Source organism: Amblyomma mixtum, chromosome 8 (genome assembly GCF_055824585.1).
Source record: "Amblyomma mixtum isolate Tamu chromosome 8, ASM5582458v1, whole genome shotgun sequence".
NCBI classification, from domain to species: domain Eukaryota; kingdom Metazoa; phylum Arthropoda; class Arachnida; order Ixodida; family Ixodidae; genus Amblyomma; species Amblyomma mixtum.
The window spans coordinates 129,115,579-129,187,202 of record NC_143019.1 but is presented as its reverse complement, the minus strand read 5'-3'; the positions used below and the strand labels follow the sequence as shown (position 1 = coordinate 129,187,202).

At 47.7% G+C, this 71,624-nt stretch overlaps 3 protein-coding genes across 3 annotated transcripts; all 3 read right to left on the bottom strand.

The window, feature by feature from the left end:
* Nucleotides 1-24,471: 24,471 nt before the first annotated feature.
* Nucleotides 24,472-29,469, bottom strand: LOC149334401 (BPTI/Kunitz domain-containing protein-like). The gene is made up of 4 exons (XM_089555126.1): nucleotides 29,349-29,469; nucleotides 26,567-26,755; nucleotides 25,809-25,856; nucleotides 24,472-24,683 (listed from the first exon to the last, which is right to left on the bottom strand). Exons 1-4 carry the CDS (start codon nucleotides 29,389-29,391, stop codon nucleotides 24,472-24,474), a joined length of 492 nt encoding a protein of 163 aa, XP_089411252.1. The 5' UTR covers nucleotides 29,392-29,469.
* A 20,328-nt stretch (nucleotides 29,470-49,797) lies between these two features.
* LOC149334400 (uncharacterized) lies at nucleotides 49,798-51,783 on the bottom strand. The gene is made up of 2 exons (XM_089557915.1): nucleotides 50,869-51,783; nucleotides 49,798-49,808 (listed from the first exon to the last, which is right to left on the bottom strand). Exons 1-2 carry the CDS (start codon nucleotides 51,728-51,730, stop codon nucleotides 49,798-49,800), a joined length of 873 nt encoding a protein of 290 aa, XP_089414041.1. The 5' UTR covers nucleotides 51,731-51,783.
* Nucleotides 51,784-68,905: 17,122 nt separating this feature from the next.
* On the bottom strand, nucleotides 68,906-69,094 carry LOC149334399 (kunitz-type serine protease inhibitor-like). Its single transcript, XM_089555129.1, has one exon. The coding sequence runs from the start codon at nucleotides 69,083-69,085 to the stop codon at nucleotides 68,921-68,923; it is 165 nt and encodes a 54-aa protein (XP_089411255.1). The 5' UTR covers nucleotides 69,086-69,094; the 3' UTR covers nucleotides 68,906-68,920.
* Nucleotides 69,095-71,624: the final 2,530 nt, after the last annotated feature.

Sequence of the window (71,624 nt, the reverse complement as noted above, 5' to 3'; positions counted from 1 at the left end):
TCATGCAAGAGCTATCGTCCCATATCCCTCACAAGCATTTGTTCGAAGTTAATGGAACATGTAATTTACTCTCACATCGTCAATTTCCTTATATCAGTAAATTTCTTTCATCCTTGTCAGCACGGTTTCCGAAAAGGTATGTCATGTGACACTCAACTAGCTCTCTTCATTAATGACGTTAGTACTAACCTAGACCTTAACATACCAGTGGATGCATTATTTTAGAGCGCAGCTCTTTGGCGTCCGTTCCTGGGTTTCGCGTCGTTGTCGGCGTTGTCGTCGGCCTCGTAACCAGCTCCGCCTCCCTTTCATCCCCCCAGCGCTAGCAGCGACCGACTGATACCGCTGGATGCCGCTGACGCCGCTAGAGAGTCAAGATAACGTGGCTGCATAGAACACCGTCGCCGCCATGCAGAAAGAGGAGGAAAGGGTCCCCGCCCCCCCCCCCCCCCCCCCTGTTCTTGTGTGGCGGATAGGGTGCTCTTCAATTGCCGACGCACCGGTTATTTCACGTAGGCCCCGGCACGTCGACGAATACGTGACCACCTTCCCACGGCTAGACCTGGTTCTTAGCGCTGCGGAAGCGAGGGTATCATATTGTTTGTGTCGGCATCGGCGGCGTTGTCCCTGAAACCAACTTCGCAGCTGGGGTTGACTCACTATCGAAAAGGTGAAACAGCTTATTTGCTGCGCTCAAATTTCGCATTAGGAAGTAACGTAATCGTCGGTAATTTTTTTTGGATTTTGAGAAAGCTTTCGACAAAGTTCCCCATAGACGGCTTTTTCTTAAACTTTCACGACTGAACCTTAACCCTCTCATTCTTGATTGGATACGAAGCTTCCTCACTAACCGTCAACAGTTCGTACATGCTAATGGACACTCCTCCCCCTTGCACCCCGTTGTTTCTGGTGTGCCACAAGGCACAGTACTCGGCCCTTTGCTTTTCTTAATCTACATTAATGACTTGCCTACTGGTATCACTTCTAACATGCGATTGTTTGCAGATGACTGCGTAATATTATGGCCTATCACTAACACCAGCGATCCCGAAATATTGCAAGCAGACCTGGACTACATCGAATCTTGGTGCAGCAAATGGCTCATGTCTTTAAACACTAATAAAACATCGTTAATTACATTTCATCGCAGGCAGTCCTTTGTTTCACCAAATTACTATATCTCTGGCTCCGTAATTTCCGCTGTTGAATCTTATAAATACCTTGGTGTCACCATTTCTAATTCCCTGAACTGGGCGTCCCACATTTCTAACATTACTAAAGACGCCAACCGCGTACGCGGTTTTTTACGTCGTAACCTGCGTCTAGCACCTCCTTGTATAAAACAGCTTACCTACATAACACTCGTCCGTCCCAAATTGGAGTACGCATGTGCAGTTTGGGACCCTCATCAGACAAATCTTTCTCTCGCCCTCGAATCCATCCAAAATTGTGCAGCAAGATTCATTCATTCGAACTACTCCTATCATTAAATTGTCACTAATATGAAGTTGCAATCTAATCTTCCATCCCTCGATTCGCGACGTAAAATAGCCAGACTATGCCTTTTTCACAAGTTTTACCACTCATCACTTGGAAGCTGTGACATCGACCCTGCACATCGAGCCTCTCACCGCCTTAACCACGGCAAAGAAGTCTACCCGCCATCAGCACATACCACTGCGCATCTGAACGCTTTTTTCGTTCAGAGAGCAAAGGACTGGAATCACCTTCCTGCCGAAGCAGTTCGCCACATCCATCCAGACTGCTTCAAGTCATTCATCGAAAGAATAACATAACGCCTGTAATAAGCCCACCCCTCATGTAATACCCCAACTGAGGCATTTGAGGTATAATAAATAAATAAATAAATATGTGCGCTGTAGAGGTTGGTTTGCCTGTAAGCTTCTCGAAACCGCATGGATTTTGGCGCGATACGGCGAAAATTTGTTGGACCACAGCGCCGAAACCGCGTTTTCGAAATTAAAAAAATTGACATGGATATTAGTTACGGTTGTCTACACATTTCTCAATAACTAAGGAGCTTAACCGTAATAACTAAAAACTTACATATTCAATATTAGTTAACCAGCCTGCTAGTTAGCACGTCATAGCTGTTCTCTGAAGTACTACAGCGCTGGCAATGCTATGCTTTAACTCTGATGCTACAACTCTGTTGCAGACGCTAAAATCGAAAAACAATGCTTTAATGACGCCAATAATGAAGTGATTTCTTCCTTAAGCTCTTTTCCGGACAAAGTATTGAGAAATTAAGAAATATTTGACTATCCCCTGACGCTTGCAAGACCACAAAGAAAATTTCTAGCTACCAAAGCTTTGTTTTGTTTTTATGGCTGCGGTTCCAAATTTAGAGATATTATTTTATGTCCTCACCGCTAGCGTCCATATAATTATCTCTAGCGTTCACTGAATGTAGAAGAGGAAAACGGGAACAATAACCACCGAGTACACAAGAATCATTGGCATCGTACTCGGCTTCTAATGGGGTTGGGTGCTTGGGAAATGGGTGTTTGACCCACCCTGAGTAGACAAAATCGCCTTGTTCGATGGTGCTTTTCGGCCACCGATACTATTGCGCCGCAAGAAATCAAGAAAAGTGAAATAAGCGTTAAATTAAAAGTGACAAAGGTGGAAGTGGCGAAATTGATTGATTGGATGGGATGAAAATCGATTGTCGTCAAAAACAAGAGAGCGACTAATTAAGAAAAAAAGAAAACAATTGGAATCATTTTATGATTGCCACAAGGCATTTTGCTATCGTTTCGAGCAAGGTCAAGAATAAGGAAATAAATAAATAAATAATCAAAATAAATAAATAGAAGGCGTCCTCAATCTGAAGAGCGAGTGCAGCATTGACACTAGAAAATCCATTGCTAAGGCTCTCTACCAAGGACGACGAGCTCTCTACTACAAAAGGATAGTAGCACAAGCGCCTTGAAGGCAAGTTGATAAAAGCTTGAAACCACCTTCTGTGATCAGCCATCCTTGTTTGTAATCGCTCTAAACTGACTGCCGGGCTTGTGCGCCTTCACCGTGAAGAAGACAAGCGAAGAAATGGATATGTATTGGTTCAAGTGTCGGGCTTGTTTTTTTTAATGTGTGCTTTTTAAAGTGACTCAGCGCTGCGGGAAGCTTTTCACCACACGCGTGTTGTCAGGGTTTTCAGATATGTTGAAGATTTTTGATTACTCTAAATATATTATGAACTCACCAGCTAACTACGGCTGCGGACAAGATTTTAAAGGTTTTGTTCAACTCTACGCGAGTCGGAAGCGGGCGGTGTTGGTGAGGTAACAAACGCGGGTTAATGACATCCTAGTTGAAATAAATAGGAAGAAGAGGGCTCGGGCAGGGCATGTAATGCGAAGGCAAGATAACCGCTGGTCCGCAAGGGTAACGGAGTGGATTTCAAGGGTAGGCAAAAGCAGCAGGGGGCGGCAGAAAGTTAGGTGGGCGGATGAGATTAAGAAGTTTGAGGGAATACGCTGGCCACAACTTTAATTGGGGGGACATGGGAGTTAATTGGGGAGACATTGTTTGTATTGTACGTGAGGGAGTACGTGCTCAAGAGTACGCGTTCGTTCGATTCGTTCAAAGTGAAGGAACTCCGGTAAAACTTAACAACTGATTTAATTGGCCGAATGGTAAAACAAGAAAACTTTACACTGAGATTGGAAGCACGGCCTTTCCGTTGAGCGTCTCACAAGACACTGTCCCTTCGCTGCCGGGGCGAATCCTCCTTTCTCCCTCTTCTGCCGCCGCTCCCGCCTCTCCGACCTTGGACAGTCAAAGAGTTCCCGGAAAACGGCGACGGGCAACCGCGCTGCCCGACCTCAAAGCCTGCCGGCCGGTTCAGGGACGCTCGCGAGGGGACGGCCACGGGAACCCCTTTCGGGCGCCTGCCGCCTGGTCGGTTCGCGCGCACAAACTCACACACGCACACACAGGCGCGCACACACATGTACAAGGGTCCTTGACCGAGGAAATCGCGTGTCGAATGGCGCCGCATCTTGTCCCCCTTTTCGCCTCCGACAGACATGGGAGAGGCCTTTGCCCTGCAGTGGGCGTAGTCAGCCTGTTGATGATGATGATGACGCGAGCCGCCGAGCCATTTCGCGGAGCCCAGGAAAGGCCATACTGCGCATGCGCGAGGAGCAGTGACGTCACACGGCGCACAGCTGGCGCGCCGCTGCCATCACTGCGCGGGGGACTCAGAGGTGCCGCCGCCGCGCTCGCCAGTTGCGCTTGCGCAGCAGCGGCGCATAGCTAGCGTGCCGGAGCCGCTGCCGCGCGCTCTCCATCGCCTCTCTCTTTCCCCTCATTGCTTTCGCAATCCGACAGGTTTAACCAGAGCTAAACCACTGCTAATTTTTTATCGCTTGTTTCAACAACAAGGTCTTTACTAAAGACTTACCCTCTCACAGCAGAAATGAGAAATAAAGTTTGATTGAGAAATAAAGTTTGTATCTGGCGGACACATATGGAGGAAGTATCATACAAGGTCTCCATAGGTACTTTTGTCTTATCAGTCTGCACTCAAAATTTCATGGTTACATTCAGAATTGTGAAACTGTATTTCCTGAATGCTCGGGAAAATGTTGCTCGCTTGTTACTCAGCAAAGCCTTGCAGAGCAGTTGGTCCGGCTAAAAGCTTCCAGTTCCCTGTCCTCTTTGTTGTTGCAAGAAAAAAAATTACCGACGATTACGTTACTCCCTAATGCGAAATTTGAGCGCAGCAAATAAGCTGTTTCACCTTTTCGATAGTGAGTCAACCCCAGCTGCGGAGTTGGTTTCAGGGACAACGCCGCCGATGCCGACACAAACAATATGATACCCTCGCTTCCGCAGCGCTAAGAACCAGGTCTAGCCGTGGGAAGGTGGTCACGTATTCGTTGACGTGCCGGGGCCTACGTGAAATAACCGGCGCGTCGGCAACTGAAGAGCACCCTATCCGCCACACAAGAACAGGGGGGGGGGGGGGACCCTTTCCTCCTATTTCTGCATGGCGGCGACGGTGTTCTATGCAGTCACGTTATCTTGACTCTCTAGCGGCGTCAGCGGCATCCAGCGGTATCAGTCGGTCGCTGCTAGCGCTGGGGGGATGAAAGGGGGGAGGAGCTGGTTACGAGGCCGACGACAACGCCGACGACGACGCGAAACCCAGGAACGGACGCCAAAGAGCTGCGCTCTAAAATGAAGGTCGCAGCAGATTCCACTAGGCTAAGAGAAGCGGCAAAAAATATTGAGGTCATGCCATACCACAAGTAAATTTCCCACGGGCGGAAAAAGTGTCCGAAAAATTTGATGTTAACTTGGTGTTTGACGATAGTTCACGATTCGCTGGTACCTCAATATTTATTTTAGTTCGGTGCAGGCGTTTGGGCTATCGGTTATGCGGTCAAGGCCATTTTTATTTTTATTTTTGCTTGGGCTGCCCATGATTTAAGGAATGTTTCGCGTCCTAACCTAACAAGCGCGACCTAACAAGCGCGGGCATACATGTGCATGTCACCGCGACTAGCAAAAGTAGCATGTCTCTGGAGATCCTGAATGGGATCCTTGCTGCTTTTTTTCTGATATATGATTCGTCGGCATCAGATTCTGGTGATATGATTTATCCCAGGTGCGCTCTTTTGTCTCCGCTATCGCATTCAGTGCAACCTGCTCAGAAGTTGCCTGTGCCGTTTGTTTGGGATAAGATATTTCGTTAATCGTAATAAACAGCGTTGTTTTGATAGTTTTTTCGGTTCATCTTCGCGGAATAGCAGCAGCTGACTCCAGCATCAAGCTTGCAGCGTGCAGCAGGCTTGTTGTGCAGTGCACAGTGCAAGCTTCATGTGGGCCCACACTGCTCCAGCTCATGTTTTGTTGAACAAAACGAAGAAAATTCACGGGAACAAAATGGGGGCTACAAATCGTATTGAAAGCATCTTCTAAACTACCTGCATTTGTATAGAAATGGTCTTCCTGTGCTCTTTCCTAGGCGTTTTTTACGACGTTCGGTATGTATAAAACTATGAGAAGTTTCTTGACTACACCTAGAAGATGGATTCTGAAACGTGTATTGACTAGGGAATTAGACGAGCTAAGTGACTGATTTAAGACGTTAATCAGTTGAAAGTGGATTGTCGACACGGTTTAATAGACATTTGTCTCGCTTCAGATAGCTCATTTTAAGACGTGTTATATCCCAGTTTGTGGTAGCTGGGTTGTTAGTTTCCTGTTAAAAATAGTATCATCATTTTACTCCGTAAGAAATATTTCTGGCATAATTGCCAATTTTGGATGTATTAAGGCTACGTAAAACAAAACATTTCAGTGGTTTCACTATATTCTTCAGGCACGTTCGGTTACAAGAAGCTTCTATAGTTGGCACCAGCTGCTCCAGCGACGTACCAAAGCAGCTGCAGAGCGGCAGCTTGCGAGGAGGAGAGGAGGTGGAAAAATCTTTGTTTAAGACCCAGCACTAAGGCTCAGTGAAGAAGAGCGCTTGCTCGGCCAAGGCCTGCAGGTAATCTGCCGAGCCCGAGTGAAGCCATTCACTCCACGAAGGAGGGGGAGGGCAAGAAAAATCAGAAGAGGTGGTAGGTGGTGGTGAAAACATTTATTAATCATAGAGAGAGGTGTTGGGGGTCGTGACCTGAAGGGTCACGCCCTTACAATTACAAGCACTAGGTGGGATGCCTAGTCAGGCACACCATTGGCGTTTGCCGCAGCCCGGGCGCGCTGCGTTAAGGCCCTTTGGGCCTAGAGGGTGCAGCAACCGGACAGGGTCGCCTCCCAGTCGTCTCGGGTGGGGTTCGGGATAGGGGGTAGGGATGGGTTCTGCTGGCAGGCCCACACCATGTGGTAGGTGTCAGACACCTCCCCACAGTGTGAGCACCGCCCGTCGAATTTAGGATCGAAATGCTTTAGAATTGCCAGGGACAACATCGTGTTGGTGAGCAGGCGCAGGAGTACCCGCTCGTTGACCTTCCCCAGCCCTTTGCATGGGGTGGGAAGAGTTTGGTGCGTGGATTTGTAATAATCGCATATTTCCTTAAAAGTGTAAATCGGATTGAAATGGAAGTCCTGGTCGCCGTCGGGTCCCGTGGGAAATGCGCGGAGAGAGAGCGCGCGGGCGGCGGCGTCGGCTGCCTCATTTCCGTGGACGCCTTGGTGACCTGGAGCCCAAACGATAGATCGGTGCGCGGGATCCGTGTCTCGGCTACAATTTTGGTAAATACGATAAGCTAGGGGAGTAACCCACCCTTGCGTGACGTTTCGACAAGCCCCTCGTGAGTCGGTGATTATGTATTTGGAGGAGGTGTCAGAGGCTGCCAAAGCGATGGCAACCTCTTCTGCGTGAATTGCTGACTGGACCTTGAAAGTAAGGGCGTCTACTGTTTTACCCTCGTGCACGACCGCGGCCGTGTACCATCCCGTGGAGTCCGGGCCGGACGCGTCCACGTAGAAGACTCCTGGTTTGCTCCGAAAATGGCGGTCCAAGGCTTCCGCCCGCGCCAGGCGCCTGCCATTATGATCCTCTTTGGACATATTGGTGGGGAGAGGCCGCACGTGGAGGGCGCGTCTCCAGTGTACGGGAAGGCGGCATCTCTCCTCTGTGAATTGAGTGTGCTGGATGTGTAGTCGGGCTAAAAGGCGGCGACCCGACCCTGTCTTTGTGAGACGAGTATATTGGTTGTTGTGGTGGGCCTCCCGAAGCTCCCTAAAAGTGTTCACCATCCCAAGTGCCATAAGGCGGCTGGTAGAGGTAGAAATGGGAGGTCCAGCGCTCGTTTCATGATTTTGCGGAGGATGACCTCGAGGGAATCCTCCTCCTGTTTCCGCAGGTGGAGGTAGGGAGTCGAATGCAAGATTCGACTGGTCACGAATGCGTTCGCCAGCCGCAAGGCGTTTTTGCATCGTTACCCACCGCGCTTGTTGGAAACCCGGCGGACCATGCGGCCCACCTGGTCCCCCACCTGCCGGAGCTTGGCGAGTGTTGTGTCGCAGCGTCGCTGGTTGTGTATGAAGAGTCCAAGGACTCTGATTTCCTTGGATTCGCGAATGGGACCGCTTTGCAACGAGAGATTGATTTGGGTCGAGCATGTGCGCGAGGGACGTAAATGCACGAATTCCGATTTCTGCGGGGAGCATTGCAGACCACAGTCTCGAGCATAGAGGTCCACTATGCTGGCGGCCGTTTGCAGGCTGGTCTCCATATCCTCCAGGCGTCCTTGCGTAGCCCAGATGGTGATGTCGTCGGCGTATAGCGCGTGCTGGACCCCTTCGACCGCACCAAGCAGGGCGGGTAGGCGCATCATGGCAATGTTGAATAGCAGATGGGACAGCACCGCGCTTTGTGGAGTCCCCCTCGTGCCGAGCAGGAAAGGTCCGTGCTCTTCGTCCTGTATTCGGATGTAGGACAGTCTGTCCATGAGAAATTGTTTAACGTAATTGAAGTTATTGGTGCCGCAGTGAGTTTGACTCAAATGTGTGAGTATGACCTCGCGAGTTACGTTATCGAACGCTCCTTTCAGGTCGAGCGCAAGGACAATTTTATCGTTTTGGGGGTGTGTAATGGGGTTCAAGATTTCGCGGTCGAGTTGGAGAAGGACATCCTGTGCGGATCTATGTGGGCGAAATCCGAACATGGTGTCCGCGAAGGTGTTGTGTTGTTCGAGGTACTCGGACAGCCGATCCCGCACCATCGTCTGCATCAATTTTCCCACACACGAGGTGAGAGGACATGGGGCGGAGGTTGTCCGTGTCGATCGGTTTGCCGGCCTTCGGGATGAAGGTAACAAGAGCCGTCTTCCAGTCAATGGGGAGCGGGGTTTCCCCCGTCCAGATCGCATTGATGTATTCTAGAAGGCACTGGTACGCTGAATCAGGAAGGTTCGCCAGAAGTTTGACGGTGACCTTGTCCCGGCCCGGCGTGGTGCCCCTCTTCATTTTGGCCAGACCCGCCCGCAGATCGTGAAGCTGGAAAGGCTTGTCCAACTCCGAGTTTTCCCTGTCGGCGTAGGAGTAGGCCGATCTGCGGGCGTCCTGCGTTGTGCACAAGTAGCGATCCCGGAGCGCCTGTGCCAACTGCGTTGTATTTCCTTGGAATGCGTGCATGGCTTTGTGTAGTTGCTTCTGCGTTTCTGTGCGGGTATGTGTTGGGTTGATGAGGGCTCGGAAGAGCCGCCACGTGTTGCGGCTCGACATCTGCCTCGCCGCCGTGTTGCGGCGATCTACCCAGTTGGAGTCAGCGAGTTGGGCCGCGTACTCTGCTGCCTGCCGGGTGAGGTCCACAATGCGCGCTTTGAGCTTCTTGTTGTGTTTCTGGCGCTTCCAGCGGCGCGTGAGGCCGCGGCGCGCTTCCCAGAGGTGGAGGAGGTGGTTGTCCGCGTCCGTGACCACCTCTGTAAGCTGTATCTGCTTCTCGTGGGAGCGAAGGTGCGATATGACTGACCGGGACCAGTTTGCGTATCCTTGCTCTGTGATAGTCGTGTTGGTGTCGGATGGGAAATTTGTGCGGAAGGTGGTCCAATTGGGGATGTGTGCTAGTGTGGTAGGGCGCTTTAGGGGGCGTGTATAAACAGTGGTGTTGATGATGCAGTGGTCGCTGCCGAGGGTATCCTCGGTGTTGGACGCCAGCTCCGCCAGCATGCGTCCGCGCACTTCCTCCTTACGATAGCCCCATAGCTGACTAGGGGCGTTGAAGTCGCCCACAATCAGTAGGGGGTCGCGACCCGCCTCTTTAAGTGCACGGCTAAAGAGGTCCGCGAAGGTCACTCGCTTCACTTTCGGGGAGCAGTATACATTAAGTACGTGCAGGGGAGGATCCGATCGGCGAAGGGGAAGGATCCTTACCATAGCGTACGAGTACGGTATGTTGAGATCGAGGTCGATTTCGGTGGCTGTGTACGACTTGTGTACGAGGAGACACGACGAGGGTCTCGCTGGAACGCCACGTAGTTAGTCAATTTTGCCGCCGCTCCTGGCTCCTGGAGGGCGACCACGGCGGGTAAAGCCTCGAAAGTTTCTAGGTAGCGGCGCAGGTTCGCGCGTTTCTGCCGAGACTTGAAGCCTCTACAATTCCACTGCGTTACGGTTACCAACGTGTGTGTTTTCGGAGGAGGGGAACGCTTGTTAGGCCGCGCCGCCATCATTAGGATTAGAGGTGAGAGACGGGGGCTGATTGGACTCTGGCCTAGAGCCAGCACTGGGTGGGGGTGTGGCGTTGGAGTCCTGCGATACCGCGTCTCTGGGATTGCAGATAATTTTCTTGTGCGTATTGAAGGTAATAGCAGGTAAGGTAATAGAAGAGGTAATAGCAGTGCTGCATGAGTAGAGAATATGCTCTGTGTCTGCCCTGATCTATGGACACTTGAGACAGTAAGCTGTGTCGGGCCATCCGAAGTTGTGGAACATTAGTGGGGTGAGCAGGGTGTTACTCTGAACTTTGCGAAAGACGTGTGATTGTTCCGTGTCTAGTGTGAGGGGGCAGTCCTGCGGTCGAACTATGGCCAGAGACAGAATTACGGAGGCTCCGCCCTTGTGCCTTTCTTTTTATAGCGAAGAAAAACTGTAGCCGACCTAACGACTGTTTCACTATGGTCGTGACGTTTGAATTATCTTCTCAGTAATCATTCTTTCCATGAGCCGTTTGAGATTATGATATACAGGAACTAAGCTTAGAAGTGAAACGCGCGCTTTTCCCAAAGAAACAGTGTATTTATTTTTGACGTGCCACTTTGCACATGTTCTCATTATTCTTTTCTTATTTCTATCTGAAAATACCTGTCTTTAGTGCTGTCTTCATCTTATTGCTTTCATGATCTACGGAGACCTGCAGAGCTGTAGAAAAATTGCATGAATATTGTAAGCGTCGGCTTGTCGAGATCGTTATATACTCTTTGCTGTCATAAGATAACGATAGTGGCCATTCTTTTGTAATGAATTTTTATGTGTGATGGGCAAATATCTTGAAACTGAGAATGACAATCAGATAAACGCTATCAATTTCTCTGAACGATATGCAGAAAGTGGAAATTTTAGAGTAGGGATAAATTCTAAGGTGATGTTATTTTTAATGTTTTGTAATAGACATTGCATGCATCTATTTAGACACTAGCTTTAGAATAATGGTGCATGATGCGAGAGAACAGCTCTGCAACTAACGGATCTGAAGAAAGCACAACACACATGTGCGCATGTGCCGTGTTCTTTCTTGTGCTGTGTACTCCGCCCTTCTCTTGCACTCGTTTTAGTTTCAGATTTTGCTTTCACTGGGTTTTAATATGGAAGAGGCTGAATGCTGGCAGCGCAGCTAAAGTGCTGGGTGCTCATGTTCACTGCTGCGCGCACACACACGTTACCTGAAATTCGGGTTTACTGGTATAATGCATCCTTTAAAGGCCGTTGCTAAGAATCTGCTTATGAGATGGACGCATACAGACACATTTCAAATAATATTAAGCCACCCTAATGCAATAAATACTCCAGTGCTTTATTATTCTTGACAGCAATCATATATTTTAGAAGCGCAAGGCCAGATTTTTGTGTGTTCGTGCTAAAACAAGTTTCCTCCTAAATGTTTGATAGGCTTGCCCTAATACGCCCTAAAATGAAAATAACAGCACAGTTACCACTCTACAGAAGACAGAAAGAAATATTTCTCTTTGTATTATAAATTCTTCAAAGCGTCCTGCCATAGCATCATATCTTAACTCTACTTCGTAGGGGTGTCTGACAGCATCTTCAAATGCTGCACGAAACCTGTCGCATACTGACCTCAAGAAGAAAGACACCGGTGACATGCGGTTCTTTTTCTGCTACTCACCAATCTCTTGCCTTTCACGTAAAAGCTGCCTACACTGCTTACTGGCCATTAGCGATGCAAGGTAAAGAAGAAACATTCCCATTTGCTTTCCCCGGTCGGTTTCGGGCCTCTAAGCTTTCTTCATGTGCGCGTCGTCAAGAGACCCTAAAATCCCTATCCTTGTTTATTTATTATTTATTTCAGTATACTGCAAGCCAGAGTTGGCCCAAGCAGGAGGGGCATACAACTAAAAAAATTTCTAAAAGAGCATCAGCTACAACACCGCGAGTCAGTAAACAGGACACAAATCCAGAGTCATCAAACAAGATACTAGGAGCCATACAATAAGTTCTTGAGCTCCTTCTCAAAATTTCTAGACTTACATAGACCCGAAGGAAGGCCATTCCACTCCGCGACAGTGTTCGGAAAAAAACTGTTCTTAAACCCACTAGTTCGTGCAAAAATTGGTGCTAATGACTGCTCATGTACATGACGTGTTCTCCTAGTGCTCGCCAGCTTCACGCAATCAGGAAGATCTGCCTTCAAATTTCCAGACATGTAATTATGAAGCAGTACTAGACGGGTAACTTTTCTTCTTATTGCCAAGAACTGTAAATTACTCTTTCGAATTAATGCAGTTGGAGAGTCTATCCTTCTATATTTCCCATAAATAAAACGAACTGCTTTTCGCTGAACACGCTCCAGTTGAGCAATGTCTTTCTTGTTATGCGGGTCCCACACTGCTGCCGCATATTCAAGTCGGGACCTAACACAAGCCTTGTATGCAGTGATTCTGGTACTCACGGGAGAGTTTCTGAGTTTTCTTTTAATAAACCATAACTTCTTTACTGCTGATGAGCAGATGTCAGCTATATGAGTGGACCAAGTAAGTTTGTTCGTGAGGGTTACTCCGAGGTACTTATAGCTTTCTACTTCTAAAATGGGATGATTGTGAAGTATATAACTGTGAACACTATTTTGTTAAACGGCGTTACCAGACGTAAGCACAAAATGAATGCTACACATAGGACGAAACAAATAAGTTGGTCAATTAAAGGCTGGGGCAGCAGTGGAAAAAGCTGAACGAGCCACAATGAATAGCAACAAATAAAGCCAGCAGCATCCAAGAAACATGAGGCACAATGGGAAGTGAACGAGAATATTATGAGAAGATTGGATTGTCATTGCGTTTAAAGAATTTAGCTCAGCTGAAACATGCATCGCAGTCAGATTGGACTTAGCAGTTCTCATTCACCGGGTATTCTGCATCGACGCAAAGGAAGCGCTGTGTTAACAAACACTTTATGGATGGACCGGGTGTCATAATAGCCAGCAACCCAACCGACCAGCGTAAATGGCAGCTGAATCAACTACACTTTTACAGAATATATTGGTGTGACCTACGTACGTTTATTCGGGGTATTCCCGCTTATTTCAGGGCACAAGAGAGCTAGAATTTGGTGCAAGAAAAAAATTAAATCGAGGTTTCATATTTTATTTATTGCCATTGCTCGCTACGGTGTGAGACGTCACTGATGTGGCAAAGGGAAATTACAAGCCGCACTTTCGCTGGCACATGCTCTTACTCGCCGTTCTGGGTGATGGCCCACGCGTTCATAATCATCACCATCAGCCTCACTACGCCCACTGCAATTCAAAGACCTGTCCCATATCCCTCCAATTAACCCTGTCCTTCGCCAGTTGCGGCCACCGTAACCCCGCTAACCTCTTAATCTCATCCACCCACTTAACCTTCTGCCGCCGCCTGGTACGCTTGCCTTCCCTTGGAATCCACTCGTTACCCTTAAGGACCAGCGGTTATCTTGCCTTCGCATACATTCCCTGCCCAAGCCCATTTCTTCCTCTTGATTTCCACTAGAATATCATCAACCAGCGGTTGTTCCCCATCTACTGTGCCGGCTTCCGGTCTCTTAATGTTACACCTATCATTTTTTTTTCCCACAGCTCGCTGCTTTGCCGCTAACTTAAGCTAAACCAACTTTGTTAGCCTCCATGTTTCTGCCCCATAGGTGAGTTCCGGTACGATACTGCTGTTGTATACTTTTCTCTTGAGAGATATTGGTAAACTGCAATTATGATCGGAGAAAACCTGCCACATGCGCTCCACCCGATTCTTATTTTTCTAGTTGTTCGCCTCTCACGATCCGGATCAGCGGCCACTGCATGCCTTAAGTAGACGTATTTCCTTACCATTTCCAGTACCTTGCTGTCAAATCTGAACTGCTGTTCCTTGAGAGACTGTTGGACATTGCTTTGGTTTCCTCCATGTTCATATTAAGACCAACCATCCTGCCCTGCCAGTCTAACTTATTGATCATTCTTTGCAGTCATATCTTCAGTGACCCAGCAAGGCAATGCCATCACCAATCACAAATTGCTCAGGTATTCTCCATTAACTCTATAAACCGCAGTGGAACGAGGGGACAACGGTGTGCTTACTAACTACTCTAGGTGACTATGTACGACGGGAAAACGGGGTGCAACACGCATACATTCTTGCAGTATTGTAGATCAGGTGGGGCACGGATTTAAACGCAACTTTTAATTTTGTTTATGTTATTGTTCAGTGATTTTTTGTAAGTTTAAATGAAAACCGGTAGATGTAGGGTGTGATCAATGAGAATTTCAACTCCGCTACGGTTTCGGAAATTTAAAGTTTCAAACACCAAACATAATTGAAGGTTGCCAAATCCAAGAAACGGGTGGAGACTCCATGTAACTGCGCTGCTTTACGAAACCTAATTCGCTAAAAATAGATTTCGCGTTTTTTTGCAGAAATCGCTTAAGAGGCCCATTGTATGACTACGTGCTTTTTGATAGGCGCAGGAGCCCGACGTGGCAATTTATTATACAGGAGGCTTAGCATTACAGTAGCGTTCTTTGGAAAAGGCCACAAATGAATTGCGTAGACAGCCTTCCACAAAAACGCGTGATCACGTCTATACTGCGAAAAGCCAGAACATGGAGTCGACGAAATGCTGCAGAGAAACGCCGCAACGTGTATTCAGTGCACTCATGTACGAGCTGCGTGATGAGCATCCTCCTTACTAGAACCTTCACGCTGAGACCTTCCGGAAGCCCTTCAGATACAAAGGACGTCGGTCGTGTAGATAAAGCGCTATAACAACATAAGTCAGACGATGCTTCAAGATAACGACGCTTTTCTTGTAATCGTTATCATGAGGGGGATTTCTCACGGAAGGCTACATTTTCAGCGTTCACCCCCGTTGTTGCCTTTCAGCTTTGTGCAAAGCAACGTGTTGGCTGCTCGCAACTGTAAAGGAATAGCGAATTGTGTTGGCACATCGGTAAACGTGAATATGAATGGTTTTCACTAGGGGTGTTCGAATAACAGTTGGTTTTTTCAAATGGAACCGAATTACGAATCCAAAGTTTGAACTCAGTTTCCCTGCTAGTGCCTTTACTCTTACAGAACCAGCAATTGTGCGAAACACTGAAGCACCAGGGACGGCGCCGCTGTAGGCTGCTATAAATTATGGAGTTAAAGCTTCAGGTATGAAAAGACGCGGCAGTAATCATTACTAACGGGTCACAACACGAAATCTGTGCATTCACTCTGTTTCGTCAGATCATACGCATCTGGAAATTGTATTTTGCTATGTGCTATTTATGTCAAAAGGGAATAAACTAGAAACATGCCTCTGGACAAGAGAAGGATGGCTGCTGCGTACATATGAGCCATGACCTCCGAAATAGAGAATCAAGGAATGTTTTGCTGAACTTGCCTGAGCCCTGCCACACCAACGAGTCGTAGAAGTGTCCTTTGATCATTATAAACGCCGCCACGTAAATGTACTGCGCCGCTGTGCTGAGCCCGCAATTCTGCGAAAACCGATCGCGACAGGGCGGTACACGGTGAGGGTGTAGGCCATGTTTTAAGGTGCGTTCACACTTGGACAGTAAGCAGCGAGAGCGCGTGGAGGGGAGAGAGAGAACAACTTTATTGCCATAGATTGGCGGGATTAAGGGCAGGTGGGCTTGGTGTGGCCCCCAGGTGGGGGCGACTTCCTGGGCCCACGAAATGAGGGCCAGTTGGATGCTCTTGTCTGGCCTTTTGAGGAGTTGGTTCCATCCGTCTTCGGAGGGAGCTGGCAGTAAGGTTCGAGGGGGCGGATTTCCCGCGCAACCCCAGAGGATATGAGCCTGGGTGGCGATTTCTCCCTGTTAACAATTTTGGCAGACGGGGTCGTATTCCCGGTCTGTGATGAGTGAAAGTCTAGAATGGCTAAGGATAGAGTGTGTCTGTAACCTGCGGTGCAAGGTGGCTTGCGCTCGATTCAAGTCGGGGTGTGGAGGCGGGCACCGGCGTCTCATCTCTCTGTAGAGGTTGGTAATTTTGGCAAAGGTCTGGGCGCTGGTTTGTTAAAAACAATGGTTCCCCTCCTAATCCCCTGATGGCGCCACAAGGCTAAACATCGCTGCTTTTCTCTTTTGAAAATGAGGTTAGTTAGAAATGGCGTAAAAACGTACATAAGCGTGCATACGGTTATGGTACGTAGGCAGCATCGATTCACCTCTTGCCATATCTGTGTACGCCATGACGACAGGACACACAGACGACGAGCGGCAACGTGGTGGCCGGGAAGTGTGAACGAGGCAGCATTTCGGCGGCGGCAGATTTCGCTGGCCATCGCAGCCGAAATGTCCAAGTGTGAACGCGCCATTAGAGAGCAGCTCATAGGCGCCCGCTGTTGGCTTGAGCCGCGTCGGCGCCGATGGCGTAACCGAGCGCGAGGGGAGGGAGAGGAGTGGGGGGGGAGGCACTTTCTTACGCCGGCGCGTTCCAGCGCAGAGTCCGGTCCTCCTCTGTCCGCGACCTTGGCGAGGCGGCGCGTGGACAGACATTCGAGAATGTTCGAGCCCTCTCGAGAAAACAGTGGGAGAGCGATACAGCTTAACCTGTGATGTGGCGCTTCCTACCTCTCTTAAGAGCCTGTGAGCCTGTTGTATGCTGTTATGTGGTTCTTAGTCAGGCTTCGTCGAAGGAGGCGCACAGGCTCGAGATCTTTACTGGTACCATCGAGTGTTATCGCTCACAGAGACGAGTTTTGCGCTGAATAAGGCATGTAAGGCTAGCGCCTTAATAGTCTTAGCCAGTTCTTTGTGAAGAATGAGCCACGCAACCCATGGAAATGTTTCGTCTATCGCTTCTGCTCAACGCGCTGCCCGAGCAGAGGCTCAGCGCCGCCGAAGTGGCAGCTAAGTGTCTCATTCGAGAGGACCCCGCCGTTCGCGCCGTCGAACCAGACAGACCTGCGCTCGTATTACGAATTAGGGAGTAACGTAATCGTGTTCAAATTTTTTGGAACAGACTTCGAATAAAAATAAAGTGGGCTTATTCGAATCTCGTGCCAGTTGTTAGAAAAGTATTCCAATAATTGAATAGTAAATTCGATTCACTTCGAATAATCCAATGAGGGATGTTCGGTTTGCGGTTCGAGATATTCGAATATTTGCGGACCCCTTGTTTCCACTAATCACAAAGAAATAATCTGCTTAACCGAGAGTAACTTCGCTTCACAAAGCACGCGACGAGCACTGGGGCACCTCTCTCAATGTATACTTCACGTAAAATATATAACACTCAGTGGAAAATTTAGATGAAATCAATACGAAACAAACCTACGAAGAATTGGTTCCCGTATAACAAAGAACAACTACAGAGAATGTTTTCTATATTCGAATCGGAGCTAAAGCGCGAATAACAACAACGAATAACACAACAAGACGCCATTATTCTGCACGGCTTCATCGCTATATACGTTGACGCAAGCATCCAGTCTCGCGAAACAACGACTACAGTTTACTGCCCTTGCAAGCCTACCTTGAACAAAACGTCCAGGTTCCGCCTCTCTTCCTGTGCGCCGATGCTTGCGGTTCAGGGGGCACTTTGCTCTGTGGCCGCCGTTTCCCGGCTGTCTACGGCCCACATTGTTATCCATACCGACGCCGTTCACGTTACACGCCTACTACAACGCATCAGTCGCACCCCAAAAATTTGCCGGAATATCCATCGTTTATCGGCACGCATCACACAGCCAATCTGTATTTAGTGGGTCCCACAAGACCTCCTGAGATCACAAAGCCGTGCTGATTCTGCGACCCGCCTTGCGGCCCCAACCTTGTCTTTGCCCGACTCCTCATTGTGGATGACTCTACCCTCCTTTTAACAAGAAAATAACCCCCGCGGTACCGCACACATTCTCTAATCCTTCCGTGAGCGGTAACCCTCCCCCGTCGTCTTACCCGTGCAGATGGGATTGCGCTTGGGAGGATCTGGGTCGCGGTTGCCCTAACCCCAGTCGTGACATGAAAGTGACCAAAATTCCAATATCTATATCCCCGCCCCGGGTGTCCAGTCTGCAAGATCAGAAGTCTTGAGGGCGACATTCACCACCTGCGGTGGGTTTGCCCGGCGCTGAAGCCGAAAAGAAGCCGGCACATGGCGGCAGCGTGTCTTTCGCCGAACAGTCCAGCTTCATATACGTCTTAGACAAAGGAACCTTGTCATCATTCACTCCTCGGTTTCATTGGATCAGCGAACCTTTTCTCAATTGTTTAAGCATCCTCGTCATCCATCATTACATACCGTTTTATGCCCTGAGGCCCTAAAGCTAGCTTAAAAAAAAACTTATATTTACCTAGGAGCAGAGGAAGTACTGCGCCTCTTTTGCAGGGCTGTTGTTTTCTTAACGAGGTGTTTTCAAGGCTTTCTTGAAGTTATAGAATATTTGTTTTCTTAATTCCTTCCACCCTTCATGCATTGAATCTTTCACGTACTGACTGCATTGGCGTTTTAGGTTTAAAAGATAATATCATAGTTTCCCCGGCATGCGGTTTGGGTGCGAGAAATTATAATTTACTGAAGAACACTAACGCATATATTTATTGCGTCTGTTTAGGACATATTATCGCAGTCTACAGCTACATTTAGATATGCAGCATTGTGCGCACATACGTCTTATTTTTTTTCCGGTGTACATTTGTGCCAACTCGAAAGACAAATCGGAGGAATAAACTCAGACGGCGAACCGACCGACGCTGCGGCCGTCCTAATGAGCCACAGAAAAAAGCTTGTTTCTTTTCTGAAACTTACATTCCATTTCAGTTATTATACATCCACAGTTGTTACTACACTGTGAGCAACTTGGCTCAAACGCCATCCGATGAAAGAAGGACATCGGGTGGCAGTGTCTCAGTTTCATTTCTCGGGAGAGCATTGATGGAGTGTCTTGCTATGTTAGAATCCGCCGCTCATGTCAGTTAGTTTTCTGATCTGCTTCGACATTCACATGCCTCAAAGGAAGCTGTCCGTGTGAGTAACTTTCTTCGCTAAAACTTCCTTGGCGTCTTCTTTTCCTCAACGCTGTAGCGGTCATTTCGAGGTCATTGGAAAATGCTGTTATTGCATGAAACCGGCAGCAAAAAGTTTTATTTTCCTTCGGAAACGAAACCGAAATCGGGCCTAAATTTGACGCAACGGATGCGGTTTGACACACTTGGGAATGACCTGCACCACAGCTTTCCATTAATTGTCAAGAAAAGCTGTTGCCTTATACAATTGCGATTCGGTGGATTGATGTTCACGTCCAGATATGCAGTACTCCAAAAATGGCTCCGGCTTAGCTCGGCTAAGCCCTGTTATGCACGCAAAAGCTTTGTTATGCGTGGTTATGCTGTTTTGCTAAGCCAGGTTAGACTGAACCTTTTCGTCCGTCGCCAAAGTCGCGGAGGAGGCAGAAGCAGCAGCGGCTGCCTTCAAAGCTCTTCGCGGCCGCCGTTCGGCATCGTTCAATCGTCGTTGAGCCAGTCGACGCTACCGTTCTTCATCAGTGTCTGCGGCTGTTTGGCACGTTTAATTTCCTTCCTCTAGCTAAACACTTAGCATGATTGGCAACATCAGCCGAATGATCAGACTCAGCCGGTCGTCTACCAGACCATCGCGATGGCGTAGATGGTCCCGGCCAATTGGCTTCATTCATAGTGAGCAACTACGAGGCGGCAGTGTGTATGCACGCGAGAGCGGCGCCGTCTCCCTTTCAATCGAACGGCGAGTCACACGGTTAGTCACGTAGACACAGCTGAAGAGGCGGCGCGCGGCTGCAGCTGCGGCGAGTCACGTGGTACATCACATGGCTGACACACCTTCACCCTTCCACTTGAAGGTCAAATGCACTTCGCCGATGACATTGGCGCGACGAGGGTACTAAAGCATCCGCATTAAAAGTATTTAACTGAGTACCCAATAGCCGAGTGTCCAAGCAGGTAAATGGATCAATATATATAGAACAACAAATATATTATTACAAACCGCGGCATTTTTTTCCTGGCTCTTGTGATTTTTGGAGCTAGTAACCATGTCGCTGCGAGTTAATTAAAATCGCCAACTAACCAGACTTTCTTCTTTAACCACACTGCCAATAATATTACCACATCGATCCTTCTTGAATTCTTCTGCCTCCCCACCGCCACCGCCATGAAATTTTTACAGGTCGCGCTAACGTACCTGGCATTGATCCAAACATACCTAGACAAAATCAGCAGAAAATCATGAATGTCTATTGCATCTTAATGTCATAAGAGTGCCTCCCAAGCTGTGTAGCGATCAGTGCTACAATCGTGCTTGAAGCTTTTAGAGAACATAGTTCTAAAGAAGAATGGTAGAGACGCCATCATTGAAATCAGTGACACAGGTGGAGGTATTGCCGACAGGCCACTTTCAAACTACATTCAAACCACCACCAGCACCACAGCCTTTAAAACCTAACAGCCACTGTTCTTGAAAATTATGCGATAAACAAAACAGCCCATTCAAAAATGGATGCAGTAATGACGAACGGATAGAACGGAATGCGGAAATGTGTTCTCAGTCACAATTATATGGACAGGAAGGGGGCTAGTTTAAAATTTTTTCAACGACATTTCAATTCTGCGATTGTGGTGGGTATTACATTTGGATTAGACATTGTGACAAAAAAGAACAGAATATTAGACATGATCAATTGAATCCTTGTCGCAGCTGCCTCATAACAGTATTACCGTCACCGCCGCCGCGGTGGCTCAGTGGTTATGGTTCTCGGCTCCTGACCCGAAAGACGCGGGTTCGATCTCAGCCGTGGCGGTTGAATTTCTTTGGAGGAAAAATTCTAGAGGCCCGTGTACTGTACGATGTCAGTGCATGTTAAAGAACCCCAGGTGGTCGAAATTTCCGGAGCCCTTCACTACGGCGTCTCTCATAGCCTGAGTCGCTTTGGGACGTTAAACCCCATAAACCAAACCAAACCAGTATTACCGTCACCATCATCACAGAAGTGTTGTCGTCCTCTCAAAACACAGTAATGTTGCAAATAAGAGCCTTACGGATAATCAAAGCTTGAATACAGCCAGTCACAGGAGTACTGTGAGTGATTTAACGCTTTTACTGAACCTAGTAGGTAGACAAAGTGCGCCAATTACGGCTTTAGGGTGTTTACAGGCTTTTTCTCTACTTTATACACATGATTATAGATTAACAATGAAAAGATTTAGAGGATTTCCATGGATAAAATAAGAAATAATCCATCGTAATTGAAAGGTTAGACGCCAAATAAAGCTGAACTATAGACGCCAGCTTGTCTGGACCTGTGTCGACCTATCTAAAGGCTGAAAAAGGGCTTCAGGCATCATTTAGTACAAATAATAGTTCATAGTCAATTAAAAAAAAGCAGTGGTTGAATGGCAATAGTATAATAGATTGAATATGCGCATCACTATCAAGTACAGCCCATTATTGACAATATCTTGTTGTTGGACATGCTATGCGTGGCACCAGGAATCTCTCCAAGATCAAACCATTCTTGTGAACACGGTGTGTTTCACTCCACCGTATGCTTCTTCTGACCTGCATCAAATATTATCGCGTGGCTTCTTGCTGCTGATTCATATTTTATTAAAATACAGTCACTAGAAAAAAAACAGAAGTTCATGAGTGCCGTTCTGATCGTGGTTTGGAAGCTATGTGAAACAAAGGAAGTCCGAAAAATTGGGAAAACAAATGTAAGTCTCAGGGCCATGAATAGCCGTAAGTTTGAACCTGATATTAAATATGAGTTTCTTTTTGTAACATAGTGCTCAGTACAACTGAATCTCATACGTCGCCCGAAATTTGAGATTCCCGTTTGAAAATCTAGCTGTGTTGACATTATTCAAATCTCAGCTACTTTTGTTAATCTAGGTACCCACTTCAATCGAATCCCTCACATCGCCAGAAGTTTGACATTCCTGTTTGAAATTTTCGCTATGCTCAAATAACACATTGTACTGCATTTGTGCAGATGTGCTGGCGTTATAAAGCCCCCTTCATCATTTGGTTGCTTAAGCGACTTGCAGAATGGAAAGGGATAGCTGCTTGATTGACTCCGCAACACGTTTACGGGCCTAAAAAATTTCTCTGCGTGCTTCACTTCTTTATATAATATCGGTTAGAGCAGCACTAACCTTCTCTTTCTGCTGCCTTGAAACTTTTACTACTTCTACCTCCTATGATTCCATTGTATAGAATTGGCCTAAGCCTTGTGATTCAGTATATCAAGATAAGTGATTGTAATTATTTATTTACACTATTCAATGCCGCCTCCTTGCTTCACAACAGGGCCAATACGGGCATATAAAATTCATTTTGCGAAATGTTATAACTCTGCGCATAATTGTTGAATATTCTTGACTTAAAAGAAAAAATACCAAATTTAAGGGTTAAAGTTCCTCTTACTTTTCAGCTCCAGGCATCCTTCGCACGACAAAGTACCACTGCTGTCCAGTGAGAAATAAAGAGGCTGCGCGGCGAGATAGAGTGCTAGTTTGAAAGCAACTGATTCGAAGCCCCTGACGCTCACATAATTGCATGGCGTCCTTGAGAGGGTGTAGAGCTAAATTTTTCAATCATATTCTAAAATGTGTACGCAGTTTTATGTCGATTCCATGTGTTTACAAGCGTCCTGCATATAATGTTTCCATGGACTACGCGCTTGAAAACGTGAAGTCCAAGGTCCGTCAGTCAGTCGGTGTCTCTTGAAATGGCTTTGACTGAGCAGAATAAAACTAAGGGTAAGCTGCTCTACCATTTGTTTTCATCTGAGCTACTCGCTTAAGTGACAGGTACTGATATAAATAAAAGCGTTGATGAGAAGGCCAAAAGTAAGAAATATAAGTCAGGCTTTCAAATCTTCTAGGGCTGAAATTATATGACTCGATCCGAATAAGCGTGGCAAAGAGTGTGCCTCTACTTCTGTCCCCACATCCGTGCGATGTAGCATCTACATCACCGGATGCTACCGCACATCTAAGTGTAGGGTTATCCAACTACGCGCACACCCCTTGTATATATCAGCTGCTACTGCTGAAACCAATTCCTTTTTTCCGCAATACTAAAAAAAGATCATGCGCGCCTTCCATTTAGTTTTTTCAACCTAAATAGAATGTAATAGCATATTATTCATGTTCCAGCAGTTACGGAAAGGGTGTGAAAGTCACCCACTCCTTCAATATAACGTCAAATCACCCTTTCTGGTCTGGCGTCTATAATTCTGCACGTGACGTTTCACATTTTCTTGTAGCATGCAAAACTGTTTTCACGAAATCAGTGACGTCGGCTGCCTCTGAAATTCCTGTTGTACAGATTGGTGGGGCATTATTTGTGTATATATATGGTGAGTTTTTTTTTTCAAAACCAGATATAAAGATGGACGTTGCGACGTTCTTCAGTGCGTATAGGAATTTATTTCTGGTGGTACCAATCCTTTCTTCTCGGAAGTGGTGGTATCTTTACTAAACCACAGTTTAGGTGAGTTTACGCTTCGGATAGTAAGGCAATTATCTAATTGGGCATGCATTTGTTTTATAGTAGAATAAAGCTTGAATTACGCTAGCGCAGAAATACCTAGCATAAAGCTGTTCCTTTATATTCAGAGCCGTTTCTGTTCTTTTTCTAAGGTAGAGGATTCCCATTATATACACACAAATTTTTTTTTAGATAGTAGAAGGTAATCCGAGTATGAATGAATAAGAATGAAGTGCATTTTCAGAAGAAACCAGGCAGCCGTCGCACCCTTCGTTTGACAGGAGGCAAAACAGCATTTTCATAATGTTTTGTCAGGCAGTAGCTCGTCCTTAATTTATGCGTCTCCAAATGTAGTACAGGTGTTAAGAACAGTCTGTAATGTGGCGTTATAGCCTGAGTTTCTACGTCAGGTAGAGCTCTGTGGGATGTATCAGCCACCCGATGCTGATTCGCCGCTATACAAACCAGTTTTTCACAAATGATGGCATTAGTTGAGCATAAGGAAAAACTGTTTCAAGTTTGGAAGCGAAGAAATGCTCTTCAAGAAATTATTTAGTGCGCGTGGAGATGTGATGGATAACTCACCACCGAGAGAGTAAAACCAGATATATCGCAAACGAACATAAGGTTGAGTAAATCGGCTTTATTAATCTGTCTCTTACATTAGTTATCTTCTGCATGTGTTCCCCGCGATCATACAAAATAGTTCAATCATTCTGCAATGCATGTGTAAATATCGGTCTATAATCTTTTAGGTTGGAGAATGTTTAGCACTGTCGGTTTTGAAAACCAGTAAGTGCTTTTATGCGCGCAGCGGCACCGGCTCCCAAGGAGCCGGAATGGCGCAGGCGTCCATGCACTGACGCAGGGTCTCGAAGTTGTTGCCGTTGCCCTCGCAGCCCCCGTAGATGAACTTGCGGCATCGCTTTGTTTGAGCATCGTAGTAGAAGCGCGGGATGCTAGCCTTGCAAGGGCCGGAGTACGCTGGGCGACGGCACACGTCAGCCGGGGAGGCTGAGGAATAAATGTAACACAATCAGCATCGACTCCGTTGCACTCAAGGTATGGCGTGGATTCCAGCCTGGCACTAGTCACAAGCCCTTTCACTTGTGTTTGAGTATTTAGAAATTTCCTTCACTGTGGTGCGAAATGTGAACTGAAGAGATTCTTCGAATTTTTGGATGCAATTTGCGCCGCTGAAAAAGAAGCGCTGAAGTTTGTTGGATAGACAAGAGACCAACCTTGCTCCGGGACTATGAAAGTGAGGTTTACTCTTCATGACTCATAAAAAGTGCCCCTCAAACTGGTTTGCCTTCTAAAATTAACATGGCGACGTTCCCACCAATATACCACCAATACCGGGTATTTAAGAATTTAGTTTCGAAAATTTTCAGAAATAGACTTTTTGGGGTAAAAATATGGCTTTCGCAGCATAGCATTACGTGCGTTGGCGGACACCAGAAAACCGATGAATAGCCTTAAGTAGAGAAATGGTCAACTAATTTTTAATAATTAACTTTTTACTTAGCACAGTTATGCACCTAGATGCAATTAGACATTATTAGCCGGTCGTTAGTAATATCCATATCAGTTGTTAGACTTTCGAGAACGCGATTACCCATGGTGCTGTGGCTTCAAAAATTTGCCTTTTTCTACCAGTTACGTGCACTGGAAGGATCTGTTTCGTCTGCGTGCTTTCTAATGCGCATGTGTTTTAGCGTGATGCAGACAAATTTTGAAGAGCCACAGCGGCGAGTGTAATTCTATTTCAAAATTTTGAAAAATATTACTAACTAACTAACTAACTAACTAACTAACTAACTAACTAACTAACTAACTAACTAACTAACTAACTAACTAACTAACTAACTAACTAACTAACTAACTAACTAACTAACTAACTAACTAACTAACTAACTAACTAACTAACTAACCAACCAGCTAACTAACTAACCAACCAGATACCTAATTAACTAACTAAGTAACTAACTAACCAACCCGATAACTAACTAACTAACTAACCAGATAACTAATTAACTAACTAAACTATTACTAACGACCATCTAAAAATTTTTAAATGCAAACTGTTGCCTCTCTGTGATAGTTAAAAGGATAGTTATCAGAAATCAGTGCACATACCAAGCACTTCCTTCTTCACTGTCCAAGGTCTTTCGGGCCAGAAAGAAGCTGCGAACGGAAAATCAGAACACTCTTGGAGATCATGAAGGATAAAAAAAAAATCCTCGATGCGCATGAATAACGGGCATCTTGGTGTACGGTTTTGAAAGCTTCAATAGTTGTTAGTAGTATCAGACAAGTGTGCCTCGAGTTGGCGCTTTAACAGGTTACTTCCCCTGGATAAGCAACCCGTACACTTTTACTACCGACTGTATGTGAGCAAAAATGTATCATCATGGGTTGCGAAAATTTTAGAGAGCGAAAATGTCTTCCAGCGACCTGATGGAATTACAATAGTTCCAATACACAGTAGCGCAGTAAGAGACGAGAGACGAAGGAAGTTAGCCCTCTTAGTGTTCGTCTCTCGTCTCTTGTGTCCTCGTCATTTGCTACGCTACAGTGTATTGGAACTATGTACCAACAATCCGAAAAAAGCCACGGTACTCATGGAAATTATTGACCGAATTTGTTATAACAGTTTTTTTCGCCTACTCGATATTTCCGGCTTTAGCGATAAGCGCTTGCCTGTGCGAAGGTGGGTGTGGCGTTTACTAATTTTTAACACCATTATAATAGCGATTTTGTTGCATAGTTGTTTAAATAGCTGTTTTTCGAACCTCATTAATCTACGTGGCCGCACGACACGCACTCTTTAGGCTAATAATGCGGAGTGACCACCTCTAGTGCGGACATCCGCAAAAGTTCCATTAAACACTCACGTTTACCCGAAGAGCACGTCATTTCACATTGTCGCTTGCTCTCGTATCTGTTCTCGTTTCCTCCGCAGCCGCCGTAGTTGAAAAGCTCGCACTTCCCAGTCCTGGCGTTGAACCACCACATCGGCATCCTCGCCCTGCAGGGCCCGCTGTCAGGCAGCTGGGTGCATCTCTCGTCAAACGCAGTCGCAGCTGCAAGCAGAAAAGTAAATTAAATTTGTTACTACTTCGAATAGCACTCCTTTGCGTGCGCAGAAAGTTCACGGCTTTATTTTGTTGAAGAACAGTGCATTTAACAGCGATATAACGTCTACAGCTTAGCCTAGGAAACTTAACCTGTAATATCGGACCAGCTTGTCCAAAATCCTCGAACAGTGTTATCCGGTTACCGTCTTTGCAAAAAAGAACAGTAACTAAGCAACGAGGTACGTTTCTTATCCGTGTAGCGGAGAACTAATGGCACCCCGTATGATCTAAGGTGTCCAACGCAACATGAACCCTTGTCCTTAAATTTCGAGATGTTTTCGTGTTTGGAGGTGTCTTGAGCAAATCCCGTCGCTCGTTTACGTTAGGCAAAGTTGGTACATCTTTCATATCAGTACAGCTACTCGGCCGCAGCAGACGCGTTTTATTGGGGCACAAACGCAAGAACGCGGGTCGCTGCGCGGTAGTGGCGCATATCAAAATCCAATTATTTTATTGAGGGTATTCTGGAGACCGACATTAGGACTTGTTACATGTCTCATATACAGGTGAACACAATTAAGAGTTTCGTATGAACGTTTCCAAAACGCGCTTCTTTTGCATTGCTCCACCTATTCTGATTTTTACACTTTTTTCTTTGCCAGTGCGATATGCTCTGCTTATGAGCTCAGCACAAAACTAGCGAAGACCTTCCGAAAATTTCAGACTAACCTACTCTTCTCCCCACTTTTGCTCTGCAACCTTGGGTTCCGTGAAACAGATCATTGTTCCGACTGTCCGAATGTCAGAGCAGATAGCGAACCGTCGTGCACTCATATAACACTGCCATTACCTCCCATTGTTTCTTTTAACTTCCACCTTCATTCTTCAGCGTTGTGCTGCACTCGTACTCGACAGATGACCAGTGTGCATTAGCGGAACGTGCGCTCTTTTCATTGGGCGCGGATACTGGTCGGCAATGTAGGTTTTTTGCTCCTCCTCATGTTTAGGAGCCGACTGCTTTGATTTTATTTGAATACAAGATGCTAGGATGGGTAAATCCTTGCTCTATCAGGCAGACAATAATAAGACATTTAATATGTGTGCAGCAATGTTTAGCAGTTCGAAATACTTTATCCGAGAATTGCAGCTAGCGGAGGTTAGTTCTGTCTTCTCATAAGGAATAAAGCTATGATTGTTCTGTCTTTTTTAAGCCTTGGATGGAGCTTCCGCTGTCCGGCTAAAGATGTCCAGTGATTGTGACTGAAAGTGGAGTCTGCAAGTCTGACCATCGGACGACACCGAGTTACTTTAACTTGAGTAACATGACGAAAGAAATCCATGGTAGAGAGAGGGTGTGGTAGATGGTCCTTGGCGATCACAAAATGAACAAGGGAGGGGAATGCCTCAGGTTGCGAGCCAACGTTTCGACAAGGGGACTTGCCCAGACGAAGACAAGTCCCCTTGTCGAAACGTTGGCTCGCAACCTGAGGCATTCCCCTCCCTTGTTCATTTTGTGAAGACGAAAGAAATGTATTTTTTTTCTGTCGGGGCTGGTATTTTAGAGAGACAAGGAACTTTTGTTATTGGTTATTATTTAGTAGACCATTTCATGAAAAAAAGACCTCTATTTGCTCTGTCATTGTTTTTTATGCTATTAGGATGCTATTAGGGTGAAGAAAACAAATTAACCTTTCCTTTTCATTACCTGTTTTCATTTTACATCTAGCACGTTTAGCAAAAACAAACATAATTCGAGGCAAGATGTACGTGTGGCTATCTTTTGCATTGAACATCCAAGCCACACAACCGAACAAAATGCATGCGCCTGCTCCTCAGTTTAGTTAATATGTATGTATTCCGTCATAGCAACAGAAGAGAATGTCTGAAGAAGCGGATGCAAATAATATTGGAAGCATCGATATTTACTGGTCACTTGCTGCTCGCATATTTATAATGTTAGCCAAAGCGGGGGAAATAACATAGATATTAAAATATATATGGTATACTACTGCGATTAATTGCTGACGCAAGATGTCAAAATGGCTCCCAATCATGCAGCGGTGAAAAAAATTGATACGCAGAAATGATGAAATCATGCGTAAAGAAAACAATTCTCTACTGCTGAGGGACAACATCGTCCAGAAATTTTCACTTTAATATAAAATATACTTCTTTTTAATTAATAAGCCACGGCTTCCTGTCAGGCGGCAGAGAATGCACTGGCAAAGTCTGTTTTTTTTGTTTTTTTCCGGCAAACGCGTTATATTTTATTTTATTGGATGATTTCCTCACTTGGGCTTACAAAGCGTAAAAGCTGCATGTAGAGTCAATAACAGACTGTTCAGTACGGCAGCTTTGTAAAGGACTCCAGAGTCGTAAAATGTTCTCACTCCTGTGGGAGGAGTTTTCTGGCGCATAATTACAAAAGGCCTGCCGGAGAACACATTTCGCATTAGTTTACATGACGTAGTCGGATTCAGATGATCCTGTGAATAAATTATGCAGGTGGAATATTCTGCGCAAACCAATCTCCAGAAAAATGTCTGACCTGAAAGCAAAGACAACAATAACAAAAAGCACCACCAAGCTCTACACTCACCGAATGCGGTGCTGACAACGGCAAGCAAAATGAAGACTTTCATGATGGCTTCAAGTGGAGGCAGAACGATGGAACTTGTCTCGCAGCGGCCGATTTTTATACCTACTCAAACAATAGTGCGAAAGAAGCCTATACGCCACCAGCCCGTTATCTGTTCTTTTCTGACATGAAAGATAATGCACGCCAAGCAGAAACCCGCCCCCGAGGGCAGTGTTTTGAAAGAATTCATTCCCCTATTGAACCCTTTGAGATTTATCATTGGCGGCAGCCACCTCCAACATCCGGTGGGCATATCATGCAGGCGGTGTCGTTCGCTGGCTGCCGGAGTGAAGATAGGGCTGAGAGCCTGCGCAGATAAGAGAATGAATTGAGGTACTGCAGTGCGTACAAAGTTAACGCCCGTGCCTGTCACATCAATGTAGAAATATCCGGCCACTCCAAAGACTTGAATGCAATAGGTACAGCACTGATGCAGAGCATGGATTATAGGGGCAGTGCCAAGAAAGGGTCATGTATCTTAATTAAACGCGGAATTGTAGGCAGCATAAATCGAATGAAACATCTTTGGTAAACGCAATAAAATGTGGGAAATATGTTTGCAACACCTAATTCCACTCTCTGCTGAAAATGCGATGATAGCATTATTTTTGTTATTTTTACCATTTTTTTTCTTCTTTCCTTACTTTCTTTTTGCTTACTTCATTTTGATGTATATAGTTATATTTTATAATTTTGGCGGTTGTGGCACGCACTTAGGTGTCATAATGGTGCGAATGTTTGTGAGGTTAGTTTTTCACGCTCGAAGTCGCCAAGGGGTTTTATCAGTTTTTTAGTGACGCGAGATGCAGCCTGGCCTTTCTCCAACGATCGCAGCCACGCGCAATCACTTTTACAATGTTAGAGATTGTCGTAGTTGCTTTCGCATTAAGCACTGATGACGACGCATCCCTCCAGGCGATATTACGACGAACGACAGCACCGTATGACGATTTTTACGCAGTGGTGCTGCTAATGCTGTAGCATTAATAGGGCCAATTAGAATGTACTTAATTCATTTGCCCATATTACTACGGAAGTAATGAGTAACGGGTGTGTCGTGAGGGGCATGAAAGAATGTGGTCTTTGTTTACGGCCCCTACAGCGCCAATTTCAATGTATGTGGAAGTTGGCACTTTAAGTACCGTTAACCTCTGTGTCATCCTTTATGCCCCAACACTCGTTGGTAAAATACTAAAACAATATAGTGTTAGTAACAGCATACAGGCGAGAATCGCTTATGCAAAACAAGTTCCCTTAGTAGTGCTACTTGAAAACAACCTTACCCTGAAAGCACTAAAACAGTCCACTTATTCCGTCATCCATCTTCTTAGAAGGGTTTCACATTCACGAGCCGGTCTAGACGAAGCAGACAATCTCAAGGTGCTGCATGCCTTTGTGCTTAGCCGCATTCTTTACGCCACTCCTTACCTCAACCTCTCCTCTGCGGATAAAGACAAGATCAATGCTCTTATCCGCATGGCTACCAAAGCAGCGCTAAACCTACCAAAGAGCACTAGCACGGGCAGACTCTTCAAATTAGGAATATTGAACACTATACAAGAACTTATAGATGTACATCGCTACACACAGCAGCTTCGTCTGGATGGCATGGAAACTGGACGATATATACTGTATTCTCTGGGAATTCGCATGCCGGCACACATGACAGACTTCATCTCTCTCCCTCGCGCCATACACACTGCGCTTATCCTGAAACCCCTTCCTAAGAATGTCCACCCTGAATACCATCAATCCCGCCGAGTCGCGCGAGCCAAAGCTCTCCATAAAGAATATGGCACTTCAGAGGATGTGCGCTGGTTGGACGCCGCGTGTGGGCCAGACCGTTCAGTAGCTGTGGCTTACCATCCAGCAGCCCCCCCATTTACCCATTTCATAGACCCATCTTGTACCCCGGAAGAAGCAGAGGAAGCAGCTATAGCAATATCCATTGCCCAAACCAATGCAGCTTATATACTAAGCGATTCCAAAACAGCCATTCTTAACTTCGCCCGCGGACGCGTCCATGCCCCCGCGTGGCAGATATTGAGAATGTGCACCCTAAATCCCGATAGGCGTATTGAGCTCGTGTGGGTGCCGGCTCACTCTGGCAATCCCGGAAATGAGGCCGCCGATAACATAGCCCGAGAACTTATTTGCCGGTAAATGGCGACCCCAGCCGGGATTTCTCGAGGGAGCGGGCACACACGTTCTCAGAACTAACTCAACAAGCACGCCTTGCCCGTCGACTCTATCCCCCTCCCCACCCCCGCCTATCCCACTCCCAACAAATCCTCTGGAGGCGACTCCAGACCCGAACTCTTCCTACCCCTCAGCTTCTATCCTACTTCCGCCATGTTTCCCCAGAATGCACTCTCTGCGGAGAACCGCACGCCACCCAGGACCACATCCTCTTCGGCTGCCCTGCCGATCCTCACCCGCAGGGACAGCCCGCCATCGGTACATGGGAGGAATGGGAGGCCCTCCTTGCGTCGCAGGACCCGGACGCGCAACTTCGCTGTGTGAACCGGGGTGCCAGTGTCATGGCCCTACGTGGCCTGGACACATGCGCGTAATGTGAGGGCTGTGCGGTGGCCCTGAGACCTTGCATGGTCCAAACTCACTTGCTTAATAAAGTTTTCCATCCATGGCGCAGGCCATAGAGGAAAGGAAATGGATTCTGAGCTTATTTAATGCAACCGTAGCCCTCACAAGCAATACAAAAGTTCATTGCGTAGGTTTCCCATCTTGTGCCGCCGGGAGCGCTTTTGGAAGCAGTCGCAGGTATAGTGTACATCGATTTTTGCGGAGGCGTCACAAAAACCTGTCACTCTTCCATCAGGATTGGAAGTGTTCCGTCGAGTTGACATGCAGCTTTACTGCCATTTATAACATTTATCTATTTCTTCGAGTGAATGCATGGTAACTGTATGCGTCTGACGCGCTAAGAAGTTCTGGTTAATGAACGGGGAAAAACAGAAAAAATGTCCATCAGCCGTCTTAACCATCTTAAGGTGAAATATTGTTTATATTTTTATCTTGCCGGCTGTCTGAACAGAAGTAATTGGTTTGAATGTCACTCACAAACATTTCTTCGAGCTTCCTCAATCTCAAAATCTTAAAAAAAATCTCCAGAAAAGCGGCACTGAAACTTCCCAACAATCCGCTTGTAGTGGCCAAGTGGCACGCAAAAAGCAAAACATGTATCATCGTTACTAGAAACAGACTGGCTCATTTTCGCTTCTTGCTTACTGTCATCGTCATTTTCAGCGCAGATTAATTATGGACGGCAATTTCGGGGCGTTAAGAAAGTGGAATTAGGAACAAAGGACGCACCGCGTTTTTTGCCGCAGCATGCATGCGTCTCCCGCACGCATTGAATTGAACACGCATTTCAGAAACTACATTTCTCTATTGGCGCGTGAGCAAGACATACTCGCCGTCTCGTGGACTTCACAGCCTCCACACACTTTTACCTCTGGGACGGACGAGTTGGAGTCGCTAGACTATACTTTTTTCTGGAGTGAAGCCTTGGAGTGTCCCTGAGTCTTTGCAGAGGAGTTTTAGGAATTGTATATATATATTAACATTTAGTTTTGGTGAAGTATGCTTGAGTGAAGTTTCGGTCATCAGGCAGGCAAAGCAGCACGGTGTGTCTAAATTTGTCATGCAAAATACTAAAGCACTATGCAACAATCTCGGCAGGGAACAGCAGTTTAAGATTGGTGGAAAGGTGTTGGAAGTGATAAGGGAATGTACCCACTTAGTGTAGGCAGTCATGTGACCGCAGATGCAGATGGCGAGAGTGAAATAACTAGAATAACAGCAGTGGGGTGTAGTGCAAATGGCAGGTTCTCTCAGATCATGAATGCCAGTTTAGCAACATCCATCAAGATAAAAAGTACATAAGAGCTGTATCTTACCGGCGCTCTCCTCAGGCGAAGAAAGAAGGAGGATAACGCATCTATTCCTACACACGGGCCTGAATGGCTGCTGTGTAGGGATGTATGCGTGCTGCACCGTGTTTTTCTGCCATTGTACTCGCGAGAGCGCTGTCGGAGAGGTAACGTCTATGCACTTATTTGTTTTCGCTTCGCATACGCGCCGAGGTGGCTCGGTGGCTTTGACGTTAGACTTGTGATCCAAACGTTGGCTGTCGTTTGGAAGCCAACAGTTCAAAAGACTGCTCATCGGCCACCAAAAATCGGCGAGGCTCTATGCGCAGGACGCGGTTCTGGTGTCCACCGAGATACGTGAGATAGTTACTGGGCCACTTGATTTCCTCAGGACCAATTTTAAATTTTCGCATGCGCAGTTAAAAAATGTCTAGATGTGTACACAGCCAGCACTTCAAATTGTTGTGAAGACAAGCGAGTCTGGTGAGATTCCGCCATTTAGGCAAAGTAAATGCCGATGAAGCTCCGAAAGCAGACACGTTGGTTTGGTTTATTGGGGTTTAACGTCCCAAAGCAACTCAGGCTATGAGGGACAGCGTACTGAAGGGCTCCGGAAATTTCGACCACCTGGGGTTCTTTAACGTGCACTGACATCGCACAGTACATAGGCCTCTAGAATTTCGCCTTCATCGAAATTCGACTGCCTCGCCCAGGATCGAACCAGCGTCTTTCGGGTGAGCAGCCGAGCACCATGACCACTGAGCCACCGCGGCGGGTGAATGCAGAGACGTCAAGGAATCATTGACATTGAGACCCTGGAAATTATCCCATTTTTCCTCTTCAACATGTTCTTTCTCCAGCCGAGAGGACAAATTGTCGATGCCCAAAGAACTATAAAACAACATGAGTTTGTGCTTTTCTGTCTCTCTAGGTTAGCTGGGAGATATAACTGCCTCGAATAAAAGCGATTTGCATTGAAAAGGAAAAAATTACTATGAGTTGTGGAAAATGCACAATAGCAAATTTTAATTTCTGTAATTAAATTTTCTTCGGTGGGCCGATCACCACCTTTGTAAGTTTAATGACACTCCGGTTTAATGACACTGCACTCCGGTGAGGTATCGTGTAGCATGAAAAGTCAAAACCGCTTTTTCAAGGTTCGTTGCAAGAAATCCCTGAGAGCAATGTTAAATCGTTTCAGGAACATCACGCACACGGCAGTTAAAAGATGACACAAAAATGCCCTTTTTTTAACAAGCTTTTCAGCGGAAATGTTTTCGCATGTAGCTTGTTGAAGAAAGACTTATATCACGCTGAAAGCGACATTTTTTCACCCACGCGTAAGGACATCATGCCCTGGAAACCGAAAGTACATTGAGCCGTAAATAGGAGCAGTCAAAAGTATCTAAATCAATTCTTCGTACAAGCGCTTCCCCGATATAGAAAATAAGAACTCTTTTGAAGAACGGACTGCCAGAAAGCACACAACTAAATGTACCTCAAGCGTGTCCCCCATAAAAATGGACAATCAGAGAAGGTAGAGCACACAGTCAGTGTGTGTGTAAACCATTAAGTAAATTTATGTGCAACGAAACAACGTAAAGCTGGCAACAATATGCTGCACATATAGATGAACTAGACCTAGCCCACCTGCGCTGAAAGGCGCGAAAAGATAATCACGTCGTATGAGTTCCTGGGAGTACCACAAAGAAAAGTTGAAAAAAAAAACTCCGTTCAAGCGGTGAATAGAAATCATGGCGCAGTGAATAGTCTCGAAAACGCAATAAATTTTTGCTGTTAGAAGCAAGTCACGGCCGGTAACCTTGCCGAATACTGACAGACAATGTGGGACAAATGTCTGAGCACAGCGCATTACAGCCGATGCGCGATGTTTTCTATAGTTATCACTGTGCCTATCGGGCTTAATGGTACACCTACCGAACTGGGCGGTATACACGCCCATGCCATAGCAGCATTATCAGCTGGTGTAGGTACGCACAGTCCAAACCACAGACCGCAGTTCTTGTAACGGTTCACTTTGGCACCCTGAACTATGCCGAACGGCTCAGTTAATCCAATAACTTTATCCACGGTGGGCTTGCCAGCGCAGCAAAACGCCAGATCATTTGTATAAGCTGACGTTTTGAGATCACTATCTAGGAAACAGGAACTTCGGGTGCTCATTGGTTGATTAAAAGTTGTTATATTTGAATGTGTTGCGGTCTTTCATTGCGTGAGGTGCCTCAGAGACGTACTGATGCATCCGCAATTGGAGTAATGAGTATGCTAATAAGGGCAAGATAATTATTTAAATTTAGAGATGCTACCACGTTGTGATCCTGAAGGCGAAGCTTAAGCATCTCCCAAGTTTTAGAGTGCACCTCGCGGCCCGGAAACAGTACAAGTAAGAAATGAGCTGCGCATAAAGTACATTGATTAGAAATATTTAGGAAGAAGGGGATACCTAAACTGAGCGCCTACATAGTATTGCGGTAACTTGCGGAAATGTGGAGTTAGAGGCATTGTTTTCGAAACAAGTTGCATTTATGTCTACTGCTAACCTGCTAGCTTGTTATGTCTTCTTTGTTAACATCTTTCTTTTATTACGCTGGAATTTTAAGCGTCCTCCATGCAGTGTGCTTATCCGTACTGCTAAAGAAGACCTGACAGGTAACAATGATAGTGTTACGCGGCGGCCAGCCGAAGAATGAGGCGTGGTGAACGATGGCTATGAGATGATTAAATGGCCGCTGGCCTAGCGCGGGCGCTCCGTCCCGCGCCACTGTCAGCTTCGTCTTCGTCACACTACCCGGGGCCTGCGAGCGATCGTCCCGATCGATGACGAACAGACGGCGAAATGACGATGGTCTTGAGTGAAGGATCGAACAATATGTAGAAGATGGTGCAGTGCTGGCCGCCACGATGAGAAAGATGAAAGAATGAGTCCCGGTCAACGAAGCATCCGGGCCGTAGGGTGCCAGGAGCTGACGGCCGAGGTCTCTGGACGCACCGGACGGCAGAGGCAGGGGGACGGTGTCTTCACGTTTGGGTCAGTGGGGTCTTGGGTCGGTGGGGTCTTGGGTCCGTCGGGTCTTGGGTCTGTCGGGTTTTGGGTCGTCGTGTAGTGTGGTCCGGGCGGGGGCCGGGGCTGGGGTGAGCGACGAGGTCGGTTCAGGTCGGGCGGGCTGGGGCACGGCCATGCGGCGCTGACCAGGTACTCACGGCCGACGTCCACGGCAGGCCCAGGACGCCAAAGCTCCGTGACCAGGATGGCGAGGAAGGGACCTCAGCACCTCACACCAAATGTTACGTGGCGGCCAGCCGAAGAATGAGGCGTGGTGAACGATGGCTATGAGATGATTTAATGGCCGCTGGCCTAGCGCGGGCGCTCCGTCCCGCGCCACTGCCAGCTTCGTCGTCGTCAGAATAGTTTTGTTGAAGAAATACGCTGCCGCTGGCAAAAAGAAAAACGAATCGCGTTGTTAGACTACAAATGTGCTTGAGGAAATAAAGCCGACGGTGAAGCATTTCTTTGCTTGACGCCTGAAGTATGACTGAAAAACGGGCGAGCGTTGCAAAACAGCATCCCTAAAAACTTGATTTTCGAAAGTAACCATCTCTTAGTATGACTCAGAAAACGGCTCTTCCATTTAATTATCATGCTAACGCATACGCATCGCCGTTTTTGTGATGTATTTTTTTACCTTTCGATGCATTCTGGCGACATATCACAGCCGAGCTCTCTTACCATCCAATATATTTCTGAGGAGGGGATTGTGCTCGCAGCGATCATGCTTCCAGGGGTTCAGTGCACTGTTACAGCATGACATCTGTTATGTTAAAAAAAAGAAACGACAATGCTTTTTCTTGACGGGACTTTCCATCTGTTATCGACTCTGGGAAGAAAGCTGCTCTGACATTTGAAGCGTAAACATTCATTCAAATGTGACTGCATTGAATGAATTGATTTTTTTAGACCAGCTTTATTGATCTAAAGAAGTCGTGAGCCGGTTCCAAGGATATACGGCCTATGTTTGAAACAGGGAGAGGGAAGGATTTATGTGTGAGTATCACGGCCACGGCGTTCGAGTGGTCACGTCGGTACAGGGGCCGAATCCACGAAAGAGTTCGCTTTGGAACGCGTTCGCTTTGCCGTGACGTCAGTTTGACGTTGACATCGGCGGGAGAAGGGTGGGAGGAACACTGCGGGAGGACAAGGGGGCAGGCAACAGCCAGTCGGCTTTGTTGGGCGGTCCCATCTCGGTTGCTTGTATTTTTAAGGGGCCATATGCTAACTTCTTTGCGTTTTTAACCTCTAAATGAAAGCGTTTGGCTAAATTAATAAATTGTAAAGCATAGAATATAGCATAGAATTTATTTTGAGACGACACACGACCAATTGCACACCAACCGTCGACGCACCCGACGACGCCGGGGATGAGATCACGGTCCAAAAACTCTGCCTTGGCGCGTGACTTCTGCTCGGGAGTGGAAGGAAACGACACCCAGTTTTTCTCCGTGCCGACACGCACGATTGCCTGAGCGACGGTCAAAATCGTCCGGCTCACAGACGACTGCGGGAGCCGTATAGTTCCCTCGCTGCCGACTGCCGCCTGGAAGCCCCCGGTAGCGACGAACCGTAGGGCGCAGAGTACTTTGCGCTCTGCTGTGAGCGCACTTTTCCTCGTTGGTCCAAGGTGGGGTTTGAGCTCTTCGCATAGCTGGCGTACAAGTAGCTTCGACAGCCTGAAGTGCCTTCGGAAAACATCGTCAGGCATGTCGAAAGGATTGTCATGCACGCGCGACCGCCGGGGCCGCCGATCACATTCGCTGAGCACCGCGAACAACAACGGGGCGGCGGGAGGTACCGGCATGTCTCTCCTCGAGCTGAAGCGAACGCCACTTTCAGAGTTCCGCACACAGCGACAGAACGTGTTCTCTTTCACTTGATTGACATGTCTCGTGACGTAAACAAAATCCGTGTTCCCGCCTCCCTGAAGTGGCGTCACCGCCAGCGGTGACGACACAGGCCAATGGAGCGAGGTGGCAAGAGAGAAAGCGAACGCGTTCCAAAGCGAACTCTTTCGTGGATTCGGCCCATGGTTCCCTTTTCAATACCAAGAAAGCAACGTTTCATTTTAACTTCGCCCGAATTGAGAAAAAGTGCGAGTTGATGACAATCAAACGCGCAGTTTCATTCTGTAGTCCCTTCCAGAAGGGAATCGCGTTTCCTAATGCACTAAAAATTACATAATTTGAAGTATGTACATTAGCCTGCATAATTCAACTTGAATACTTTTCGTTTGTTCCTGACTTTAAAACCTCACTATGTACGGGCACAGTACAACTATTACATAGTTCTTTTTGAGCGACACTAGCTAGATGATAATTTAGATTTTTGAGTAAATGGGAAACGCACTTCTCCCGATGTTTATTCTGCAGCAGTTTCACTCAGGTGCTCCGGATTTGCGGATACTGTCTGCTGTTAGCTCTCGCAATCTTTGCTGAATATCGCAAACTGCTCTTTGCTTCTCAGACTTCTTAACAATATTTTAGCTTAAGTTGATTTATTATCTTGTTTTTAAAATATTGTTATTGTCTAGCGCTTCAGATCCTCAATTATGCCCTGCCAGTCATCCCTTGAGCTACCATGTTGAATAGTAATTTTCAAGCTGTTTTCTTTGGCTTTTGGCCTGTGGCTCATTGTAAAGACTGTATGCACATTTGCGAAATAAAGTTTGCATAATGTCAGAAAATCTCCGATGTGCTGGTGGTATAATTTGAATTTATGCAAAAATTAACTTAACAATATCAACACCAAATGGGCGAATAAAGGCAGCTAAAGCTACAGAGTGGATAACAGCAGCCATTCTCGTGAACCGTGCCGCAAGGCAACCGCCTAGAGGATTTCTAATTCGATGCGTGTTTCTTTGAACCCTACCTCACACTTCGAAATTCCAGCATTTGATCAGGCCATGCATTTTACAATGCAGTTGCGCAGCCTCAGTCGCAAATAATGTTCCGCTATGAGAATAACACGAGAAATTTCGCCACCAGCCTTTCAGGCGATGCGACTCTAGACAGGTGAGAGATAGCTGGCACAACGCGGAACACCGGATGCTAGGATTGATTTAAGATTGCTGACCTCGATGACTTCGGCGAAACGTCCAGATAGTAATACGGGGAATTCATTGCTAGCTCAGAAGGAAAACACTGACGGAGAACGTGATTACAGCGGTAGAGATAATATATGGCGACGTGAGCCCATTATGAAGAATGACGGTCACTGGGCGAAAACAAAAGAAACACGTGCAACCTTTGATATGGTGTCCACCGATGAATCCGTAAGCTCTTCACCAGAAATGATTACTACAGGCGTGTATTGTAACGATGCCCTCTCTACCTTTAGTGGACCGCTGGGAAATTTCGCTCCGCCTTTGCAACCGACACCAGAAAAGCCTCTGTACATGTCCAAACGCGAATGGTTACTGTTGGTGAGGATATATATGTTTGTCTTTGTTAGCAAACCGAAGAACAATGTTACCGCAGTTTAATATATTACACACGTTTAAGCTTTGCTGTAACAGACAGAAATATTTATGATGAAACTAAAAATAGGTGCTAGCCTCGTACTCCATGAATATCCCGTCTCCTTAGGAGGTTTAGTATAAGGCAGGGTTGATCCTAATGTTGCACTCTGAAGCAGATTTCGAAAATTGCATTATATCTGAGTTCTGGCACAATATCGACCTTCACGAAAATATGCATTGCTGGAGCAAGAATCTCAACGCTCAACAGGGTAACTAAAAGATGTCTCATACATCATCTACACCGGGGTTCTATGTTAATATTTGTTTTAAGGTATTTACTCTTCATACTCAGGGATTGACATAATAATTTCAATATAACCGCGAGTAGTGTTTTTATAAGCGAGAGGACAGAACAAAAAGACGGTCCGGGCCTCTCCTCGGTGCTATGCAACCACTATTTTATGAGCGGTGCTCACACTAACGTCATCATGAATCAGGGCGGTGGGAAAATGTGAGATTTGGAACGCAGGGCAAAAGAAAAACCGCCATATGAATAGATCACTAATGCGAGCCAACATTAGCATCATTATTTATTGGACCCTTCAAGGTCCGATGGTTCGGCACAACATAACGTGACAGTGTAATATTCACTGCCGTAGGAATCTTCTTGCCGTCTAATTCCTTCCTGCTTTGGGGCGCAGCATGCACTGCGCCCCATAGTTTACATGTACGATATTTATCATTCGCCAGTTATTTATACCGCGCTCTGTATCAATTGTCTTCCGTCGATCGCGTTGCTTAACACTTCTTCAAAGTAGTTTCCACAGTAAGGTGCACAATTTTGAAGCGAAAGCTTTACTACGGGACCTCGGGCTGCAATCGCGGACCGTGTAAATTTGACCTCCAGCTGAATTAGAGGTCAAACCATGAAAAAGTGAAAAAAAATTGATCCAGTATCTATGACTGGGAGTCGTACCCGTGGCTGCGCGAACAGATCTTCTTTGAGGGCCGCTCAGCGATGCCACAAGGCTATCGCCTTTTCTTTTATTTCCTGGCTTTGCAAAACAACTTTTCAAGAAAAGAACAGAGCAATCACAAAACGAATAGCACGAGACAATGTACGGGTGCCGTCAGAATTAAACGGGAGGCAATATTAACGAAAAAATTCAATCATTGCCCCATCAATTTATGCATCCTAGATTCATATGTGCAGCCTATTTGTGATTTTGCGAATTGCACTGTGCACCAGCAAACATGGGCCATTATAGCTTAGATTTAAAGAAATTAAATTTTTTTGACAAAGTTGCCTTTCTTTTACTTTTGACGGCAAGTGTACGTATTGGGATGCCACACTCAGCCAGCGTCAGGCTGGCTTCGTCCCATTAAATCTCCCTCAAAGACAACAAAGGCTCTACCTGAGAGCCAGTTGGGAGGTTCCACAACCGCTTTTTCTATTGCGAAAACCTAATTCATGCTCTGTCGGAAATAAATTCGGGCAGGTCGCGAATCCCTGCTACATCACCCACACCATGCTGAATACGCCGGTTCACGTCCTCAAGGCTATCGCCGCAGCCAACACGCCACGTGTTACTCTGCACCACACTCTGGCGATGCGATTTGGAGAGCGTCGTCTTCTTCAACTTCTATCTGCTCTGCCCCGCGGCACTGCTTTTTTTTAAATACGATTTTGATTGCCTCAAGGCATAAAACGGCATGTAATGATAAATGATGATGCCTAAATAAATGAGTAAAGGTTCGCTGATCTAATGAAATCGAGCAGTGAACGATGATGAGGTCCTTGTATCCAAGCGGTGTATGAAGCACTATTATCGGGCGAAAGACCCGCTGCCGCCAGGTGCCGAATTCTTGTCGGCTTCAACGCCGGGCAAACCCACAGCAGGTGATGAATGTCGGCCTCAAGATTTCGGTTCTTGCAGACTGGACACCCGGGGCGGGGAAAAACACCTTCGAATTGCGGCCACTTTCGTGTAACGGCCGGAGTTAGGGCAACTCCGAGCCGGATCCTCCGAAGCGCAACCTCCTCTGCACGGGTAAGACCACGGGGGAGGGTTACCGCACACGGAGGGATTAGAGCACGTGTGCGGCGCCGGAGGTGTTCCTTTTTTGTTAAAAAGAGGGTGGTGTCATCCAGTGTTAGGACTCGAGGCGAAGACGAAGTTGGGGTCACAAGGTGGGTCGCAGAATCTGCTCGGCTTTGCGAACTCAGGAGGTCTCGTGGGACCCACTGAATTCGGATTGGCTGCGGAATGAGTGCCGCGAGACGATGGATGTCCTGGCAAATGCCTGGGGTGCCGTCTTCTACGTAGCACATTCTCTGTTATTTTTCTTCATGACCTAAATTTTCGAGTCCTTGAGCGTAAACTCTTAAACTGGACGGAATGGTTTTTACTAACAGCTCGACTTTTGTTCCCGCGTTATCGTGAATTTCTGCACGGTTATGAATATTCTTGTGCGCAGGTCTCGAAGAATAATCGTTCGGCTTCCTCGTTTTTAGTTTAAATAGTTTCTCACCAGTGCGCATTTTTAACGTTGATCCAGCTAATTGCGTTTCAATGTGCTGTACTTCAGAAAACGTATAGAAATCACGATAATACGGACGTTTCATTCTTTTTTTATAAGTACTACCATCGGGTGTAATGACTGGCACAGGAAACGAAATCATCAAACGCAAAAATTAGCAGCGCAAGAGAGGGCGCAAGAAGAGAGACACGTATACGTACGCTGCTAATTTTTGCGTCACAGAGCAGTTAGCCCATCTAAATTCTTCTCTTGAAATTCAACTGGTGGAATAACATCCGTGTGCTCAGACGTACTCACAACACAATTCAACCTCAATAAATTGATTTGTAGATATGAGGAACGTAAGACAGCAGTTAATATTGGCGTCCACCACTCATAGAAAAGCTCATCGCTTTCGCAGAGACCAGGCCATCGTATGTCGAAACAGTCTCTCTGCCAAATAGCTAAACAAAGCGTCTTGAAGTTTAAGTGGGTTTAGTGAAATTTTTCTTCTACTTCAAAGTTTTGTGCCAGCTATGCAGCTTTTCACTGAACCGGCGTGATTGGTCTTAAGTGCGCAGAAATGAATAATTACTTCGTTATTGCGAATCAAGCTATAACTTGCGGGATTCCTGTAAATACATTCGACAAGCACAGTTCTCATTTCGATTTGTTGATCAGTTTGGCCTCACCCTACCATCAGCAAACCGCTCTGCTTAGCTCAATTAGTAGAGCGATTGCTCCGTGCAGGTAGTGGTCTCAGGTTCTATTCCCGGGCCAGTAGCAAACTTTTATTCGGATTGGAAGTTTCCGTGACACCTATGCAATTTTTTTTCGCAGCGGTGCGGCTGCTCTTGGACGGACTTTATTCAGTAAATGCTCTCTTATTTCGAATTCTAACCAAGCTTTAGAGGTCTCCCTAAGCACATTAAACTAAATTTTGGTGACTTCATAATATGGTGTCTATATCCCAGCTAATCTACGTAGGTCATCCACACCGTATACATATCCGACAACTCTAACGGCATCTTTGAGAATTGGCGCCGAAAGTTCTGTCCTGGTCGGTTGCATTGAAGGTCGCTCATTTAGAAAACATCGGAGCATGCAAATCTAGTTCTGAAGGAACCAGCGCACAACACACAAGGGACAAGAAAAAGGCGGAACACGGCGGACAGGATCGTCCGTTGTGTTTTGTGCGCTGGTTCCTTCAGAAGTATGTATTACCAACTAGCCCAACAACAAGTGATGCAAAACTAGGTATTCTAACTTATAATAGGACACTACTGACCAAATTTTTGTCAGATTACTCGAGGCAAGGCAAATTATTCGGGTCTGTTATTATTTTTCCAGTTACATACCAAGCATAAACACTAACCATTGTGCTCCGCATTTCTCATCCAGGATTTTATGAAATTAATGCTTTATCTTTTTTACCTGATTAACCAACTTTTATTAAAATATATACCTTCTTGGTCTGACAAACTCATTCCCTGAGCCTAATATGTGTCTTATTACATATATAATCAAAAAACTGGATTTCTAATAATCCAAAAAGTTTTATTTTTATTCTTTTTTGCCCTGCAGATATCGTGGCTCAAACAACATAGCGATCAATAATCAAAACTGATTTATTTGTTATCGCATTGAGCCTCCGCGCTGGCTCTATGGTTATTGTGCTCGGCTGCTTAGACGAAAAACCGGTGTTCGATTCCGGCCGCGGCGGTCCCACATAGGTGGAGGTGAAATGCTAGGTGCCCGTCTACTGTTAAAGAACCCCAGGTAGTCGAAATTATTCGGAGCCCTCCACTACAGTGTCCCTTATAGCCCGAGTCACTTTAACATGTTAAACCCTCTAAAACTGAAATAAAGCAGTTATTGCTTCGAGCACTTTAAATACTGTTGAAGAATAAGAAACCCTATGTACAATCAAGGATGCAACTGCATACTGAAGTAATATATTCCAGGACCTTTGAAAAATATGCCTCAGAACAATAAACCTTTGGAACAATTAGTATTTAAACGTCATAATAACGTACGCTATTGCTCAACTCGCTAACAGACACATAGGTAATGCTATTGGACATCACCAAATAGTAAAGTTCATTATGATTTTGCGAGGTGAATTCTATATTCCCAGCATTTCGCGTTTTTTGGTGTAGTAGAATACTGGAAAAAAAGTGCTTTTGTAGTGAGTGATACGTGGAGTTGTGCGAATCTGCCGACAGCTCCGATAAAAAAATAAAAAACACTAAATGTCCACTTACCTCGAAAATTTAAAGAATAAATTGCTGCTATCTTCTTGTGAAGTATACAGCAAGATCAAAGAAAAGGTATTTTGATCGCCACAAGATCTTCCCTTTGAGAGATATCTCGGCTCTGTGTTCCTGAACAGCCGACTGGGGCCACTGTGGATATAGCGCGTGGAGGGCTTGTACAATGAGATGTAGTACATTAGCGCTCAATACAGAGCTAATATGTGCAATATCTCAATATCTGAGAATGACGTCACAGATCACGCTTTTGTGGACAATTGATTGTCGAACACACCACAAGCAGCTTAGTACAGTTTGGATGTGTATGAGCTACTACGTTTATTGGGTAAAGAAACAGAATCATTTGGTGCCTGTTTTTTTGTTACTGAAAGGAGACCTACGGGCCTACTAATGACGCCAATTACCTCAAAGCACCTGTGTGAAGCGTGTATAATTAATTGCAAAAGATTTTGTTTCCGGAGTATCGGTCTCGGTCAGCGCCAGGCCTGGAGTGGAGGTTGACATCAAGGTTGAGCTGCCAACCTGAGTTTCCACATTTTGAAGAGGGCGTCACCGGAAAGCATTAGTTTTAGTTTGGTTTATTGGTTTACTGGTTTATTGGGTTTAACGTCCCAAAGTGACTGAGGCTATGAGGGACGCCGTAGTGGAGGACTCCGGAAATTTCGACCACCTGGGGTTCATTAACGTGCACTGACATCGCACAGAACACGGGCCTCTAGAATTTCGCCTCCATTGAAATTCGGCCACCGCGGTCGGGATCTAACCCGCGTCTTTCGGGTCAGTAGCCGAGCGCCGTAACCACTTAGCCACCGCGGCGGTTCATTAGTTTTAGTGTACAAGCACTACAACTCCCAATTTCAGATTTAGACGATGTTTGTTTTTCCGAAGCGTCGCTCTATCACCTAGGTGGCAGGTGAGCCACCTAGGCTGCGTGCCCTTATGCTGTCACCAAGTGAGCAAACTGCCCACCCTGACTGGTGGGCCGAGTTTGCTCGGGACGAGCAACCTGGGTCACACAAGCCACTCGGGTGGCATCATGTGCCATCGCTGAGCAGAGGCGCATCGCTTATCTCACTGCACCAAGAGTGGTATGAGGACTCCCGGCTATGTATGAATTCAAAGTTGTGGGGTTACTGGCACGGTTTGGACCCTGAACTCAGGGCCAACGCCACTCCGCTAGCTCGACCACACCTGTGGCCGCGAAGAACAACACCTCCGAGGAATAAGCCCGCAGGCAAAACCTCTAATTGGGATCTCCCAATGTCTTTCCTCGGTCGCGCGCAGGCAGCAGCGGCAGGCAACAGGCACAGGACACAGGCACAGGAGACAGGCACAGAGCAGTTCAGGTCACCTGGGCCGCCGCTGGTGTCGCGTCCGCTCTCTCCAGGGCTCGCTGTCAACTCTCCATCAGACTCTCCCGTGCGCGCGGCCCGCGCGGCCGCCGAAACCGAGAGGGGTGGGTAAGGAGGGCTGCCCACGTGACGACGCGTAGTCGCGGGCGCCTCCCCTCCGCTCCATGTCGGGGGCCGCTTGAGGAAGAGCCGTGGTAGGCCACGAGAGAGAGAAGGGTGCATCCGGCGGGCGAGGGGCAACATGAATCCCCACACCCTCCCTCTCTCAATAGTGACCTCCACCCGCTGAAGCGAACTCGGCGGATCAGCAGGTCCATGCCGCCTTTCGGAGACTGGGCCCCGGGATGGTAGCTCTGCGCCTGGGGCGCGGGCCAGACCAGGATGGCGCCCGCGAAAGCCGGCCTGCTCCGCGTTCAGGCCGCCCATCGTCAGCTCGCCCGCGCTGCTCCGGAACCGCCGCCGATGCCCCGTGCGATGGTGTGGGGGCGAAGTTCGGCGGCTCGACCCCGGCCGCGCGCCGCTCTCCGTGCCGTCACTGAAGCCAGGGCCGTAAATCAGGGCAGCCGGAGGGGGCTCGGCTCCTCCGAGCGGGCGTCTTGCACGGTTCCGGGCACAGGAACTACACCGGCTTGTGTATCCACACAGGCAGGGTGGGCACGAGACCTCTCGCACCAGGCTTTGCCGTGGTCGGCATGGGTCACATTCGGCGATCTCGCCCAGTTCGGATATTGTGACGTCGGGGGCAAGGATCTCCTTGCATGAGGTCCACCGTGCGCGATCTCGCGCGTCTGGCGTTCCTTCGCCGTTTGCTCGATCTCGAGCTGTTTTGGCAACCGACGCCGCCGTGTGCGTGATCTCACGCTTTCGGCATTCTCCCGTTGCCCCAGCGAGCTCGCTGGCTTCGGGTATTATAGCGATGCCTGTAGAGATCTCTCTGGGCTTCGCTCGCCTCGGCGCAATCTTGCGCGGGTGGCGTTTCTGCTTCCACAGCAACCTCCCTCTGGAAGTACTGTTTCAGCTCTCCCACGTGAATGGGTCCGCTGATTCGACCCGATCTCAGGTCTTTCAGCCGGTAGTTAAGCCGCTAAAGCTTCTCAGCGATCAGGAAGGGTCCCACCCATTTGGGCGCTAGACTGGCCGCGAAACCTGCGGCTGCATCGCTGAGAGCGTGATTGCGCTTGAGAACGAGGTCTCCCATCTGAAAGTCCACGTCTCTGTGTGCGCGATCATAAGTGGCCTTTTGACTTGCCCTGGCCTTCGCGCGGCTGCGGCTCGCCTCCTTAATGGCATTTGCCAAACGCTCGCGCAATCGCCTTGCGTAGTCGTCAACATCTGCCGGGACTTCGCGGACACTCTCCGACCCTTCCATGAGAATTGTGTCCATAGGCGTGTTCAGCTCCCTGCCAAACATGAGAAAAGCCGGCGTGAAGCCGGTCGAGCGATTTGTGCTCGTGCGCAGAGCGAAGGAGATGGCGTCCAAGTGCTCGTCCCAATCATTGTGCGATCTCGCATATGCGCTCAGGAGCGGCTTGATATCTCGATTTCGGCGCTCGCTCACATTGGACTGGGGATGGTAGCACGTGGTTTTCTGCTGCCGGACACCCATTGCTGCACACGTATCACGGAAAACTTTCGAAGTGAAATACGTGGCATTGTCAGTGATCAGCCGCTTTGGGAAGCCGTAGCGGCAAAACACTTCACACAGCTTTGCCAGGATCTCCCGGGCAGTCGCTTTTCGCAGCGGGTACAATTCAGCGATCCCACTGAAGTGACACGTGACTACCAGCACGTATTTGTACCCTCGTTTGCTGCGCGGCAGCGGCCCCATCAAATCGCACGCCAGGATCTCCCAGGGCTTGGTGCTTAGGATGGGTTGGAGTAAGCCAGGTGGCTTTCCACCTCTGGGCTTTCTCTCTTGGCAGACGTGGCATGTTCGTACATATCTACATACGTCAGCCTTCATTCCCGGCCAGGTAGCAAACCGACAAAGCTTCTGCCATGTCTTTGGAGCGCTCCCGTGACCGTCTGCGTCGTGATAGTGCCGCATAGCGGCGCGCCGCAGTTTGCGCGGAATAACGGCTTTGAAACTCTCATCCGAGGCCTCTTTGCCTGGCACGTATTTTAGCAAAGCTCCATCACGGTCCAGCAGGAAGTTCTCCAACTCACTCGCCGCAATACCAGCGACACTAGAGTTAGCGCCAACCACACTACCAGTGGCTTCACAGCGCAATTTGGCCTGACTCGTCGGAGTGTCTGTCTCTTCACTAAGACTATTGATCAACTCCTGACAGAATGAGTCTTCCTGCTGAGCCTTGACAAGCTCTTCTCTGCTGAACGCAACCTCGAGAGGGATCCCCGCTCCAACGAGGTGCACGTGCTCTCGGGGCTTCGAAAACGGGGCACTCCCCGCAACGAGCTCCTTCCGCAGAGGGGGAGACAGTTGCCACTCTGCCTCCTCCTCGTCCTGGCTGGCCGGTTGGGTGTCAGTGACCGGCGCCCGTGACAGCGCATCGGCGACTACATTTGCAGTGCCTTTGCGGTAACGCACTTCGAACTCGAAGCGTTGCAGTGTCAGGGCCCATCGCGCAAGCCTCCCGCTGGGCTCACGCAGGCGTTTCAGCCAGGTTAAGGCCATATGGTCGGTCTCGACCGTGAACTTTGTTCCCTCTACGTACATCTCGAACCTTCGAAGTGCGTAGATGATGGCTAGGCATTCCTTTTCTGTCGCTGAGTAATTGCGTTCTGCCGGCGTCAGGGCGCGGCTCGCAAATGCCACAGGTAGGAGTTCATGCCCCTCCATCTGAAGGAGTACTGCTCCCACCCCGATATCACAGGCATCTGTCTGGATAACAAATGGGCGGTTCAGGTCGGGCAGCTTCAAAGCCGCCGTCTCAGCGATAGCGTGCGAGAGCTGATCAAAGCTCTTTTCCTGCTCGTCTCCTCATATCCACGGAGAAGACTTTCTTAGCAATCTTGCCAAGGGCGCTTGCAGTCGCACACAGTTAGGAATGAAATGGCGATAGTATCCCACCATGCCAAGATAACGGCGAACACCGCTCACATCTTTAGGCGCAGGAAACTCCAGGATCCCCCGAAGCTTCTCTGGATCAGGAGACACCTGTCCCCGTTTTACTCGATATACAAGCAAGCTCACCTGAGCCTGGCAGATTTGCACCTTTGCGGGATTGAGCGTGATGCTAGCCGCCCTGAGATTTCCCAGGACATCTCTCAGGTGATCGAGGTGCTCCTCGAAAGTTTGAGAGTAGACGATCACATCGTCCAGGTATGCGAGAGCGTGATGCCATCTGGCGTCTCCGAGTACACGGTCCATCAGCCTTTGGAATGTGCTCGGAGCTCCGGACAAACCGAAAGGCATTCTCTTGAAGTGAAACAGACCTCTGTGACACGTGAAGGCCGTTTTGCACTCATCGCCCGGTCGCATTTCGACCTGCAGGTACCCCTTGCTTGCTCCAAGAATCGAGAAGAACTTAGCGCCACCGAGATTTGAGACGATCTCGTCTATTCTCGGGAAGGGGTACGCATCTTTCTTTGTGACCGCATTCAGCCGCCGATAGTCAACGCAGAAGCGCCACGTGCGATCTTTCTTCGGCACAAGAACCACTGGGAACCCTCAGGGACTGGAAGAGCGGCATATGAGACCAGCATCGAGCAACTCCTGGAGCGCCTCGTCGATAGCTTGCCGTCTGGCAGCACTGACGGGCCTTGGGTTACATTTCCAGGGCAGCGCGTCACTCGTATCTATGCGGTGCTGCACCAAACTAGTGCATCCCGGCTGGTCCGTGAATATCTCGTCAAAGTCATCCAACAACGACAAGAGGCGGTCACGTTCGAGCTGTGTCAGCGCACCGGCATCCGCCAGTAAGTTGTGCATTTTCTCCCCCGATCTCGGAGGAAAACGGTGCTGACAGGCCGCCGCTGCCGATCTCGGCATTGGGCGGGGAAACCCGCTGTCTCTTAGCTCGCCGACATCTGTCGGTACAGCCTGCTTTCCCTTCTCTGACCTCGGAGAGGGCGCATTGAAGCGGGCCGCTTGTGCCGATCCCGGCATTTGGCGGTGCGGGCTTTGCTCGTGGGAGGTATTTCGCTCCTCCGCGGGCGTGTCGGCCGTGCGTTCTGACAACGATCTCGTTGCAGTCGGCGGGTCGACAAAGGGCCTCAGTGGGGCGCACGGGTTCTCCCGATATCCGCCACGGGCGATGTCTACAACCAGTCCAGTTTTCGCCAAGAACTCTCGGCCTAGAATAACTGGCACTGTGAGACCAGGCAGGTGAACGAAACGCATTCTGCGCACACGCTGATCCCAGCGCACTGCGAGGCGAACGTCACCACAGGACCGCACTTCTCCGCTAGCTAGCTGGAGTGGCGTCCTTCGCTGTCGCAACCGAACGGATCTCCGCCGGAGCTGGGAAACGACCTCGTCTCCTATTAGCGAGATGCTTGCCCCCGTGTCCAGCAACGCCTTAAAGGTTCTCCCCGCAACTGCGAGGGCCATGAAAGGCGCAGGCGTGTTAGTTGGTTCTCCAACTTTGAACGCGGACGTGACGGGGATGGGCTCCCGAGCGTTGGTAGCCTCCGCCGGTGCTGCTACCGGCGGCCTGCCTCGTTTCCCGATCTCGAGGGGCAGTTTCTGGCTATGTGACCACTCTGGCCACAATTAAAGCAGCGCACAGATCTCCATGCTTCTCGCTGCGACGCTCGGGGGGTCTCAGTGGCACCTCGGCCATCCAGCCGTACACGGACCTCCGTGGGTGCTTTCTGAGCAGGCGTGGGCTTTTGTGGCGGTACCCCGCAGATCTCCGGGGGTTGTGTATCAGCACTCCGCAGCCCGTACCTGTAGGGATCCAGAGCACGATCCGATATTGCGAACGGCATCCGATCGTTCGTGAACGCACCTGCCATGGGAGTGATCTCACCCCTTATCGCTGCAACGCCGCTCCAGGCACACCTTGGCTCGAGGCACTCCTCAGCCGGCGGTGGGGGCCGGTATTTACGGGCCGCTGAAATTTGAGCCTGGACTCGGCGCGCTTCAATGGCAAGCTCGTTCAAATCGCTGCATCTGCAGCCCCTCAAGTAGAGGGAAAATGTCGGATGGCTCTGCCGGATGACACGTTCCACTCGCTCCGAACTCGGAGCTCCTGGGTCTGCATATTCATACAGCTCTTGCATCGCTCGTACGAACTCGACAAGCGATTCATCCGGGGCCTGTGTCCGCAGTTCAAGCTCTCGTCGCATACGCAGCTTGTAATCGTATGGAAGGAACTCCTCCCTGAACAAGCGTCGAAAATCAGCCATGTTGCCTGCTGTGGGGCCAACCATCTGGTACCACCGGGCGGCTTGATCAACGAGTGCGACGGGGAGAACTCGTCTCAGAATCTCGCTCTCGCTCAGGTCACTCGCTAGCTCGTACCGGCGCAGGGCCAGCAGAAAGTCATTCGCACTTTGCTTGTCGCTGTAGCCACTGTAATTCGGTATCGGCACTCCGATCCGAGGGCCGGGCGAGCGCGCTAATTGCAACATCTGCTGCAAAGCGTTTGCGAGGACGTTTGCGATGTTCTCTCCCTCTGCCGGACACACTGCGCGCTCTTCAGCCACCTGGCTGGGTGCGCGTCCCACATTTGCGGGCGTAGTTAGAGCGGGGCCAACTGGCCAGCTTTTGTCTGAGGCGGGAAAAGGGTTGCCTTCGCCAACTGGCGGTGGCTTGTAGTGGTGCTCGGGACCTCCCGGAGCAAGGTGCGCTGCGTCACCCTCTGCCATCTGGCGGGGAGCGCTGCCCGCATCTGCGGGCGTCGACGCAGTTAGACCACCTGGTCTGAATGCGTGCGCAGGAGTTGAAAGGAGCGAGTAGCCGGCGCCAACTGGCAATGGCTCTACGAGTAGTCCAGGATCTCCTGGGTGGAAACTCGGTTTGCGAACCGCATCTGCGGACGCGCCTGAGACATAGCGGAGCGTTTGGAAGCCACTGACACCTGACTTTGGCTTTCCTTGCTGGCCGGGATCTCCCAGCGCGCAACCAGTTGCGCGACCCGCATCTGCGGGAGCGCCTGGGGACACGTTCAGCAGAACGGAACTCCTGTAGCCACAGCCATCTGGCTGCTCCAGCTCGGAGTATTCACCAGGAACTCCTGGCGCAATATCTCGGACGCCAGCCGCGCCTGCGGCTTCATGCATAGCACCCGACGGACCTTGCGCTACCGCATCCGCGGTCGGTTTAGATGTGGCCACGGAAACGATGCTCGAGATCTCCCGTGCTTCGCCGCATACATCAGCCAACATCATTAGGTCCGGCAGCCCGTAGAGCGGGCTGGTCATGCTGTTCTTCGTGAGCTAGTACCCCACCTGGAACTCCAGAGGGGCCCCACGTTGGGCGCCAAAATTTGGGGTTACTGGCACGGTTTGGACCCTGAACTCAGGGCCAACGCCACTCCGCTAGCTCGACCACACCTGTGGCCGCGAAGAACAACACCTCCGAGGAATAAGCCCGCAGGCAAAACCTCTAATTGGGATCTCCCAATGTCTTTCCTCGGTCGCGCGCAGGCAGCAGCGGCAGGCAACAGGCACAGGAGACAGGCACAGAGCAGTTCAGGTCACCTGGGCCGCCGCTGGTGTCGCGTCCGCTCTCTCTCAGGGCTCGCTGTCAACTCTCCATCAGACTCTCCCGTGCGCGCGGCCCGCGCGGCCGCCGAAACCGAGAGGGGTGGGTAAGGAGGGCTGCCCACGTGACGACGCGTAGTCGCGGGCGCCTCCCCTCCGCTCCATGTCGGGGGCCGCCAGAGGAAGAGCCGTGGTAGGCCACGAGAGAGAGTAGGGTGCATCCGGCGGGCGAGGGGCAACATGAATCCCCACAAAGTAGAGATTGGCCAACTACGCATATATGACATTAAGCCAATAACACTGTAGCGTCATAACGTTAAGCTTGATCTTAAGTGTCTCCTCCAGTTTTAGGGGGCTAGCAATAAGGTCCGTATTCACTGATTTCACCGATCTTTGTTTAAATCTTGCTGGACCTTAATAACCGAGCCTGAAAGCCGAACCAAAACCGAAGCAAAAACCGATGTGCCAGCGCAAGTAATTCGTAGTAGGTCTAATGACGCTAAGTCGGCCGTCTTTTTTTTCTTGAGTGCAACCACTTGGTTGGATGGCGTCTCAGTAATTGGGCAGGTGCGCCTCGACTTCACACAGTTCCAGTGGAAATTCCGACCGGCTGCTCGCACGCCGTTCAAACTACTATTAAAATACGGAGGGATCAATAAACAAACGCTCAAAGATTGTTCCCTTTATTATCCGGTAGCAAAAAAAGGATGCGCTAAAAATGCCTTTCTAGCATAATGTGTGAATTTGGTATTAATTTTTTTATATTTTGTTCCTATAACTAAATACCAAACGGAATGCTCTCTATGTATGCTAGGAGCTATATATCGAATATTCTTACAAATAATTTAAAAATTAAACTTTTGGCTTATTCATTATTCATTGAAATAGAATAAAGTATAGAGGAAATAAATTTCCTGACATTAAATATATGCTAAAATATACAGCGCAAATGTTACTTTAAAATTATGTTGAGTTCGTCTTATAAGAGGGCTACATATGCGCTGTACCATACGAGACTTACTAAGGTTCTCAGCGCCAGAACCAATACCTGACCCTCCCACACAACAACTTCATCAGCCTTTGAATGCGATAAGCATAACGAACACCATTCCTGAGAAAACGCTGCGTTGCAATCATTGAGGATGACGGTGACAATGTAAGGATACTTGATGCCGCCTAAACGCCACTGATGCCGCCACATCAAAAATGCTGAAGGAAGGTGACGTCAGCAAACTGCAACAGCTACGACAAGCCTATTGCTTGGCTCGCCGTAAACTATAGGTATACTCCCTGAGCGACGACACATTATCTTGCCCGGTGCAGCCCCGAAGTGCTGCACAAGTGCGTGACTGGTAGCGTTCGAATCTGGGTCGATCTGGAGCACAACCGTAAGCCGGAACTCTCGTCAGACATCGGTCAGGAGTTACAATGTTAACCAACAAATATATGGGCGTCTATGGGATCCGGTCGGCTTTGCGAGTCGTGGTCCTTTTCGCTGGCATGCCGGGCCCGGAGGTGCCCAAGACGCACTTGCCTTTCTAATCCTATCCCGTTCTCCACCGGTAATATCATTAAGTGGTGGTGGTATCCGTGTTAGTAGTTGTGTCTGTTCCTTAAAGAGTGATTTCTAGCGGCAGATTGTTCCACGGCATCTTGAAGTGTGCTGCAAATGTGTTTCGAGGAGTGCCCATTGTGGGTTCCTACGTGGACACAGGCCACCACCCACCGCGGGTTCGAGCTTCGCGCGAGCCAAGGGTCCCGATCAGCCGTCACCACACACACACTGGGACACCGTTGCAGCGCACTCAACCTCCGCTGGGAGGAGAGCGATTCGCCGCAAAGAAATAGGCCTCCAAGTTCACAAAGGAGACGTTTATTCCCGTCGTCCTTCAGCAGTACACACACACTCAATCGTCACCCCGTCCCGGGGGCGCGCGAGGAGCAAGGCTCCGCTGCGCGCACGAAGCGACTCGAGCAATGTGCGCCGCTAGCACGCCGCTGCAGGAGAATGTCCCCGCGGCAGTGCTGTGATCTCTCTCTCGTGTCGACCGTTGGGCCGGTTGCGAGAGAGAGTGGGCATTCAACGCAAGGTACGCCTGTCAGAGGTCGCTGGACCCCGCTGGACAGGCTCGAGCCGCTGCAGGTCAGAGGACACGTGCGGGCGAGCTCGAGTAAGCACTGGTCCGAACGGCAAAGGCCGGCACGGACAAACAGTAACGTACGCACCTTACGCTGTCTCGGAGGGATCTCTCTCTCTCGGCCCCGCTTTGGGCGGCCACGCGGCGCCAGTTGTGGGTTCCTACGTGGACACAGGCCACCACCCACCGCGGGTTCGAGCTTCGCGCGAGCCAAGGGTCCCGATCAGCCGTCACCACACACACACTGGGACACCGTTGCAGCGCACTCAACCTCCGCTGGGAGGAGAGCGATTCGCCGCAAAGAAATAGGCCTCCAAGTTCACAAAGGAGACGTTTATTCCCGTCGTCCTTCAGCAGTACACACACACTCAATCGTCACCCCGTCCCGGGGGCGCGCGAGGAGCAAGGCTCCGCTGCGCGCACGAAGCGACTCGAGCAATGTGCGCCGCTAGCACGCCGCTGCAGGAGAATGTCCCCGCGGCAGTGCTGTGATCTCTCTCTCGTGTCGACCGTTGGGCCGGTTGCGAGAGAGAGTGGGCATTCAACGCAAGGTACGCCTGTCAGAGGTCGCTGGACCCCGCTGGACAGGCTCGAGCCGCTGCAGGTCAGAGGACACGTGCGGGCGAGCTCGAGTAAGCACTGGTCCGAACGGCAAAGGCCGGCACGGACAAACAGTAACGTACGCACCTTACGCTGTCTCGGAGGGATCTCTCTCTCTCGGCCCCGCTCGGACGGTCGCGCGGCGCGCGGCCGCCCAAAGCGGGGTCCCGAATTCCCGCCAAAAGGCGCCAATGGCAAAGGCCCTTGGGGAGCCGGGGCGGAGCTGTGGCTAAATGACAGTGATTAGTCACCCAGCCGCCTCTCCACCGCCTGAGGCGGGGGCAAGGGAAAGAGGAGAAACAACGCGGGAGGCCGGCTAGCCGCGCAAAGGCGACGGCGGAAAGCCAGATTCCCACACCATTCATTAGACTTGAAGTATACCTGTACTTTGGACGAATTAATTTCGTATTTACGAAAGCGTACTTCTAATGCACTGCCAACTCTGGAATAGTTTGATGCTATCGAGTATCGATGCTGTCGACGCTATCTGATGTTTCCGAGGAATACTATCGCATTAATATAAGTGCTGCATTCTTACACCATTGAGGAAGCTTATACGCTTATTTTGGTGCAACCGCCAAGCGACCGCCGAAAAATCTCCGCGGTGCATGAACACAACACTGTCGCCACAATAAGGCAAAATCTCTGCCCCGCGCCTAATGCAGGTTTCTTGTTCAAACGAAGGCTGTAATAGGAAGGATTTCCCGACGCTCCTCGCAGCAGAGACTCAGTATCCGGTCACGTGGCCGGTTACTTTCACGTCACCAAATGTTGACGGGCGAATATTCACTGTAGCTTGCCATCCTGTCACAGCGCCTCTGAAGTGACCGTGTGGCCGTAAGGTCATTAAGCAAGACAGTGTTGCCTAGTGCTGCTCGGCGTATTAGCACATGTAGGAGCACATGGAGACAGCGGGACTGCTCTTCTACGCCTCTGAGTGCTTTAACTGCGAGCGTTCCTACTGGGGTTGACCACTCTGACGATACACGAAGTAGAATAGGTCGCGCCCATAGTGTGTCCAGCACTTTCCCTGACAGTGTCTCGGAAGACGCACAGGCGCCCTCATCACAGCCAGAGGATCAAAGTGGAAGATATGATGTGACTTGCCGTCGCTCTCAGTTACAACACTGAGCGCTGATGAAGAGTAGACCCTGACTTGGGCACCGCTCCACGGGCTGCTGATGAGCTAGTCGACGCGATCGAGTCCCAGCGGCAGATGACAGCTGTTCACGGCAGTGAACAGTGGGAGCGAAAGTGGGGTGAAGCGCTAGGTATACCCGTACCGTCGACCGCACAACGCAGCGACGGCCGGCCGACCGCCACGTGCACGGCCAGGGGTGCGTGCGCGGACGGCTATGGAAGTGCGAGAGCTTCCCAAGGGAGACGAAAAGCCGCCTTCATCGCCGCCGGAGCGTAAGGATGAGGAAGCTGATGTGGATTGCAGGCTAAAGCCACTTTAAGCAAGAAATGACTAGGCGAAAAGGAAAAGAACCGAGCCGAAGGTCTACAAACATATGAAGGCCAACTGCTTTCTCTGAGTCTAGCAAGCTACGCAGCAGAGAGTAACTGCTTGGAAAGTTTACAGCGACAAGCTTTATAGGAAATATCAGGCTGGGTATTATCGTCATTATGATCATTGTCATGAGCCAAACTACATCCACAGAAGGACAAAGGCTGCTCCAATTCATTCTATGAGTGCCATCTGTGGTCACTTTGTTCCCGGAAACTTCCAAATTTTATTCTCCCAACTGCCCTTTGATGGCCTCTGCTATGATTGCCCACTCTTGGCATCTACTCCTTTACCTTAAGGGATCATCCCTTCTCCTCCTTTCGCACTAGTTGCCCTTTCCATGCACATTTTTTTTATTTTAATTAGGATATCATTAACTCGCGTTTTTTCTATGGCGCATTCTGCCCTCTTCCAGCCTCTGAGCGTTAACCTTCTTATTTTCCTTTACACAGGTCGAAGCGGAGCCATGAATTTAAGTTAAATCCTTTTTGTTAGCAATCTCGCCCCAAAGGTGAGTACCGGTAAAATATAGTCTTGATATACTTTTCTATTCAGGGATATTTCTAAAATACTATCCATAACCTGCGAATGCCTGCCAAAGACACTCCCGCTTTTCTCATTCTCCTGCTCATTTTGCTATCGTGGCTCGGAACTGCAGTGATTACCTGCCCCAAGTAGACGCATTTCCTTACCACTTCCAATATTTCTCTGTCTATCGTAAATTTTTGTTATTGCCTTCTGAGTCTTGAACATCAGTCCAGATTTCATATAAATTTTTAGACCCAATGTTCTGCTCTGCCTGTTCATATGTTATGTTGGTGCTAACGTCCCAAAGCGACTCTGGCTATGAGGGACATCGTAGGCTCCAGAAAAATATCAACCACTAGGGGTTCTTTAATGTGAACTCGCATCTCACAGTACACGGGCCTTTAGAATTTTGCATCCATTCAAAATCGACCGCTTCGGACGATATTGAACCAGCGTCTTTCGGGTCAGCACCCCAGCGCCGTAACCACTGAACCACCGCAGGGGCATTTTGGCCCTTAGGTTAGCGAGACAATGGCATCACCAAAATGGTGATAGATAAGTATTCTTCATTAGCTTTTATTCCGAACAGCTCCCAACCCAGTTGCGAGCACCTCTTGTAAACACGCGATACGTAGTCCTAGAGAGATTATGTGTCGTGTCCCGACAACCTTCTCAATTGGAGTTTTATTACTTTGCCTGTGAAAGACGATGGTCGCTGTAAAATGGCTGGTGGCATTTTCCAGTCCCTTTACATGTGCTTGTGCTGCAACCTGTTTATACAGTGGCTCCATGATTGCTGACGTTTGGACTGAGTCAAATCATCATCATCATCAGTCTGACTACGCCCACTACAGGGCAGAGGCCTCTCCTATGTCTCTCCAATTAACCCTGTCCTTCGCCAGTTGCGGCCACCGTATTCCCGCAAATTTCTTAATCTCATCCACCCACCCAACTTTCTACCGCCTCCTGCTACGCTTGCCTTCTCTTGGTATCCACTCCGTTGCCCATAAGGACCAGCGGTTATCTTGCCTTCGCATTACATGTCCTGCCGAAGCCCACTTCTTCCTCTTGATTTCAACCAGAGAAATGCTTTCTCGTAATCTCTGCAGCCTAGATGCAGGCCGTTCCTGATAAAATTAATCAGGAATAAAAACCTATAGAAACCAAATGGATCATATTTTAAGTGGTCTAATGTGCCAGGTAGTATTCTTCTATTTCCGGCTACTTTAAGAATAGCATTAGCCGATTGAATTAGAAAGTTTCAGAGCGCCATGAAAATGGGCTGACCCAGCTGCCCCTGTCTAGGTATCGTCAGTGCAGCTGTTTTTTCTGAGGTAAATGTGAAAGCCCGCGCACTATAAGCAATGCCTGCTGACACCGCGCTCCGTGCGCGCAAATTCTACCCTACAACGGTGGCATGCGAGACTTGGTAAAGCGCTGCCAGCTTCTGGTTTTCTGCTATTACCATGGTCTCTAGTTACCCTTACAGAATGCTTTGATATTGACTTGATGAGTTTTACAGGAAGAAAACAAAAATAAAAAAAAATTAAGTGATATCTGAGCAGGCTAACCTGAGTTCCCGGAGCAACACATTTGTGATACAAATATTCAGTAGGACAGTGGTACCAATAGTAAATCTAGTAGGCATTGGTTTGGTTTATTGGGGTTTAACGTACCGAATCAACTCAGGATATGAGGGACGCAGTAGTGAAGAGTTCCGGAAATTTCGACTACCTGGGGTTCTTTAACGTGCACTGACATCGCACGGGCCTCTAGAATTTCCCCTCCATCGAAATTCGGCCGCCGCGGCAGGGATCCAATACGCTTCTTTCGGGTCAGCAGCCGAGTACCATAGCCACTGAGCCACCGCGGCGGGTCTCTAGTAGGCATTGATATACTATTTGAACAAACATACGACGTTACAATGCTCTTGTTTGAATATAGTACAGACATCGTCTATTAGTGTTTTGTTTAGATCGTTAATTATTTCAAAAGTAAATCGAGAGCTGCCAAGATTCAAGGGTAAGCTTAAAGGAGTTTGAAGAAACACGGTTTGATCTCTGCGGATGATTTTTATAATATAGCCGCAATGCCCTGAAGTATCATACGTTTAAACACTCAAGATGATTATTTTTTTACTAAGATTCAGCATAATACAGATTGCGGATAGCAGCTTTTCGCGTATTCTGCAAGGCTAGCACCTTTCATATGAAACCTGGGATTGAGGCCATGATACAGATTATTTTGAACGGAAGATAATCAATCATCTTATGATTTTATTCACGTTTGTATGTGCGTACAAGAGCTCCTCAGACTGCAAGTTTAAAAAGAAGAGAAGCATACCAAAACAGTCGTTTTTTTTTATTCATACTCAGCTACTCATCTCAGCATTTTATTCGGCATTATTATGCCTCTCATCAAACCTTTGCTGTGCAAGTTACAAACCAGGGGCTAAAGCAGCGAGAACGAAGAGGTGAATCGAAGTCAATAAATGGCCTTTAAAAGCTTACAAAAACTGTGAATGCTAATTAGGACATTTTACTCGGGTGAGATTCTACCGAGATTTCGATTGCTTCAGCAACCCTGCATGATAGCTGGCGATATAAATGTAATATACGTTTTATTCTTAGGGGTACAGAAAATCTGTTCCTTATTACCTTAGAGTAAGTTTCAAATGCACTCCGCACCATCGTTATTATCTAGCTATTTCCGCTTATCGTCCTAATCTACGCTCCCAACGTGCTATAAAGAATATTCGCCAACTATTTACAATGATTCTGAGCTTAATATGAGCTGTTGTCCTACTCCCCGTCCTTTAAATCCCAGTTTTCCTTTTATTTATCGTTGTACCAATCGTTCTGCGTGATATGGCTGTTCAAGTCCTAAATCAATTTGAGCGATTCCTCCGCTGGGTTACTTGGAGGTGCTGTGTTATAAGCCAAGTGCAGATCACTGCGACTGTCTTCGCAATCTTACAGACGCATTTCTTCTGCGGCAATATCGTCGCAGTGTAGACACTGCACAAAGTTTCTACTAACCTCGTTATGGCTTCTATTCATCTTTAACTATCAAATTCATTGCTTCTATGCATCTTCTAGAAGCGTCACTATTATTATGAAATGAAATGAATGAAATGAAATGAAATGTTTATTCGGCCATATTTACAATATGCCCCCGGGGAGAGGCAAAAGGAGGCAGACAAAGCATGCCTCCTGACGAGGCCAGCACCCCGGCAAACACATCAGGAGAGAGGTGACAAGACGGCAAATCACATATTCAGCAAAAAAAAAAAAACTTTACAACAAAAGAATAGCATACCTTAAGGTAACCTGCCTAATCTGAAAGAGAAACAAAGAAAGAAACTCCTGATATCTTAAAAAAGCAAACATGACACCGTTACGCCCGAACTATCTAACCAGAAAAGTACAGCACAACTTATACCAGCAAATCGAAAATCTATTGCAAAACTGACAACAGACAATGGAGTACAAATATGCAATAAAGAGAAAAATCCACAATACTGATAAAACAAAAAAAACACAGCAAAAAACAGTGCCAACCCACTCAAATGAACACAAAATTACACGATAGGAAACAGCAGCTTCAATTTCGTTTTAAAAGCAATAGAACTCGTAGCTTCCTGAGCTATTTCCACTAAAGATGGGTGCGCATTACACAAAGCTGCAATTTGATTATTTACACTTTGCATTCCATAATGATATATGAAATAGGAACTGTAGCTGCAGCACTGAATGAAAATGATATATGCGAGATGCAGTGGGTGCGCTATATTTGCCTTGACTTAATGTTAGTATTTTCTCGAGCGCAGATAATATAATAAAAGTACGCACTTAACTTCACTGTTTATTTTATTCAATCTAATCGTTCAATTTGGCTTTGAATCATTCGAAATATTAGATTTTATTTGGTAACCTTGAAATAGCAACGGGGGCTCATATGTAGTTCAGGAAAACTAAAAGTGCCGCGTGCATTTTTGTTCTGCATGATTATTTCGCTTTTTTTTTCTGGCAGAAGCCTTTGAGAGGTCTGACGTAACATCTAGGCGATTTCTTCATGGTTCTGGACACACACAATGTGTCATTCAACCCACTGTGAGGTTTTAGAACACATTAGGCTCTGGCTGAAGAGGCCGGACGTAAATTCCGAAATAATCATTGCCATAAGAAAAAACATGCCGTCGCGTTGACGACCTATATCGTTTGCTGACTGGGGTCGTCGGCCGCGATAAGCGACCACAGTGCGGTTTCAACGTGCTCGAGCATGGGTGGCCTGAATAACGTCCAGCACACAATCACCTGCACTTAGAAAAGCTCCGAAATTACTAAAAAAAACACCATATTGGACGGCTGGTTGCGATCGAGCAAACATTGTAATCAGGGTAGCGATGAAGCCCACACGCCGTTTTTATTGCTCACTGTGACAGTTGTATGGATTGTTCTTTTGATTAGCTGCAGAAGTTTTTCTGGATTTATAGCCTCCTTTTTATTGTGTTATTTAAGTTGTCGTGCGCGCATATTTTTGTGACCGTGGCAGAGGTACAACAAACAAAATACTTTTTACAATGAAAATTAGTTTAGGGTTTCTGTTTTATTGGGGTTAACAACCCAAAACGACTCAGGCTATGAGGGACGTCGTAGTGAAGTTCTTCGGAAATTTCGGCCACCTTGGGTTCTTGAACGTGCACTGTCATTGCACAATACATGGCTTTCTAGAATTTCGCCTCTATCGAAATTTTGCCGCCGCGTTTGGCATCGAATCCGCGTCTTTCGGGTCAGCAGCCGAGCGCCATAACAACTGAGCCACCGCGGCGGCTGTAGTGAACATTGAATCTGGTTCAAAGAACAACCTCTAAATTTCTTCGCAGTTTCACTTGCAGTCTCTACTTCTCACCATTGAAGTTTCAGCTATGCTGAGTAAACGAGCTCTCTGCAAATTGAAATAGCTCTGTTGTATTGGGCAGCCGGTAGACAATATCACTTTCTGCTTTGGTTCGTTTCATTATCATTACCACTATATGCACCTCGTAAATTACAAACGCCGAGGAAAAAAAGCAAAAGAAAATGAAATTATATCACGTTACTATTTCAACTGCTTCTGCTGCCTTGTGCCAAGGTGGAAAACAGATGGCGAAGGTCAGGCAGCAGATCTGTTAACGGATAATGGAGAGATTGTGCTGGAAAAGCTAGCTACCCTCTGTACGCAATGCCTTATGACCTCGAGCGTAGCAGAAACTTGCAATACCACGAACAATAGTTTAATACCTATCAAACATGGCGTCAAGGACTTGAAAAGTGAGAGCTCGATCAGTGAAGTGTAAGTTCTATGCGAGTAACTTACTAAGGTAATCGCACGTTGAAGCAGCATAAGCTTAGGCCTAATCAGCCAAGAGATCGGGAAGAGTTTCGCAAATTCTGCTCGAAAATTCTACACATATTCTGCACAAATTCTACACATATTCACACCATCAGTCTGGTGATAGAGGAATGCGCAGAATTAACCAGCCCAATTTATAGCTTTCCTAAAATACTACAAAGCATTGGACTCAATCGAAACTTCAGCAGTCGTAGTCTCGGAAGGAAGCAGCGGTTTACATTTTGCTACGACACGCTGGATATGGTAAGGGAACATTTCTATTTATGAAAGAAGCGAGAGAGAGCTCTTTAATGAAAAACAGAGTTTTTAGCTGGCGTGAATATTCGCTGACACGCTGCCTAGAGGACGATATAGGTGAGTAAAGTAGGAAGAAGGGTAGTAGAAAAGAATGCGGTCATTGAAGAGGGTTGCTACGCAATAGTTTACTGCAAGGTAGCCTCTTTGGATGAGACCAAAGGCAAGTTCTGTGCATTTACACGGGCTGATCAAGTGCTCGGGCAGTTTAGAGTTTGTCTGAACACCAATAGCACCTAAACAGGCAAATAAGAATAGCATTGCACGTCGCTGTCTATAGCAGCCTGAAAGACCTAATATAGAGTCCACTGTGAGTGGCATTTGGGTGACGGACTGCATGCATTGTTCATATTTAGCACGCTCGTTGTTATGCGCTGCACATTCGAAGAGAATATGAAAATATGAAGTATTCTCATATTTGCCTTCATTTACCTTTTTACTGTCCGGCAATACTCGCATTGCGGTTTTTGCTCAAATACTATGTGCATTTGTTTAAAATAGGTTGGTTGGTTGGTTGGTTTATAGGGTTTAACGTCCCAAAGCGACTAAGGCTATGAGAGACGCCGTAGTGGAGGGCTCTGGAAATTTCGACCAACTGGTGTTCTTTAACGTGCACTGACATCGCACAGTACACGGGCCTCTAGAATTTCTCCTCCAAAGAAATTCAACCGCCGCGGCGGGGATCGAATTCACGTCTTTCGGGTCAGCAGCCGAGCACCATAACCACTGAGCCACCGCGGCGGCCATTTGTTTAAAATAGAAGTTAGTCTAAGTTTCAAGATGATAACTTAAACACCAACTCTCAAAGAAGAAAATACAGCCACTGCACTCTACCCCAACCCCCCCCCCCCCCCCTCATTTCTTTGCTATCAGGATCTGTGGGCTTATTTTGCATGTCAAGAGCCCTTTGTACGCCTATTTACTTGCAGAACGCGCTAGTAAAAAAGCACAAAATGATCTCAAGAAAACGTGCTAAGGAATAAAAAAATTCTGCAATTGCACTGAAGGTTTTGGTTGAATATATAGCGGGTTACAGAGAGTCCACGCCTGGTCCACTCACATAGCGAAATTGCTGCCAAAGTAACACGGCTTCTTTGCGATGTCAAACGAAATATTACCTAACTTGCTTACGTAACTTTGGATCGCCATTAAATGCAGAATGCTACCGCTATGTGGTCACCACGTGACAAATACCAAATTCAGCTTATTCCAAATACCAAATTCAGCTTTCAACAGAACTGACAAGTTATTTTTGTTTCTCACTAATGTGAATTCTCTTCGGGATTAATCACTTCTTTCCTTATTACGGAGCGTAATCTACAGACATCGTGCATCCGCACTGCCACCCATCCGACCAAATCGCACTTCCCGTCAACTAGATAAGAGTTTAAGCTTTCAGCTTCTGTTCCGGCGTTAGTGAGAACACATTCGTTTAAGACTTCTCCTTTCTCACAAGTTGTTAAGTTTTAGAATTGCCTTGCCGAACACACTGCTAACAGAAGCAAACTACTAGGATTTAAATTCCAACTGTAGAAAATGTTCACCATGTGAAAGATGAATCCGTCGAATCTCGGCTATGCCCCTTTCAACCAATGAACAATGGGACGCCTTGGCGTTGTTACGACCCATCTTGAGACCCGAGATGAAACGGAGGTGGATTCAACAGTAGCGGCCATTTCGACGGGACGTTTGACCCCCAAGATGACCCCACGGCTCGGTGCCAACGACCTTCTAGAAGGTTCTAGAAGGACCGACGACTTGGGAAGATAGGTTTCCCCTCGACTGAAAAAAGCCCGGAACGAATCAGAGGAAGCCGGCCCAGCTGCGTCTACGACGTCAACAGGCCACACCTGTGTTCGATGGACGCGAGTGGCCAACACAATGCTATAGTGATGCGGACTTGGCATCTTCCTCGCCAGTTCCCACGTGCGGGCTCTCAACAGGTGTCTTGGCCAGCTGCGTCTGCGAAGTAAACAGGCCACGCCTGTGTTCGATGGACGCGAGTGGCCAACACAATGCTATAGCGATGCGGACTTAGCTTCATCCTCGCCAGTTCCCACGTGCGGGCTCTCAACAGGTGCCTTAGCTGGCAGTGACGTGTGGTGGCGATCTTTTATGAATTGCCGCCTAGTGAAAGGGCTCAACAGGTCTTCGTTGGCTGTGCTAGTGCCGATCTTTTGTGTCGCGATGGATTTTCGCCTGGTGAAAGGGCGGATCCTTGGGCTATATAACCTGCGACCAAAGTGAGCACGAACGCTCTGGACCTTCGGTAATAGGTTCATCCAGTGTGGCTCTGAACCTTGGGTAATAGGATCATCCATTGGCTCTGGGCCCTGGGTAAAAGGCTCATCCAGTGATTCGACGTCATGAACTCTTAAATTTTGATTCCTTGTTCTTCTTTTTGTAAATAAGTGTCTTAGTTTCTTGCCATTAAATCTGCTTGTTTTTGTAATCTCCAACTTCGAAGCTTCAGACTGTTCCTCAGGCTGTACGAGCCCCCTTGGAGACGCAACAACTAGCCATGCTACCCTAGCCATGATAACTGGTGATCAGCGGTGGGATTCTGCTACCTCGAGTCGTAACAGCGTACAGATGTTACCAGGAAGGCTAGCCCAAGCTGGTGGACCGGGCCTTTCTGACGGCAGAGACGCTGCGGGAGCCCTAGACTGAAGGCCCTTTCCGGAAAGGCATGCTTCTCTTTATTAGATGCAATACACGTTTTACATCACCATCAGCCATGCAGTGTCATTTAATTATAGTATATTGTTCTAAATCCTATGCACTAACCCGGGTAGCAAAAAGAGGGCTGTGAGGTAGAACCTCATGGGGTTATGACGCGGCCGCCATATGGGGATCATGTGGGTTCTGCAACTGGTGCCCAGATCAGTCCCTTGTCGGCTGGCCGCAACTCAATTCGATGGGTCCCGTTTCGGACCAATGACTGCAACCTAAATGCGGCTGTGCACATTCGGCCCTGCTTGCGAACGGCACCGATGCCGGTTCTACAGGGCTCAGTCAACACATTCTCAACAGGGGGCCGGAGTACTTATTTTTGGGTCTAATCGCATTCCCGAATGGCACTGATGCAGGAACAGCCAAGCCCTGTTTGGGCTTCCCTGCGTATTCCCCACAGGGGGGCGATGTGGGTATTTTTGGGGCTTCTCAGTTCCAGCTGATCCCGTGGACCATTGGACGGCCAAAATCGTGCTCTAATGTATTACATTCACCCGCAACTGCACCGAGGTCGAGGGGAAGCAAGTGCTGAGGCGTTAGAAAAGCGCGTCGCTTCCATAAGCCATAGTGGCAGCGGAAATCGTCTACGCTCACAAGGAGCAAGCCAGCGCCACAATAAGAGATTTCAACTCTAATGAAGCAGTGAAGACGGCGATTCCTTTCGCCGTAGCCGAAGGCAACAGAAGAGGCTAATCCTTGGTAATGGTCTTGGAGTCGCAGATTACCTGTCAGAGCTACTTGAAAAGTCGAAATGACAAGAAAGCTCTCCGGCCAAGGTGACTCAAGCGAAGAAAACATTCCATCATGTGGGTACTGGGACAGGCCGGCCTGGTCGGGAACCAAACTGCGGACGCCATCCCTCGAGGTCATCCAACTGAACGAGGGTTGATGCGGTGGGATTCAAGCTAGTTACCCAGACGCACGACGACGTACTGGAGTACTTTAGGAGACTTGGAGGGTCTATCCCCCACCCCATACCCAACTCACTAAAGAGAAGGCTTTAAGCTGGAGGCAGCTGCAACCAAACACGTATCCGTGCTTATTTATTATAATTAACATGCACCCCACAACATACAAGGCCCGTATGCCCGTGGTGCGCAGAGACGTTTTTACATTACACCACATGGGGATGCCATCACAACGCTTTATTCTCAGTCATACACAATGCCACGCAGGAGCAGTGGGAAGAAGCGGTGTCCAGTTAGAAACCCGGATGTGAGCGTTCACTGTTCGAACGGGCTGAAGCTGCCGCAGCCACTGCAGAAGTCTTGGATTAGGGACTCCACCCATGAAGGCTCTCAACATTCTATGAGCACCGAATAAACGTTTTCTTTCTCTCTCTCTCCCATCTAAACATCCCATCCTGAAATTTCTTTGCAGCAGTGTCCATAGGGGGTTATCCCACATTGCGCGCATAATGTTAGTTGTAATGTTAGCCCATGTTAGTTGTAAAAGGCCGCAGTGCGAAAAGGCCATGCATGTATTTCTAGCTGGAACGAAACGCAGTGATCACAGATAAGGTGGCACAGTTATTCTTGTTCATTGTATAGTGTTTTTGCACAATTTACGTGATTGCGATATCCATAAGAATTTAATATTCAGTAATTGAATAAATATGCTTAAGACTGTTATGTGAATAACGCAAATGAGAAACTTATAAAAAATTATATAATGAAAACTACACCATTCAGAACTGGCTGGAGGCATGCCGGTGTTTTCAGAACCACTACGGCCCATCCGCGGCCCACGGCAGCATTGCGCCGCCCGCCCCACTTGGGCTGGGAGCTTTTTTGTTTCGCACAGAACCATCATTAATGTCCCTCAAGTACCATACAAGCGGGAAATTTGGGGAGCATGCTGCGCGCAATCTCGCTTTATAGCCCCGCCACAGCCGATATAGAGCTACAACAATTATCTGCAGGTAGCGTCATTTGGGCTAGCCTGGGTTTTTAGGTATTAAGATAGCAGGAGAGCTTTGGCCGATTCAAACTCCTTAGAATCAGATAAACCAAAACGATTCGACGAAAGTGACTTCTTCTTACCGACGTGCAAGGCCTGAAGGAGTCGTGACATTATTTTGTTTGCACGAAGGAATTCCTACTTCGTGTTACTTTGCTTATTGAGAGCTGGGAAGGAAAATGTTTGCATTGATAGCCTGCTTTAAAGAAGTAAGTTCTCCTAATTTTAGTCATGACTCCATTACTACGTTATGGGAATGGGTGTGACAATAAGATTGCTTTTGCTGCATTGATGCCACAGTTTCACTGATCATTAAAATGAACCAATCAGCCTTTCTTCAGAACAGTTTCGTCAAGGGCCTTGCTTACGGGGATGGACATACGGAGTGGACTTTATATGAATGGGAACGTGTGGTGCATCACAAAAAAAAAGCCATTCTGCATGTCGACAGCTTGCTGGAGTTAGCGAGTGACATACGTTCTGCGTGAGAAGTTTCCTTTGCCAGAAGTATGCAGGTGCCTACCTCGTTATTATAAAACAAATAATTGCAAGGAACAGAATATAGCAAAAAAATATTGGCAGTGGTTTAGCTCTGGTTAAATCTGGAGGATTGCGACAGCAACGAGGAGAGAGAGAGGCGATGGAGAGCACGCGGCAGCGGCGGCGGCCCCGGCACGCTATCTATGCGCCGCTACTGCGCATGCGCAACTGGCGAGCGCGGCGGCGGCACTTCTTAGTCACCCGCACAGCGACGACGGCGGCGCGCCAGCTGCGCGCCGTGTGACGTCACCGCTCCTAGTGCATGCGCAGTATGGCCTTTGATCAGCTCCGCGAAATGGCTCGGCGACTCGCGCAGTGTTGCTTTCGCAACAATAGCTTAGGTTTGTGAATTGCTCTTTGCACTCTTGAGTGTCCAAATTTTACATTTGCACTTATTTACTTCATTTTCTTGCAAGCGCTTTAGCATCGACGTTCGTGTTCCTGATTAATTTGGTGATTTCCTTTGGCCAAAGGAACAGGAGGAATAAAAATATCACGTTCCTTGTCTCAGGCTGCGAACAGTGATGGCAGATGTTTGCTCGAAAAAATCAGTCCTTAAAGTAACGCGCCAGCTTTATTTAAGCCGTGTGGTGTTCACGGACATATGACGTCCAGCAGCCGTACTGTTCTGGAAAAGGCCAGGCCCGGCAAATGCCGTTACGCGTCCAGAGGCACGGGCTGTCCTGGCCCTGGAGTGACGCAGAAGTCCATGCACTGGCGCAGCGTCTCGAAGTTGTTTCCGTTGCTGTTGCAGCCTCCGTAGATGAATCCCCGGCACCTGTTTGTCTTCGCGTCGTAGTAGAAGCGGGGGACAGAAGCCATGCAAGGCCCGCAGTAAACCGGGCGATGGCACACGTTTGCCGCAGAGGCTGTGGTATGAAATTCAAGGCATCAGTGGAGATGCAGTGCCCTCACGTGCGAACCTTAACTCCTTTCTTCTAGGAACTAGTAAGAACCTGTTCCATGTTCATGATATCATCGATCACTTTCATTGCGGCGATGAAGGTGAGCGGGATATTCGGGCTACTAAAAGCGTCACTTCAACCTGCATGAATGCCGCTCATAATGAAGTTAAATACAGGACTGCAATTTATGACTTTAGCACAAGTTTAGCTTAGAAACAGTGGGAGCATGCCGTGCGGCCTCTGATGAATAATTGTACAGAAAGCACGACGTTATATATAAACGTGACAGAGGTGAACAAATGGACGAGTGAAACTAAAGATAATAATCTACTTTATTTTTGATTTTAGCGGACAAGGATATTTTACGAAATCGAAGGCTGTTAACATCGAAGGAGGACCCAGTTGTTAAATATTTTGTATCGGCAATGTGGGTCCACATATCGAACTTCAAGATTATGTATTTCAAAGTTGCAAAATAAAGCTGCTTCTATTACAATCATCAACGAAATCTCGCGAACTCCTACATCATAAAATGCGCATTTAGTGTCGGTATTTGTTGCTTCAAAAATGCAATCAGAATCTTCTTTTCAATGTGCATCGCTGGAAAAACCAATTCAACGAGCCTTCTCATGCGTATTCTTCACTGTCAGTATTTCGAACAACATTGCCGATAAAAGACATTTCTTCACTGAGCTACCCTTGAAGTTGACGGCCTTATTTTGCAGATAATTTTGCACATAGCATTAAGAATATAAAAGTTGATTGCTTAATTTTTTAATTAACCATCTAATATTTGCGATCAATCACGCATATAATGTCGGCCTTGCGGTATAATGCATATGCAAGACCGCTTCGAGGCATATCTCACTTATTTTAAAATAAAAACGAGAAACCGTTAAAAAATGATCACCCTGTATATAAGTCATGAAATTTTAGATAATAAACTTCAGCATTGCGGAAGGTGCGAAGAAAAACTAGCGTCAGTGTGCTGAAATATTGCGGCTGAGTAATTCTTTCGAGGGCTACAGCATCTGAATAACGAACTGAAAATTAGTGTACCATGAAAAAGCCTGGCAAATACCGTTGTGTTTTTTTCACAGTTAGATTTCTCGTGGTAATAATCTTGTTTTTCACCGTGTAAAAGGCAGCACTGACCAATGAGATGAAACTGAAACAAAAATTGTAAACCTATGAACAGAAAACATTGACCCCGGTCTCACTGGGTAAAAAATTGAACGTGCCCACAGATTCGGCGGCCCATATTGTGAACGAAAGAACAGACCGGTGATTGTTAGATTCAGTCATTTTAAGGTTCGGGATAAAGTCTTTCAAGAACGATCTAAATTATAAGACCTCGACGTTTCTGTCAGTGAAGATTTTTCCCCGACTACCAGGTATGCAAGAAAAAAGCTTGCATAGTTTGCGAAGGCTCTTCCAGAATCCCCTTTTTTCCAACTTCGTCATGACAGGCTGCTTGTTAACAAAACTTTCTATATTTATGACCGCGAAAGTGACACCGTGCACGCACAGACAGCTAGATATCCAACTGACGCCCACCAGAGCGCCCATGGGCCCGCGGCTAACACTCGCTCCCACTCTAGCGCATCATCACCAAGTACTGGGACGCAACTTGATAAATCCTAACAATTAATAAGCGGTACTTGTGGGCTTTCTACTATTTCATGCATCCCAGTTATCTTCACAAACATTCGTAGCGTCATGAGCAAACGCGATGAACTAAACTCTGTTGTATGCGCATGTGACGCTGACATCGTTGTTCTGACTGAGACGTGGCTCAGTGCAAAAGTTTCTAGCGTGGAAATTTTCCAGGGTTCAAAGAAATACAGTGTATACCGCGCGGCGATCGACACTACTCTCAACACGGCGGTGGCACACTGATAGCCGTATCAAACGAAATTCCTTCTTTTCCAATCTTTACTATCTGTGATTTGGAAATAGTCTGGGTCTCTATCACCGTCAAAAACATGCGAATAATCCTCGGTTGCTACTACCGTCCCCCGAACGCTCCAGCTTCTTTTGTTGACAATCTTTATGACGCCATCAATTCAGTGGTTTCTCGTTATCCCACAGCCCCCATTGTTCTTCTCTGGGATTTTAACTTTCCTAATATCATCCGGTCTGGTCCTTATCCCCGTCTCAAATCAACGTCTTCACAGTGCCAAGATTTCCTTGATTTCTGTTCAGCTTTTCATCTAACACAAGTTGGAACGTGCCCCACAAGATACAATGCACAGTCAAGTAATACGCTGGATTGAATACTTTGTACACACCCGGATTTCGTATCTCCTATCACCTACTGACATGGCTTGAGTGATCACTCACTGCTCATTTCGACCTCACCATTTCACTCTAACGCGGTAGTTCAGTGGTGAAACCAATCCGTGATTACAAAAAAGGAAATTTTGATGCTATAAACTTTAAGCTGGTCATTTATT

Bases quoted from the DNA above. Each gene is read 5' to 3' on its own strand.
- LOC149334401 (XM_089555126.1), bottom strand. From the start codon at position 29,391: ATGAAAGTCTTCATTTTGCTTGCCGTTGTCAGCACCGCATTCG. The intron at 26,756-29,348 runs GTGAGTGTAGAG...TTCTGCTTGCAG, and splicing joins CGTTGTCAGCACCGCATTCG to CTGCGACTGCGTTTGACGAG. The intron at 25,857-26,566 runs GTGAGTGTTTAA...TTCCGTTCGCAG, and splicing joins GACGTGCTCTTCGGGTAAAC to CTTCTTTCTGGCCCGAAAGA.
- LOC149334400 (XM_089557915.1), bottom strand. From the start codon at position 51,730: ATGGCAGAGGGTGACGCAGCGCACCTTGCTCCGGGAGGTCCCGAGCAC.
- LOC149334399 (XM_089555129.1), bottom strand. From the start codon at position 69,085: ATGGCTTCTGTCCCCCGCTTCTACTACGACGCGAAGACAAACAGGTGC.